At 40.8% G+C, this 72,089-nt stretch overlaps 1 protein-coding gene across 1 annotated transcript; it reads left to right on the top strand.

Moving 5' to 3' along the window:
* Window positions 1-36,081: 36,081 nt before the first annotated feature.
* On the top strand, window positions 36,082-64,176 carry PNPLA4 (patatin like phospholipase domain containing 4). The gene is given in 10 exon segments (XM_061629420.1): window positions 36,082-36,232; window positions 36,235-36,260; window positions 47,305-47,374; window positions 50,885-50,909; window positions 51,101-51,230; window positions 56,555-56,583; window positions 57,600-57,643; window positions 61,630-61,659; window positions 61,662-61,806; window positions 64,068-64,176. Coding segments are annotated over 10 exon segments (759 nt in total).
* Window positions 64,177-72,089: the final 7,913 nt, after the last annotated feature.

Here is a 72,089-nt window from a genome sequence, read left to right as displayed (position 1 = left end):
AAAAAATATTATTTTAAAGATACAAGAAGGAGATGAGACGCTGACAGATAATGTAAAAATCAAAAAGATTTTTCATCAATATTACTCAACATTGTATAAGTGTCAAGAAATTCCATCTGAAAAAATAGAAGAGTATTTATCTAAACAGAATTTGCCGAAAATTACAGATTTTCAGAGACAAGTTATTAATGGCCCTATTACGTCAAGAGAGATATCTGAAGCTATAAATAAAATTAAATTAGGAAAGGCGCCAGGACCAGATGGGCTATCTGCAATGTATTATAAATGTTTGGAGGAAGAACTCTTGCTACCCTTACAGTCTACAATGAATTCTATTTTGCAAGAGGGAAAGATACCGGATAGTTGGAAAAATGCTAATATAACATTAATACCTAAAGAGGACCAAGATTTAACTAAAACAAAAAATTATCGGCCAATATCTCTACTGAATAATGACTATAAAATTTTTACAATGATTTTGGCTGAAAGATTGAAAATAATATTGCAACAATTTATTCAGGAAGATCAATCAGGGTTTTTACCTAAAAGACAATTACGTGACAACGTCAGGAATGTTTTGAATGTGTTGGAATATTTAGAACAACGAAATGATAAACAAGCAGCTTTGATTTTTTTAGATGCTGAAAAAGCATTTGATAATTTGAATTGGAAATTTATGTTCCAGGTTTTGGAGCAAATGGATTTTGGAGACAACTTTATAAAATGGATCAGATCGATTTATACATCACAGAAGGCCCAGATAATTGTTAATGGAGACTTAACGGATTCATGTGAAATACAAAAGGGTACAAGACAGGGATGTCCATTATCTCCCCTTTTATTTATTCTGGTTTTAGAAGTGCTGCTTAGAGATATAAGGCAAGATAAAAGGATTTCGGGATTAAAAATAAAAAAAAGAAGAATATAAATTGAGAGCATTTGCTGATGATTTGATAATTGTACTAGAAAACCCTTTGGAAGGAATTCATATATTGATGGACAAATTAAAAGAATTTGGACCGTTAGCAGGATTTAAGATCAACAATCAAAAAACAAAGATGTTGGTGAAAAATTTAACTTTAAGGGAACAGAAAGAGTTAATGGACAAGACAGATTTTACAATAGAAAAAAAGTTGAAATATCTAGGCATCATCATGACAAATAAAAACTCAAAGCTGTTTCATAATAATTACGAAAAATTATGGACAGAGATTAAGAAAGACTTGCTAAGATGGGATAAACTACAACTGTCATTAATGGGTAGAATATCTGTGATAAAAATGAATGTATTACCGAGAATGATGTTTTTGTTTCAAACTATACCTGTAATATCCTCTGATTTACCTTTTAAACAATGGCAAAAAGATATTTCTAAATTTGTATGGCAAGGAAAAAAACCAAGAGTTAAATTTAAATTACTTCAAGACGCTAAAGAAAGAGGAGGACTGGGATTACCAAATTTGAGACTTTATTTTGCTGCCTGCTGTTTAGTCTGGATAAAGGAATGGATCTTATTGAGGAATAAAAGACTATTGGATTTGGAGGGCCACAATCTGAAGTGGGGATGGCATGGATATCTATGGTATGACAAAGTAAAAGTAAACGTAGACTTTAACAATCATTTTATAAGACGTTCTCTGTTGAAAATATGGAATAGATACAAACCAAGGTTTTATTCGAAAATACCATTATGTGTCTCAAGTCAAGAAGCGTTTTATAGAAGAGAAATGTCTGGAAAAGAGAAATGGTTAACTTATCAAGAACTATTAGAAAATGTACATGGAGAATACACAATGAAAGAGAGAGAACAATTGATAAAGGAAGGATATAGTTTTCATTGGTTTGCCTATTTACAATTGTTAGAAAGATATAAAATGGACAAGAAAATGTATGGGTTTGAAATAAGTAAATCTGATTTTGAAATAGGTTTGTATACAAATGATGAAAACATAATTGCAAAAATGTATAAACTTTTATTGAAAATGGATATGGAGGAAGAACAAGTAAAAGAGTGCATGGTAAAGTGGGCAAAAAATTTTGGTCATAACATACAAATGGATCAATGGGAAAATATGTGGAAAAAAGGCTTGAAATTTACATTATGTTATAATCTTAAAGAAAATTTTTATAAAATGATGTACCGTTGGTACATGACTCCAGAAAAGCTGTCAAAAATGTATAGTAATGTCTCTAATGTTTGTTGGAAATGTAAACAACAAGAAGGATCTTTTTATCATATGTGGTGGTCATGTAAAAAGGCGAAATTATTCTGGGCACAGATAGGTAGGAAGATGCAAAAAATTTTAAAGATAAATATTCAGTCAAAACCAGAATTTTTTTTACTGGGTTTTATGGATAAACAAATAGAAAAGAAATATGGAAGAATATTATTATATATGATTACGGCAGCAAGATTATTATATGCACAAAAGTGGAAAATGGAATCAATACCAACAATGGAAGAATGGCTACTGAAATTAATGGACTTAGTAGAAATGGATAAATTGACGTGTTTACTTAGAGAAAAATCGACAGATACATTCCTTAAGGATTGGAAGCCTCTCTTAGACTTTTTGTCGAAAGATCAAAATAAAATGATGATACTGGGATTTGATGATTAATTAAGACAGCTTATGGAGAAAAGGGATTCTGTATGTACATATTAAGGGACAGGTTTGATGTATATTATATACTTATAGCTGATCTGTGACAAATCGGAAGTCAACCATTTTATTTTTATTTTTTGTTGTAGTATTGTTATGTTTTTTCTTACTTTGTTTTGTTTGTTTTTTGGAAAAATTTGAATAAAAACTATATATAAAAAAAAAAAAGAAGAACCTGCTGGATCAGGCCAATGGCCCATCTATTCCAGCATCCTATTCTCACAGTGGCCAACCATTGGCATACTAGTCTTAGTGATACACTAACTTGTATACATGAAGCCTGATTATTTATTTTATTAATACTGTAGGGAAGGTGGAAATATTATTTTCATTCATTTTGATCTTTATATGTGTGAAACCTTTAGTAAGAGTATTTGGAAAAGGACCATATTTGGCACCTTGAGAACTAGAACTTCTCACAGGTATGTGAAGCAGGAAAAACACAAAGTGTATCAGCCTGCTTGTGTAACTGACTTTTGCTTGTGGAAATGGGGTACCTATTCTCTTCCCCCACATGTCCCCCAATTCTACATTAGAAGGTTGGAGGGGGAGCTTTAGTAGCAGGTTGGGGGCAGGAGGATATGGAGAGCAAGGGGAAATCCTTTTGCGCCTGTTGGTGTGATGGTGCATCTCACCCAAACCATTTTAAATGGAATTGAGGAAATTGGTACGTGGCAGTCAACTAACAGTATAATCCTATGTATGTGCTTACTTGGTATTAAGGCCTCACTGTGTTCACTGGGGATTCCTCCCAAGTAAGTGTGCATAGCATTGCAGGCTAGGGCTAGTAGAGGGTCAGGTGGGAGGAACAGTAGGAACAAGAACAGTGTTTTGAATAGTTGGTCCTCACACTGAAATGTCACTTTCAGCTTCATTGAACCCAGTGGAACTCCAGTGGAAGAGGAGGAGAGGATAAGCCAAAAGTCATGCAGAAAAGTTGGGTTTTGAGAAAAGGAGAAACATGTCATCACATACATATTCATATTTTATTATAATTTTATTTATTAGAGACAGTAAGCCCCATACAACTTGTCTAGAACCCAAGCCGCTCTCGGTTCCTTCTGGGAAGAAGGGCAGAATTTTAAAAGACTATTTATTTATTTATTTATTAAATTTGTTAGTCACCCATCTGGTAGGCCCATCCTGCCACTCTAGGTGACATACAATAAAATACAAATACAATCCATAAAAACATAAGCAGAAGATTAAAACTACCCCTAGAACTGCAGACTAATGACCTAAGTCCCCTCCCCAGCCTGGATAAAGACCCAAGTCTTCAAAAGATAATAATAACACCACCAACAACAACATGGACACAAATGGGTTTTTAGGCTATGACTGTAAGAATACTTAAGTGGAAATAAGTCTCATTCAAATCAATGAGACTACTTCTGAGCACATTTAGGATTGGGCTGGTTCAATGAAAATGTGTGCCAGGCAGTGCTTGTTTGGTTAAAAATGAGGCGCGGGACTCATATCTTGATAAAACTGCCATGGGTGCTGGCACTAAATGGCTTGCACGGGAAGCAAAAAAAAAGAAGTACCTGTACTGGTTAATACTGTCACAAAAAAAAGCCTGGTGCCAGATATACATCATAGCAATTGGTCATTAGTACTAATGTACTTTTGGTTCAACTAGGACAGTTTAGTGTACAATCTTGTAAACACTATTTGCTTTAGACAAAACTTGTTTTCCAACCCTAACACACTAAAAAGTAAGATTATCTGAGCTCTGTAGCAAGCATTGTACAGTCGTTCAAAACGGCATAGACGCTGCAGTTATTCAATATAAAGAAAGCCTTTTTTTCATGAAGCAAAGTTTGCATTTTTTTGCAGCTTGATTACTTGCTACCAGGAGGAAAAATGCCTGCTTACTTTGTTAATTTTTTATTTGGTATTCTGACATACTCATTAACTGTCTTACTGTATGAGTAGGTCTCACAAGTTCAGAATGCATGGTTGATAATGGATATGGCAACAGCTGTCAACAGAGGAGGAGACAATACCTTTGATGACAAAGCATCCAACGGCATGTGGAAGACAGGGCGAAATGGAAGGTATTCAATACTATTATTCATTTAGAACTCCAATTAAAAAGTAAGTCATTTAAAAACAAAACAACCCACTCTACTTAAATCTGGGATCACAAACATTTTAGGCTCCTGGACACATTTGGATTTTTGAGTGACTCCTAAGTGCACCATCCCCTCTGGTCAATTCTCTCCTGCCCCCGCCCCCCTTGAATCAGCCCCCATGCCCCAAGAGACAGAAAAGGAAAACATGTGCATGCACATGCTTCCAAGATATCTGGGTAAAAGTCAGATCCAGTAGAATTAATCTGAGCCTTGAAAAGCACACAGAGCTGAGAGAGTAGAATAACTGTCACTCTTTCAACTTCTTCCATCAGCTCTGTGTACTTTTCATGGGAGAAACAGGTAACTAGCTCATGACCAAAGGCACAGTGAGAGGATGGGATCAGAGCTTTCATAGGTGCCAGGAAAAGATCACCTGTGGTTTCATGTTGACAACCCCTGCATAAGGCCGGCCAAATAAAAGAAGCACCTAAAATTGGATGTGTGTACCTCAGAATCCGCCCCCCCCAACAAAAAGATTACGGACGTCTGAAATAATTTGTTCAGAATTAGCAGACATATTTGCAAGAGGATTTTTGTGTCTAACAGCCCTATCATGTGCAACTCTACTTGGAAGTCATCCCACTGAATTCAGTAAGATTTTCAGCACAGTCTTATTCATGTCTACTCAGAAGTGAGTCACACTGATTTCAGTGTTATTTTTGAGTGAATATGCATGGGATTGTGTTGTAAGGCTTCAGTCCTGTACATACTTATCTGGCAGTAATTCCAACCGAATTCTATGACGCTCACTTCTGAGTAGATATGTTTAGGATTGCACTGTTAGTCCCTCGAGGTAAATGTGCATAGGACTGCAGCCTAATTGTTTCCCATTAAATCTGGTTGATTTCTGATTTATCAACCTGCATTACATTTATAGCCCATGTCATGACTTTGCTGCATAATTTGCATGCATGAATTATCACTGTCACATAACGCAATAACTTTGCCATTAGGATCCATAACTCTGCATTAATTCATGCTGTATGAAATAGGTGTATCATGTGTTTCAGATGTTGAGTGGGTAGCAGAATATAGTCCTGCCTTCACCAACCTGATTAACCTCTAAGTGTTGTAGTCCAGCTCCCATCATCTCTAACCATTGGCCATGCTGCGGGGCTGATGGGAGCTTTAGTCCAAAACATTCAGAGGGTACAAACTGGGAGATTTAAAATCGAAGCCGGGGATGAGCGAGGCCTCTTACCTTACCTCTGCTGGTGCTGTGCTGTGTTGCATTGCGTTTCCTGTTGTGGCTGTGCCTATTGCTGCCGTTGCTGCTTTTTGCTGCGGCTTGTGTGGGTCCGGTTCGCGGCCACTGCTGGGCCGTTCCTGTGGCCTCCGTCGCTGTGCTCCTGTCACCGTCCCGCTGCTGCTGTTGCTGCGCCCTTCGCTGCCGCCATTGTTGGGCGTTTTTTACCCTTGTTTTTTGTTGCTGTCGCTGTTTTTTGTTGTTGTTTTTTGTCATCGCTGCTGCTGTGCCGAGCCCCGTCGTTTCTCTCATGTGCCTTGGGCTGCCCCTCTGCACGTTGGAGCTGTGGCTGGTCGCTGCCGGGCAGCTTGCTTCTTCTGCCGTCGTTGCGGCCGCAGCGTTTTTTGCCACGGTTTGTGTTTCACCATCGCTGGCGTGACTGTGCCCCTATTGTTGCTGCTGTTGCTGCGCTTCGTCGTGGCCTGGGCTCCGTTGTCGCTGCGGCCCTTTTTTGTGCTCTGGCTGCCCATACCTCTTCGTCATCACTGCCATCTGGATCCTTCGAGGGTAGCGTTTTCCGTGGGAAGGAGAGAGGTCCAGAGCTGGCGTCTACGCGCACAGAGTGCGGGACTATGTTTGCTGTGTCGGTTTGATTTGGATGAGTGGGTGTGTGTATGACTGTGTATTGTGAGTGAGTGTGTATGCTTGTGTACATAAGTTTTTTGTACTTATATTTTTATTATGTGCCTCGGGAAGAGGACTTTCCATCAAGCGGGGAGACTTGAGGGGGCCCCAATTGCTGTAGTGATGGGCAGAGGGAGGTATGGTGGTATGAGTAGGACATGCCAGGTAAGGGGAACACGGCCCAGACATGTTGTGGCTGTGCCTTGTTCCGGTCCTTCTCATACCCGCAGGGTTGTTGGTTGCCCACTCAGCCAACTCTCAGATCTCCAGTTGCTGCTCTTAAATGCCAGATCGGTACATAATAAAACCTCCCTCGTCCACAACTTGATTGTGGACGAGGCGGCCAATCTGGCATGCATAACCGAGACCTGGGTGGGCGAGCAGGGAGGAGTCAGTCTCTCCCAGCTCTGCCCACTGGGGTACCTGGTCCAGCATCATGGTAGATCTGAGGGTCGGGGAGATGGGGTTGCTGTGGTCTATAAGAGTTCCATCTCACTCACCAAGCACCATGTCCATGCAGCTACCGGTCTGGAGTGTTTGCACCTTGTGCTGGGCCAGAGGGACAGGCTGGGAATCCTCTTGGTGTACCGCCCACCTTGCTGCCCAATGGCTTCCCTAACTGAGCTGATGGAAGTGGTCTTGGAGGTACTGTTGAGATCCCCCGGACTATTGGTACTGGGAGATGTCAACATCCATGCCGAGGCTACTTTGTCTGGGGCAGCTCAGGACTTCATGGCCGCCATGACAACCATGGGGCTGTCTCAATATGTTAGTGGTCCAACACATATATCAGGGCATACTCTAGACCTTATCTTTGCTACCGGACATGGGGATAGTGATCTGGATGTGGGGGATCTTACATCTCTCCCTTTGTCATGGACAGATCACTGCTTGTTGAAGTTTAGACTTTCAGCGGCCTCTTCCCTCTGCAAGGGTGGGGGACCTATTAAATTGCTCCGCCCCCAGAGACTAATGAATCCTGAAGGCTTTCAAAGGGCTCTGGGGGACTTTCCGGCTGATAGGACTGGCGCTCCTGTTGAAGCCCTGGCTAATCTGTGGAATGCAGAGATGACCCGGGCTGTTGACACGATCGCTCCTGCGCGCCCCCTCCTCTGTAGAGCTCATACAGCTCCTTGGTATACTCCAGAGCTGAGAGCGATGAAACAAGATAGGAGGCAGCTTGAGCGGAGGTGGAGACGAACTCCCGACGAATGCAATTATGCACTGGTTTGTGCTTCCACCAAGCTGTATGTAGGAGCGGTGAGGATGGGGAAAAAACAACATTTCGCTGCCACCATTAAGTCATCTCTCTCCCGCCCAGCGGAGCTTTTTAGAGTTGTCCGAGGGCTACTCCATCCAGGCCTGCAGGACATGGCAGATACATCGGTGGCCCGCTGTAATGAGTTTGCTGAGCACTTCCAGCATAAGATCTCATGCATTCGCCGGGACTTAGACTCCCATTTTATAGCAGCCGATCCTAGTGAAGCATCCGGAGCACAGTCTTGTCATGTTTTATTGGATGAGTTTCAGTTGGTTCAGCTCGAGGACATGGACAAGGTGCTTGGACAGGTACGTGCGACCACTTCGGTATTGGATCCTTGCCCCTCTTGGCTAATAAAAACTAGCAGGGATGGAACAGTTGGCTGGGCCAAGGAAGTGATAAATGCCTCTTTACGAGAGGGAGTGGTCCCTGGCTGTCTGAAAGAGGCGGCGGTGAGACCACTTCTGAAAAAACCTTCCTTGGACCCAGAAAATTTCAGCAGCTACAGACCAGTGGCGAATGTTCCATTCCTGGGCAAGATCTTGGAACAAGTGGTCGCTGGCCAGCTCCAGGCACTATTGGATGAAACCGATTATCTAGATCCATTTCAATCGGGTTTCAGGCCTGGTTTTGGCACTGAGACGGCCTTGGTCGCCCTGTTTGATGACCTATGTCAGGAGAGAGACAGAGGGAGTGTAACTCTGTTGATCCTCCTTGATCTCTCAGTGGCTTTTGATACCATCGACCATGGTATCCTTCTGGAGAGGCTCGCGGAGTTGGGAGTTGGAGGCATTGCTTGGCAGTGGTTCCACTCTTACTTAGCGGGTCATCTCCAGAAGGTAGTGCTTGGGGAACATTGCTCAACGCCGTGGGTTCTCCAATGTGGGGTTCCGCAGGGGTCGGTTTTGTCTCCCATGCTTTTTAACATCTACATGAAGCCGTTGGATGCGGTCATCAGGAGTTTTGGAGTGCATTGTCATCAGTATGCTGATGACATGCAGCTCTACTTCTCCTTTTCATCATCTACAGGTGAGGCTGTCGATGTGCTGAACCATTGCCTGGCCGCGACAATGGACTGGATGAGAACTAACAAACTGAGGCTCAATCCTGACAAGACTGAGATGCTGCTGGTGGATGGTATCTGTTGGTCAGTGATGCAGGTTGTGAGACTTACAGATTAGGTTTTTAGCAGAGAGAGAGAAACCTGAAGCAGAAGGGTTAAACTGTGAGAACAGAGTTCCAGACAATCAAGGTCAGTGTGGCTAGCTGAGTGTGTGATAAGCTGGGAACTGGCAGGAACTTGAGTGTGGGGGAAGAATTGTCAATGGAGGAAGATGTCTCTAATGTCTTTGCCTAGTAAAGACTCTTACATGAAACTTGCCTGGCCTGTATTATTCCTGTTCTAAACGGCTCTTGGATTCATACCACGTCTCACCTACACACGCAGTATGCTACAGGGGTTATGGGCCCAGATTATGAGGCGTTGTAGCGGGTTCGAGAACTGGTGAAGTGGCGTTGTTGCAGAGAGAAACAAAGCGCAAGTGAGAGGCAAGTAAGAGTGAGCAACATGGCTGTTAATCTGTCTTCCGGGATGCCGATGGAGAGACTGAATGCTGTAAATTACTCCAGCTGGAAGTGGAGAATGAGAGCTGTTCTGATTAAAGAGGATTTAAATGATGTCGTGGAAAACCCCCCTCCGGCAGCTCCTTCAGCAGCGTGGCTGAAGAAAGACGAGAAAGCGAAGGCTTTTATTACTCTGGGGCTATCAGATTCACAACTGTTGCTGGTGAGTAATGAGCCGACTGCTAATCAGATGTGGGAAAAGTTAAGAGCTGCACATGTACAGCAAACTGCGGGAAGCAGGCTGTGTTTGGCACGGAAGCTTTATCAGATGCGTTTTACTGATGATGTGACTATGGAAGAGCATTTGGCTGAATTTCGTAGATTAAATGCAGAGCTGCAAGATCGAGGCGTACATCATAATGACTTGCAGATGGTTTATCTCCTGTTATCTTCGTTTGATCAAAAATGGGACGTGCTGGTTGCTGGTCTTGAAAGTCAACCTGACGGGACTCTATCTTTGGACTTTGTGGAACAGAAACTTCAACAAGAGTGGTGTAGGAGACAAGAAAACAAGAAAATGGACTTAAAAGAGGCTGAGACTGTGTCTGTACAACGGAATCAAAGAAGCAGGGAAGAGACTAAAACATGTTATTTTTGCGGGTCACGTGGGCATATACAGAGACATTGTTTAAAGAAGAGGAATTACAGAGACTTTGAAAGTCAGAGGGCAAGCGTGAACTTTGTTTCTAAGGAAAGCAATAAACTGATTAACTCTAAGTGGCTTCTTGACAGTGGAGCGTCTAATTGCCTAATCACAGACTCTAGTTTATTTTACACTTCAAAGCCGACGCAGGAGAAGCTTTATCTGGCTGACGGATCAACTCAGAATGCGACAGCAAGAGGAACGCTGAAGATGGGTAATTTGGGAATTTTAACAGATGTATTATTGATTTCTGGTTTAAAATATAACATTCTATCAGTGAGAAAATTGGCTCAAATAGGTTGTAAAGTTACATTTGAAGGGGATAGATGTTTTGTGAGAAAAGATGGTGAAATATGCATGCAAGGGAAATTACAGAACAAAATGTTTATAGTTGAATGCAAGATTGATAAAGACATGTGTGCTTGGATAGCAGTAAATAAAGAGAAACATGAGAATTGTGTCCATGAATGGCACAGAAAATTAGCACACGGACATTTTCAAAAGATACAAAACACCCCAAAATATAGTCAAGATTTGAAGTTAACACACTGTGAGCATGTGGATGAGTGTGAGGTATGTTATAAAACAAAAATGACTGTGAATCCAGTAAATAAGAGCTGTGAAAGCACGACTTCAGAACCATATCAGCTTATACATGTGGATTTAGCTGGTCCTTTTCAGTGCTCAAAAGGTGGAGGAAGGTTTTATTTAGTGATTGTGGATGATTTTTCCAGATTTACACATGTGTTCTTATTGAAAAAGAAAAGTGATGCAGAAGAGAAATTAAAGACATTCATACAGAAAACAGAGACACAACATGGGGCTGTTATCAAAAATATCAGATCAGATAGAGGAGGCGAATTTACCAGTAATTCATTTCAAACATATTTGGAAAAGAAGGGAATAATTCATAGTCTCACCACTCCCTTCAGCCCATCCTCCAACGGCACGGCAGAGAGGAGGAACCGGTCATTGCAGGATTCATTGAGAGCAATGCTAGCAGATGCTGATATGAATAACACTTATTGGGGTGAATGTATACTGTACACTGTTTATATTCAGAACCGCCTAATGCACAGAACAATAGGCATGTCTCCCTATGAGAAACTGACTGGGAGAAAACCCAGGGTGCAACACATAGAATGTTTTGGGGCAAAATGCTGGGTACATGTTGCAAAACACTCAAGAGCACAAGCAGGACGCATTTTGGGATTTCAGAATTCATATTACAGAGTTTGGTTACCTGAGAAACAACAAGTAGTGTTAAGCAGAAACATAAAGGTGATAGATAAACCTTGGAGACACAGCCAAACAGTGATCTTAGAGAGTGAAAACAAACAGGAAGCTGCAGATGTTCCTTTCGGGCAGCAAATTCCATTAAAAGCTGCTTTAACAGATTTAATATGTGGTGGCAAGCGTACTGTTAAAAGACTGAGAGGTGAAGACATAACAACACATGATACAGAAATGCCAAGTACGAGTGCTGGTCCAACTAAAGTTGAAAGTGAGGAAGAAATGGAAATAGATAATGTCAGGAGATCAGAGAGAAAAACGAAAGGTCAACCTCCTCAGAGATTTGCATTTAATGTTACACAACAGAATAATGAAACAGATGAAATTCCAGAGGAATGGGAAAAAGAGGGGCCTATAGATAAAGAAACAATGGATCTAATGTGGAAGTATTGTGTTGAAGAATGAAATGTAATTGTACCATCAAATAAAAGCAAACATGAATCTGTGAAACTTGTGTAAATAAAGAATAAAGAGAAACTGAACTGAACTGAAACTGTAAATAGAAACTGTAAGAATCCATGTACTGAAATGTATTTGTAATGAAGGTTAATGTTGTAGAAATGTAATAATTGTGACTTGATGTTTTGAAGTCTGCAAGTCTCAGGTGGGGGCTGTTGGTCAGTGACGCAGGTTGTGAGACTTACAGATTAGGTTTTTAGCAGAGAGAGAGAAACCTGAAGCAGAAGGGTTAAACTGTGAGAACAGAGTTCCAGACAATCAAGGTCAGTGTGGCTAGCTGAGTGTGTGATAAGCTGGGAACTGGCAGGAACTCGAGTGTGGGGGAAGAATTGTCAATGGAGGAAGATGTCTCTAATGTCTTTGCCTAGTAAAGACTCTTACATGAAACTTGCCTGGCCTGTATTATTCCTGTTCTAAACAGCTCTTGGATTCATACCACGTCTCACCTACACACGCAGTACACTACAGTATCTCTGATCGGATGCTTGGATACATATCCTGTCCTGGATGGGGTTACACTCCCCCTAAAGGAGCAGGTCCGTAGTTTGGGAGTCCTCTTAGACTCTTCCCTCTCACTCGAGGCTCATGTAGCCTCGGTGGCACGGAATGCGTTCTACCAACTTCGGTTGGTAGCCCAGCTACGTCCTATTTGAATAAGGAGGACCTCACATCAGTTGTACATGCTCTGGTAACCTCACGTTTGGACTACTGCAACGCGCTCTACGTAGGGCTACCTGTGAAGACAGTTCGGAAGCTACAGCTAGTGCAAAATGCAGCGGCCAGATTGCTAACTAGGACCAAGCGGTTCGAGCATATAACACCTGTTCTGGCTCGCCTGCACTGGCTCCCAATATGCTTCCGGGCCAGATTCAAAGTGTTGGTACTGACCTATAAAGCCCTATACGGCGCAGGACCACGATACCTGTCGGAATGCCTCTCCCGGTATGAACCGGCCCGTACACTACGGTCTTCTACGAAGACCCTCCTCCGGGTCCCGACTCATAAGGAGGCCCGGAGGGTGGTGACAAGATCTAGGGCCTTCTCAGTGGTGGCCCCCGAACTGTGGAATAGTCTCCCCGAGGAGGTGCGCTTGGCACCGACACTATTATCCTTTCAGAGCCAAGTTAAAACCTTCCTCTTCTCCGAGGCATTTTAATCTCAATTTAAGTTAATTTCAATTTAAGTTAATTCAATTTTAAATATGTTGTAATTGATTTTAGTTTGTGTTGTTTTTATATGCTCTGTTGTATTGTACTGTGTGATTTTATTGTACTTGTGATTTTATTGTATTTGTGTTCACTGCCCAGAGAGCTATTGCTAGTTGGGAGGTATAAAAGTTGAATAAATAATAATAATAAATAATAAATAATAACCACATTTCATATTTTATTCAACCACCATAGTCATTGATTAATTTTTTCAGGTAAATTCCATGGAAGGAAAGAAGCTGGCTTAGTCTACTGCATGACTAGTATTGGATGACCTGTAGGTCTTCTGGCCATGGTTAGTTTTATATTGTGGTGTAAAATGTTTTGTGTTTTTAGGCCTTTTTCAAAGTGTGCTGAAGTCAAGAAATGCACTCTTACTAGATTTATTAGAAGAGCTTATGTTTTAATGCATCACTGGAGTGGAAATTCAGGGCTTTGAAGGAAAGCTGTTGGCAGGCTCTTATTGGTGCTTGCCAACTTTCAGCTGTTTCCTTGATGTTCCTTGAAACTGATATGTATTTTGGAAATCCTAGGAGATTGTCCCAATGCTGTTTGCTGAACATGTTTCTTCTTAATGATAGTTAGCATTTTTGAGTATTCAAGGGGCTTCACTCTGATCATCATCTTATAATCTTTACAACTTTGTAAGGATTGTGTTGTATTATTCCCATTTTTTAGATAGGCTGCGACAGGTTGTTCTTGTTTCTGGTGAGAAATGATTCTTTAAAAAAGGCTGAGATTTTTCAATTTTTTACTATAGCTGCTGGGTGAGATGCTATATCCAGTAGAGGAATTAGTGCACAGATTTCCATAGTTTTATTTATTTATTTATTTATTTATATCTCACCCTTCCTCCCAGTAGGAGCCCAGGGCAGCAGTTAATGATCCAACATGCATCTTGATAATTTACCTAATGATAAATGGCTAGCAGAGCAATCCTAAGTAAAGCCCGGGGGGGGAGTAGCAGATGATCCCCCTGAACTTTTCAGATTGGGCCCTACAGTGGAAACACTAGTAAGTCTGTGTCCATAGAGCTTCCATGGTGGCATCTGGAGCTTCTGGGATGTGCAGAGAGTCCAGCCAGTGCAGGTGCTTCTCGCTGGCAAAGATATACTTCTGTTTCGTCATAATCTCCTGCAGCCAGCCTTTGGCGGGATTTAGGATTGCTCTGTAAGAAAATTATCCTGTTTAGAAAAGGTGCTTTACCAAGCATTTCATATTTATCACTGCCCTGAAAAATTCTAGTTAGTCACATTTCAAGTGAAATCTGCCATTGTGGTCAAGTGCTCTTTGACCTTCCTTTCCCAAAAAGTTTGGTTTGACTTAAAGTTCTAGTCAACTTTATTGGCAGAAGTTGCACTCCTGTTAAGTAAATAAATATCTTTTTGAAGATGGAAATTACCTTTTTGATGAGTAATGCACTGAAACAAAATTAGTCCTGATCTTTGTGATCCTGTTCTGTCTTGTTCATCTTTTCTTTTCATCTTGCCATAATTACTAAGTAAACATTGTAGTAAATCCATCCTAGTACATCCCAAGGTGAGATGGTGGACATTTATGGATTTATGATGATTTGTGTAGCCAAAGTATTTAACTTCCATTTGCTAAACAAGAATGGGAAGCTGTGGGCTTGAGGATGAATGCACTAGGTGGCAAAGTGTATTCAAATACTGGACTTGTTGGATTAGATGAAAAACCTCCAGATTCAAATGTTTTAATTTTTTTTTCAGGTTCAATATGATGTTTCAGGTTGAAGCTGGTTTTTTTTTAAAAAAATCCTTCAATAAATGTGAACATATTGTAGTACTACAAAGTTGGTGTTAGATTTCTACATTAGTTTTCAGATTTTCTTATTAAAATAACCCGACAGTTTAATTTCTCTCTCTCTCTTATATCAATGAACTTAAAAATTATCTTTCAGTGCCTTGTCAAAATACTGAAGATCTCAGCCAGGGTACTTCTGAAGTGAATACAGACTGACAGAATAGGCTTACATCTTGGTTCCTCTTTTTCTTAAAAATTGGCCTTTGCTACGCTTTTGCAATAAAAAGTGGCCTAGTTCATACATAACACTAAACTCTAATTTAATATTATGAGGACAAGATGCTGTGAGCTGCTTCTGCTCCCCCCCCAAAGAATGGACCCAGAGTTGAGATTGCAGACTTTTGCTTCCGTTTTAGATTAACAACAGCTTGTTATGACATCTGACTCCTAAGTGTGGTTAATATTAACTAGGGCTGGTGAAAACGAGCCAGCCTCATAAAATATGGTTTGAAATTGACTTTGTTTCCACTAGCCATAATTAAAACTAACTATAATTTTTCTGGTTATAGACATCACAACAAGCTTCAGTTAGTCTAAAATGTAAGGAAAGCTTTCAAACTGTGCTGGAGTGGGAGACAATATGCAAGCCTTACATTTGCTGCAACATTGTCCTGCGATGCTAACCGTTCTCTTTCTTTTAAGCACTTTGTCTTTTAAGTACTTCTTTTAAGTACTTCTTATAAGTGCTTTGTCTTTAGTCAATGGTAAACCACCTCTGAATACCTTTTACAATGAAAACTCTATGAATACACTATCCAAAATGGAACATGAGATAGTGCTAGAAGATGAGACCCCCCAGGTCTGATGGCACTCATTGAGCTACTGGGGAAGAACAAAGGACAAGGACAAGAAGCATTGTGACTAATGATGCAACTGGGTCAAAGCCAAAAGGAAGCTGGGAGGCTGATATGCACAGATGCGAAAGGAGGTCCGGAGTGGTACGACACACACAATACGAACATGGAATATGAGAAGCATGAACCAGGGAAAGTTAGAAATTGTCAAGCAAGAAATGGAATGCATCAATGTTACAATACTTGGCGTGAGTGAATTAAAATGGATGGGAAAGGGACACTTTCAATCAGGCAACTGAAAAATATTTTATGCAGGAAATGAGAAATTAAGAAGAATCAGGGTTGCTTTAATAGTGAGATGTAGCAAAAGCAATTAGGAGCTATGACACAAGGTCTGAGCGAATGATATTAACGAGATTAAACAGGAAACCTATTGCTCCAATGGCAAACACAGAAGAAGAGGAATTGGAGAGATTTTACGGAGAAGTACAGGAAGAAATTGATCACACACCAAAACAAGATGTGCTGATAATCATGGGGGACTGGAATGCAAAAGTAGGGAACAGAGAAGAACTAGGAATTTTGGGGAAATGGGCCTTAGGAGATAGAAATGAAGCAGGAAAGAGACTTGTTTCTTGCAAACACATTTTTTGAGCAATCAAAAAGATAACTGTACACGTGGACATCACCAAATGGTCAATATAGGAATCAAATTTATTATTTAATTGGAAGCAGAAGATGGAGAAGTTCCATTCTTTCAGCGAAAACGAGACAAGGAGCAGACTGCAGTACAGATCATGAACTGGGAAGATCAAAAATCAGAGTAAAGCTAAAGAACAACAACAAAGCAATCATAATGCCAAAATACAATTTAAATAACATCCCAGAAGAATTTAAAGATCAAATAAGGAACAGATTTGCGACTTTAAACTTAGTTGACAGAGAACCAGAAGAACTATGGAGTGAAGTCAGAGACATTATCAGGGAAGAATGCAAAAAGACAATACCTCTAATTAAAAAGAGAGAAAGACCTCAATGGATGACTGAAGAAACTCTTAAGATGGTTAAAAATGGAAGGAAAGCAAAAGCAAAAGGAGATAGAAACATGGTTAGAACCCCAAATGCAATAATACAGCAAGTAGTACGTAAGGACAAAGAGAACTATTACAATATTGTATAGAAATAGAAGAAGACAACAAAAAGGGTAGAACAAGAGCCCTATTCCAAAAGATTAGAGAAATTAAAGGGAATTTTAAACCAAGAGTAGGGATGTTGAATAATTAACAGGAGAACACACTGACTGACTGAGATAAAATAAAAGGAAGATGGAAGCAATACACTGAAGAATTATATAAAAGAGATAAATGATGACCGATTCATTCACGGAGGAACCGTATGATGAAGAACCAGAAATTTTAAAATGTGAGGTGGAAGCTTCACTTAAAATACTTGGAAGAAATAAATCACAAGGAACCGATGGCATACCAACAGAATTGCTACAAGTTACTGAGACTGAATCTGTCCAAATTTTGACCAAAAAAATCAACAAATATGGAAAATAAAACAATGGCCTTCAGACTAGAAGTGATCAATATACATCCCAATTCCAAAGAAAGGGGGTCCCAGGAAATGCAGTAAATATCAAACTATTGCCTTAATATCCCATGCAAGTAAAGTCATACTCAAGATTCTACAACAAAGGCTCTTATCATATATGGAGTGATAAATGCCAGATGCCCAAGCTGGATTTAGAAAGGGAAGAGGCACCAGAGATCATATCACAAACATATATTGGATAATGGAACAGACCAAGGAATTTCAGAAGGAAATCACCCTGTGCTTTATAGATTACAGCAAAGCCTTTGACTGTGCAGATCATGAAAAACTATGGAATGCTTTAAAAGAACTGGGGGTGCCACAACATCTGATTGTCCTGATGCGCAACCTATATTCTGCACAAGAGACTACTATAAGGACAGAATATGGAGAAACTGATTGGTTCCCCATCGGAAAGGGTGTGAGATGGGTGTATTTTATCACCCTATTTATTTAATCTATATGCAGAACATATCATACAGAAAGCAGGATTGGACCAAGATGAAGGTGTGAAAATTGGAGAGAGAAATATCAATAATTTAAAATATGGAGACGATGCCATACTACTAGCAGAAACTAGTAATGATCTGAAACGAATGCTGATGAAAGTTAAAGAGAAAAGTACAAAAGCAGGACTACAGCTTAATGTCAAGAAGACTAAAGTAATGACAACAGAAGAGTTATTTAACTTTAACGCTGACAATGAGGACATTGAGTGTGTCAAGGATTATCAATACCTTGGCACAGTCATTAACCAAAATGGAGACAATAGCCAAGAAATCAGAAGAAGTTTAGGACTGGGGAGGGCAGCTATGAGAGAACTAGAAAAGATCCACAAATGCAAAGATGTATCACTGAACACCAACATCAGGATCATTCAGGCCATGGTATTCCCGATCTCTATTTATGGATGTGAAAGTTGGACAGTGAAAAAGTGGGTAAGAGAAAAATCAACTCATTTAAAATGTGGTGTTGGAGAAGAGCTTTGCAGATAACATGGACCATGAAAAAGACAAATAATTGGGTGTTAGAACACATCAAACCAGAACTATCATTAGAAGCTAAAATGATGAAACTGAAATTATCATAGCTTGGACACATAATGAGAAGGCATGATTCACTAGAAAAGAGAATAATGCTGGGAAAAACAGAAGGGAGTAGAAAAGGAGGAATGCCAAACAAGAGATGTACTGAATCCATAAAGGAACCCACAGACCTGAACTTACAAGATCTGAACAGGGCGGTTTATAACAGATGCTATTGGAGGTCACTGATTCATAGGGTTGCCATAAGTCGTAATTGACTTGAAGGCACATAACAATGACAAGGTGAGAACATAGGAGATAATTTAGAGTGCCATTTGTTCCACACAAGAAGTGTTGATCGAGTAAAAGGATTGGCGATGCAGAATATGACTGATTTCCCGTTGGACAGAAATGGATATCCCAAAAGTGGTGCAGAAGCCAACGCTTTTTCTTCAAGCAAGACCCAGCTTTTATTAGATTTAGAAATCATAAAGGCTAATTGTCAAAGCTGAAAAGCCTCATGGTTCATTTGCAAATGTGGTAATCCCCATCCTCCTCCATCAGGCTTCCTATAATATATTTTCGTTGCCAATCAAGGCCTTTTCTTTTGGAAAACAAAGTAATTCAAAAGTCCTTGCCATTTCCGGATTACATCCTGATGCAGTACAATGGGGAAAGTTTGAAATAGATATAAAAACCTAGGGACAATTTTCATTTGGAGTGCCGCTATTCTGCCTAGAATGGATGGATTTAGTTTATTCCATTTAACAACATCTCTTTTCAGGTTCTTAACTAATGGATAATAATTCAAATGGAATATCTTAGAAAGCCTCCTGGGAATTTGAATCCCCAAATATATAAATGATATTCTACACATATGCGACTTAAGAAAGGTGCAAACTTTCAATTGAACCTTAGGATGACAGTTATGGAACATAACGGAGGATTTCTCATAATTTACTCTTAAGGCCTGACAACTGTGTGAAGGTGTCTATTTCCTTTTTGAGTGCTTCCATGGAGTCTTGTGGTGCGCATATCACATCATCAGCATACATATTTAAAAGATGCACTTTGCCCTCCCCACAGTATCCAATAATATTTGGATTCATACGTAACCTTGCAGTGAGTGGTTCCAGGGAGAGGGTGAAGAGCAGCGGTGATAAGGGGCAGCCTTGTTTTGTTTGTCTTTCTATAAAAATCAGAGGAGCGTTTAAGATGTTTGTACGGACAGTTGCCATATTTTTTCAAATATAGTGTAGTAACTGCTGAAAAAACTTCTTCCCCAAATCGAAATGGTATAAAACTTCTAATAGATAGGGCCATTCTAAACAATTGAATGCCTTGAAGATGTCTAATGATAATAAAGCAAGGGGTCAGTCATAATGCATGAAATGATGAACTACATTTAGGACTCTATAGATGGGGTCTGAAATATGCCTTCTGAGCATGAATCCCATTTGATCTAGTTGCACTATGTCTGTAACTATCTTATTCAATCTGGAAGCCAGAATTGAACAACTTCTGATCCTGGTTCAAGAGAGTAATTGGGTAGAACGCACCCATTTGGGTACTATCTTTACCTGGTTTTGGTAAAACTGCTATTCTCGATTCATGCCAGGTGTTTGGAATCATTCCATCAGTCCAAATCATATTAAACAACTGAGCCAATCTAGGGACTAAAATATATTTTAATTTTTTATAAAATGCACTCCCGAACCCATCAGGTCCTGGTGCTCTATTATTTTTGAGACATTTTATCGCCATTTTGATTTCTTCTTCGGAAATGGGGGAGTTCAAAAGGATCGATTGAGTGGGTTTCAGTTTTTCAGGAGTGAAACCAATAGATACTCCTTAATACAAGATTATGATGTGTTTGTGGAGCTATATAATTTATTATAAAATTTGGCAAATTCTAGATTTATATCTTCCCAACTATGCACAATTCTGCCTGATTCATCTTTTAGGGCATATATTTTATAAAGGCCCTGTTTCTTTTGTAATGCATGGGACAATAATTTAGAGTGTTTATTATCTGCCTCATAATAACGTTGTTCATTACAGTAATGAAATGGCGATTTTGTTAGCAACCGGGGCTTCTAATTCTTTGTGTTTGGCTTGTATTATGTGCAAGATTTGCTTAGTTCCCCCTTGTTTATGATGATGTTCTAAATTTGAAATATCTTTTAGCAGCTGAATCCTAAGGGGGTCCTCGATTTTTTCTTCTTAGCCTGCTCTGCTATGCATATTCTTCTAATTGTTGCCTTTATGGCATCACAAATTGTGGTATATGCTATGCCTGGGGTTGTATTAAATTCAAAGTATTCTTTCAAGGTGAATGTTAGATTTGGGGCTGAGGATTGGGAAGCAATTAAAGTCGGGTTTAACCTCCAGATTGGATGAGTAGAATTGAACTGTCAGAGTAATCTGCTGAATAATCTGACACTATCCTTGGCATTATATATGCTGTCAAGTCTGAAACCGTGGGAGAGACATTAGAATATAATCCAGCTGGGAAAATGACTGGAACCATGAAGAAAAATAAGAATAATCTCTGACCCCCCGTTTAGTCTGTCTCCAAGTATCAATTAGGTTAAACCGTAATAGTAATTGGGGTAGATGTTTTTGCCTTGAAATGTTGCTCTCTGACCTCTAGTGGACCGGTCCATATTTACATCCCAGACTGTATTAAAATATCCCCCTACGATAAGAGCATTTTCTTTTGCAAAATGGGCTATTCTTTAAGGTTTTACATAAAAAAGACAATCGGCTGTACATTTGATGAATAGACCAATGCTAATATGATTATTTTTCCTTCCAATTGTCCTGTAACAAAAATATACCTGGGTCTCTACATATAGCATATAGCTGAAAATCCATTGACCATGCCAACACTATGCCCACCCCATAAGAGTGGGAAGACCCCACAGCAACAAATTGCTGACCAAAGTAGGGGTGGAGAAGCAGTCTGGCATTAAAGCCTGCTTTATGCTTCCTGTAAAAAGATCACGGAGGGTCTCTGAGCACGCAAGTGGCCGGAGACTCTCCATCTCTTGATGACGTCCCCCAACTCTCTGACATTAAGTGTTATACACCGGAACCCAGTCATATAAAAATAGTAAATTTATCCTGAGTCTAATTATCATACTCATTTCTTTTTAGAAAAACACAGTCCTTTACACTATATCTATCAATCCAGCAATTGCTCACAACCCTAAATTTCCATCCAATTTAAAAGTCCAATTCCTAATTCCAAAAACTCTCCTACCCCCATAATCCAATTGCCCCCATTGCCCAACTATAGGCTTCCAAGTACATCTCAGGAGATTGTGGTATAAGCCAACAGTATTCCCGCCAACTTTGGGCCTGACTACCTTGAGGGTAAGAAAATGTATCATCATTATTTGCAGAAATAGCCACATCATCTGCAACCAAGGCAGGACAAAGGTTCCCCCCCCATCCCACACTATTCCCACTAATTAATAATTAACCCAATCAAATCTTTTCATACCCAAATGATATTTTATATTCCTTTCTCTAACATTAACCTCAAATAAAATTGTATTCCCTTCCCATGTGAACTATAGTATATAAACAAACTGATAGTGTGATCACATAATTACTGTGCTTTGAAACATTTCCTCATTTCTTCTTAGCAGAAGTTGACCTGCTGCTTCTTTGTGGGAGAGGAACAGGAGAAGCAGGAGGAATAGTCCTCCCCTTCCAGTCCTCCCCTTCCAGTCCTCTCCTGCAAGGACCATATTTATCAGGTCATCTGCCTCCAAATCCCTTTGCACCATGGTGAGGGGATATTCAAGGACAGCCAGTAAGCAGGACATCTCTTGTTTATTTGTTGCCTGTTGTAGTGTTCCATTTATTTCAGTTAGCAGGGCAAATGGAAATCCCCATCTATATCTCACTCCCGCTTCCCAAAGTAGGTCAGTAGCTGGCTTAAATGTTTTTTGGTGGCAGAGCGTTTCCAAGCTAAGATCCTGTAAAAGCATGATTCGTTGACCTTCCACTTCCAAAGATTCTCGTGTTCGAATGGCTTTCACCAGAGCTTTTTTTCTCTTGAAATTGTAGAATGTCACTGTCACATCTTTCAGTGGTGCATTCGCTTGAGATTTAGGACCTAGGCTCCAGTGGGCCCTTTCAATGTCTTAATGGGTTATGTTGAAATTGGGGAGAATGTCCTTCCACCAATTTATTAAAAAATGTGTCATGTACTCTGGAGATACAGATTCTTTCAGGCCACAAATCCTCAGGTTCCTTCTTCTTCCCCAATTTTTCTGATATTCTAATCGAATTTGAAGGTCTCTCTGACTCTTTATTAGGTATGATTGATTCATTTTGTTTATTTCAGTCATAGACCAGCGTGACTTTATTAGGTATTTAATGGTGTCCATGTGTTGTAGCCCGATATCCAAGGTGTCTCCTGCTGGCTTAGCTACCTGATCGACATGGCAGTTTAGAGTAGAGATCTCATCTTCCAAAGATTTGAATACTGTATCCCATCTATTTAGAAGATCTGTCTGAAGGGAAGCATTTGTGAGGCAAACAAGCCCTCTTCCATCTCTGCTACTGCACCTTTGTCTTCTTTAGCGGTTTTGGAGTGATTGCTGCTTTCTCTTTAGCTCCTGAGGTACCAGACAACATATCACACTATCCTTGTGCAAATAATGGGGTAAGTGTGTTCAAAAAGGGGGTGTTAAAGGCATAAAATGCAGGACTGGGAGAGGAGCCTCAATGCTGCTCTGCTGTTCTTCTAAGCACGCCCCCCCATTTTTAAGTGTTTTACCACTGTTTGCCATCCTGGGATCCCTTTAGGAGAAAGGTGGGATATACATTTAATAATAATAATAATAATAATAATAGTAATAATAATAATAATTAATAATGCCAAACCATGGTTTAGCATTACTTGCAACCATAGGCAGTATTGAGATGTAATACTGGGGCTGGGGTTCATCCCTGTAACAGTAAATCAGGGATAGAAAACTTACTTAGCTTGAGGGTCATATTCCATTCTAGGCAACCTTCTGGAGGTCACATACCAGGTCTCCGGTTTTCGGATGGAGTCTCGGGTTTTTGGGGTCCCCTCCGGCTCTCCAGCTAGCGCCCCTTAATCTCCAGACTCTCAGCTTCAATTTAAAAAAAATTAAGTTTCTAGGTGGTCTGGTTCCCAAGATATACACCAAAACGTCAACTACTCCCCATGCAACTGTTAAATCTGTTTTACAGATGTTTAGAACAGCTCCTAGCTCTAACTACAACTCCCATCAGCCCAATCCAGTGGCCATGCTGGCTGGGGCTGATGGGAGTTGTAGTTTAAAAAAGTAACTTGTTCAAGCTCTGGCTCTAACCCTGCCCTTTCAGGATTGTAGCCAATAAATGAAGCCAGGTTGTGACTTCTTGATCCAGGCATGCCTACGCTTAATTTCAACATCAGAAAATGGAGGCTTTCAGATTTTGCAGTTTGTGTAAGTAATGTGGCTTAAAGCTTTTTTTCTCTTCTGTGCAAGAGTCAGACCCTGGGCTATGAAATATGAAAGTATTTAATCCAATACTCCATTAGGACTTTTGAGTAGACATGGTTAGGATTATATGAGGCGTATTTTTAAACCTCTCTCTGTGTGTGTATCCTTTCCAACAACCCTGTGAGGTAGGGTTGGTGATTGGAAACCAAGGCAGCTCACAATAAGAAATAAATCACTTTAGGACTTCCGGGAAGGGTGACTTCGCTTGTGCCTGCTTTTGAGATGGGCTCCCGCCTCAAAAGAAGCTTATTCAGATATAAATCAGTCAGAACATTTTTTTTTTTGACTGATGAAATTTCTCCCGGGCAGGGAGAAACGTAGAGATCAACCTCAAAAGCCTGTTTTTGTTGGGAGGACTGGATTTCATTAATTTATGAGAAAAGGTCCAGCCAACAATGCCGGACGGACTTCCAAACTTTTGCTCTATCTGTTTAATGCGATACGTTTATCATTTTTTCAAAGAGAAAACCGACTAACAGGCAAGCACCCTTCTTTCTATTATTTTTCTTACTTGGTTTAAATTGTTGCAGCAAAAGGAGATTTGTCAGATTGATCGGCTTTGAAGTACTCCTGGGTGAGCTATAACTCTTCTCTGTTATTCACGAAATTAACAGCTTATCTCTGTTTCTGTTGCAAAAAGCTGTCCTGGAAGTGCATTCTAAAGATATAAACAGAAGAGGGATTTCTATTCCGAGGAATGTTATATTGTCTGGGACTATTCTCTTTTTGGTCTATTTTATTTCGACTAATCTGCTTCTTCACGACGCCACTAACTGTTTTGATGCTGGGAACCAAATTTGTTTTGTATTCTTGAACATAGAGAGATAAGGCAGGCTGCTCTGTTTATACTGTGATGTCATCAAGCCTGGAATATTAACCCAATTGTTGCTGAAATAAGAAGTGGTTCTTCTTTACTTCTGTTTTGCTTTGTTTTTGTGGTTTTAAAAATGGCAATCAAGAAAGTGGCTGAGAATCTGGAAGTAATTATGTTTCAGAAAATAATGGATGAGATTGAGATAACGAAACAAACCCTGCGACAGGGCAGTAAGGAGCTGAAAATTGAACTGAGCAAAATGACGCAGGAGCTTAAAGAAATAGGGGATCCTGTGAGAGAGGAGAATGAGATCAGAGATGAGAAAAGAAAAAATAAAGGGAAGATACAAGCCCTGGAGATTGGAACAAATGTGGAATTGGAAAAAGATCTGGAGTTTATGGATATTAGAAATAAAATCTACTGTTTGGAATTTAACGTTATCTCTGAAGAAATTAATGAAGATATTAGAGATAAAGTTATCAATGGCTTGGATAATCTTCTGGACTGGAATGACGTGATGGAGTTTGATATAGTGAAAATCTATGGAATTAACTGCAGCCATGTGACAATGGAAAAACTCTCAAGAGGTGAGCCAGTGCATTTTGTAAAAAAGAAGAACAGAGATATGACTTTACAACAGTACTTCAGCAACTTATTCAGAATGGATGGCAAGAAAATATTTGGGATAGAGGAAATTCCCATCAGACTCTTATTATATGACTATGGCTATGACAGCAAGATTATTATGGAATACTGATAATGGAAGATTGGACACTGAAATTACTGGACTTAACAGGACTATTGAAGATGGAAGATGAAATTAATAGGGATAATGGAATAATGGCTATTGAAATTATTGGACCTAACAGATTTTGATGAGATGGATTAATCGAAATGTTTATTTGGAGAAAAATTGATAGATATATTTCTTAAAGAATTGAAACCTCTCTTTGACTTTTTGTGGAAAGAATAAAGTAATGTTTATGAGATTTGATGATTAATTAAGATAACTACTGGAGGAAAGTGATTTTATAATATAATTTAAGAGACAGGATTGTTATATATTGTAGACCTATAACTGATTTGATCTGTGACAAATGGGAAGTCAATATTTTATTTTTATTTTTTTTGCTTAATCATTTTTGTTTTGTTTTGTTTTTTGTCTTTGAATGTTTTATGATTTTGTTTTGTATGTTTTATGAAAATTTGAATAAAAATTATTGTAAAAAAAAAAAAAGAAATAAATCACTTTAAAAACCAATAACCATAAAACAAGTATAAACAGTTGCAAAACAGCTTAAAGTGGCATGATTCTGAATTTTGGGTTGAGTGAATGAAGTTTTTTTATTTATTTTTATTTATTTATTATTTGATTTATATCCTCCCCTTCCTCCCAGTAGGAGCTCAGGGCGCAAACAAAAGCACTAAAAACACTTTAAAAATCATAAAAACAGACTTTAAAATATATTAAAACAAAACATCTTTAAAAACATTTTTAAAAGCTTTAAAAACATTTTTTTAAAGAAAAGGTTTAAAAACATATTAAAAAGCAATTCTAACACAGACACAGACTGGGATAAGGTCTCAACTTAAAAGGCTTGTTAAAAGAACAAGTTCTTTATCACTTCAGGGTAGTTTTCCCTGGTTAAGTAAGCCCCATTGAATACATTGGGACTTGCTTCTGAGTAAACAAACATAGGATTGCACTATAAATATCTTTACAGGTTGTATAAATAATAAACATATTTGATAGTCATGCTTATATAAATATTTTGTCATACTGTGTCCCAATAAGTATCCGATTTCCCACTATGGTTGTATGATATTTCCTTTACATTTTAAGTATGCCTTGGGGTGGTCATGGTTCTCCATTGTTTTCATCCTGAGGGGCAGATAGGCTGCGAGATGGTGGGTAGCCCATGGTCACCCACTACACTTTATAGCTCATTTCCATTACATGCAGGCAAAATTTATTAAGTGGATTCACACAATACGTTTAAAGCACATCCAACTCGCATTTAAAGCGCACGACGTCCCCTAAAGGATCCTGGGAAGTGTCATTTCCCCCTCACAGTTATAGTTCTCATCACTCTTAACAAACTGCAGTTCTCGTGATTCTGTGGTGGAATTCATGTGCTTCAAATGGGTGTTGAATGTGCTTTAAATGAATGGTGTGGATCTGCCCTAGGTATGATGTGCATTCAAGAGTGAATTGAAAAGAACAAATTTAAAAGATACTTCTTACTCTTACTCATTTCTCAGACCTCTTTCTGAAGTGAAGGGTCAAATCTGTAAAGAAGTTTGGAGCAGCCACGTTAAAAGATAAGGGCAGGGCATTCCAGGCAGGGGGTTGCCAACCCTGCTTGGATATGGGTGTCTTTGTAGAGCAACCCTAGTCAAGGTTTACCAACAGCACAATCCAAACTATATCTACTAGAAGTCAGTCTTGTTGAGTTCTATGGGGCTTAGTCCCTTAGTAAGCGTGTTTAGAATTGCAGCCTTCAGGAGCATCCATCTTTACTCCCAAATGCTCCCATCTAACATCTCCACAACACTAAGCTCCTTTGTCCCTACAGTGACCTTCTGATGACTGGCCTGGCCTGAAGGCACGTTTTAACCCTTCTTGCTGAAAGCAAGTAGGCTAGATTAAATGTTCGCTACCCAGGCTCCATCTTTTAGCTAAGATTTCTATCTTAATTTCCAATCAGATTTTTTTAATTGTATGCTCCAAGCAATTGTGATTGATGCTTAATGTAATCATGCTTAATGACATCACTAGGGCCCGCCCCGTGACATCACTGGGGCCCGCCCCTCAAATCTCAGGTTTTGGGTTGCTTCTGACCTGGCAACCCTAGCGGTAAGTGGGCCCAGAATAAAAAATGGGCGGGGAAATGAATGTTAATTTTACTGTTGGCTTGTTTCTACACACACTGCTCTCTATCTTCCATCCAGACAAGAAGCATTATCTGAGTTAAAGGAAACATTCAAGTCAGACATAACCACTCAAGGAGGGAGCAAGCAAGGCGGGGGGGCTGTGTCTATATGTGAGACCTGGGCAGAAGCCCTTTGCCAGATAGAGAGCCTGGAGGGCTGCATTCGATCTCTAGGCCTGAGATTCCCTATCCCTGCGCTCAACCATAGTTAGTGTTACATGGCAATGCACACAATATTCAAACCTGTGCCAAGAAATAGAAACAGATAAGGAGTATGTATGCTATTGTGTATAGTAGAAGAAAAGACAAAATGTAAGTATTGCAGTGAATGTCCAATGTCCACAATTCTGTCAATGTTGACTATCTCATACAAGTTTTTGGAATGGTCCTCAAATATCTCTGAAAAGTGGAAAATTAATCCAGTAAATACCGTCTGTAGCTTTCACTGGTTTATCACTTAGGCTTTTAAGGTTTGTCTGGGTTTGTTAATATTATGCAGTCGTTAACACTCACTTGTTGGTATTCATCAAATTTCAGACAATATTATAACATGTTTTAACAGTTATTAAAACTTTACAGCTGAACTCCTAAGCATACTTATCAGAAAGAAGTCCCATTGCTTTCAGTGGGGCCAACTTCCAAGTAAACCTCTTTAGATTTGGATTGCAAAGCTAGCATCCTATGTCTAGACCCAAGACAAATGTACCATAGTGAGATCTGCAAGTTAAAAAATGTATAGGATTGTGCTACAGCCAGTAAAAGCTAGGTAGATGGCATGGATACAGCTTGTATGACAAAATAATTATAGATCTGAATAGGGCCAAATGGCCATCTAGTTTTGTCATATGCCCAACTTCTACCTACTCTCCTCAAGTTGTATCCAGTGAAGCCATCCTTCTCCTCTCCCCATGTGTCTTCTGCTGAACCCAGAACAGTTTTTTGGGGGCGGGGGGGACAGGGGGCACATGAAGAAACAAGAGAGAGAAGAAGACCTGTTGCGTAGGTGGAAGTCCTTTCTTTAATAGGACAACTTTGTTGGATGCAAGCCTATGTCACCACAATGGTATATACTTCAGCTGTAAAGTGGACTAGTCAAAATAGGTTTGTGGTGTTTTTGAAAGGGGACAGTAGCTGCAGCACCCTCAATTAGGATAGCAGTGGCTTCAGATGCATGCTTATGCATCCCAAGGCAGGACTGTACATCTAAACATGTAATGTGCAAACTGAACCTTGTTGACAGGTTAGCTTTTGAAAGTTTTTTTTTTTTTGGTCTTAACTATGGTCCGATTTATTCAATTTGGCCATTGACTATTCCTTTTATTTTCATTGCATAATAGGCTGCAGTTTGTGTGCAGAGCACATGAAGTTTTAGTTTTTTCCTGTGATATTTCTGCTGTCTTTCCTTTTTTTAAAATAGGCATTTCTAAGACTTTTTGTCTTCTTTTATTCCCTCCTTCTGTCTACATAAAATATTCATATTCTTCAATTACTCCTCTCTTGCATATTGCTTTTCTTGCTTGTTGTATGGTTAATTTGGTCTGCAGCCTGTCTCAAAAAATGATACCTATTAACTTATAAAATATAATTTAGTAAGTGTTGCTTTTTGTCCTGAATGAATATACTGCTGTTAAATCTGAATGTTGGGAAATGGCGGCCGGGGAGTTTACAGCTACAGATAATTATTATAATGTAATAGCTGTCATCTGATCCTCTGATTCTCCATGGTTCCATAGAGAAATTGGTTGGTGAGATGATTTAAGCCACACGTTCAAGGTTTCTTATTTTCATGTGCTGAACTAGTTGCTTCTTCAAGAATGATTATATCACCAGTGCCACTGTAGACTGCTGGACTGTACCATTTCAAACTACAGGTGAAGTAAATGAATATTTGAATGTCCCCATATATCACATTTTCCCTACCTGCAAAATCTTAGGAAGCAACGGATACTTTGTGTGGGGACTGCTTGTCTGCCTTTAGTTCTAGGTTTTGCTATAATACATCATTGCACAACAATATTTCCAACTAATTTAATACCATATAAATATTCTTAATTAATTAAGCTAGGAAAATGGTGGAAATGAACAGTGATATTATATAGCCCTGATCCCAACTTCATTTACTTGGAAATGAGTCACTGATTCTTTTTGGAAGCTGATCTTTCTTAGGTTCATTTACCAAAAAGATAAGCGATTTCAGTAGTGCTAGTTCTTAATCAACAGCAACTAATAAAACAAACAAACAAATCCCTCCAGGGCGCAGGAAGCATTTGCAGCTAGGGATAATGGTGGGCTCATAATCAGCATGATCTCCAGCTGGAAATGATAGCTTACTGTGGCCAGGAGAAACTTTGCTGGGCCCTTTCTTAGCCATAAAAAGCTGTCAAAATCAGCCAGCAATGATGGAGGCTTGCAATTTCTCACGATCCCTGATGGCAACTCCATTGTCGTGGAGCAATAAACTGCTGGTTATGCGACTTGCATTAGGTTTTGTTCCTTGTACTAACTCTGGTCTATGATGTTCTAACAGGAAGCATCTGGAACAATAATAAGGCTTTTCAGTTGGAGGCATGCATACAAAATTTGTTATGACAACAGTAGGATTAGAACTTTACAGGGCTCTGCTGTACATTAGAGGCTGTGTTGCAGTCTGAAGACGCATAAGGCCACTGGCTTTGCTGAAGCCGAATAGGTCTGGATGAGAAACTCCTTGAGAATTACATGTACACCTCCTGGGGTTCCATGTTGGTAGAAAGGTAGGATATAAAATGTACTAAATAAATAAATGTAGATGCAAAATGGTGTTCTAATTCAGACATCAATCTCATCACAATTGACTTTGACTTTATTTTATGTTGGAAAGCCATGCTAAAGTTAAGCACCCATTTTTGTACAACATTGTTAGTGTACTTCTAGTAGGGTTGCCATATTGCCCGGTTAGCAGGGTTTTACCCGGATTCTATGCATGCCACCCGGCGCCCGGCTAGCCCCTTAGGTGGCCCGGATTTTCAGCTTTAATTTTTAAAAAAAGTTTGTAGGTGGTCCGGTTCTCGAGATATGCATAAAAACGTCAGCCGCCCCCCCGACTGTTAAATCTTTCTTTAAACAGTACTGTACTATAGTACTTTCTAGCTTTAACCCCGCCCGTTCAGGATTGCAGCCAATCAGAGAAGCCAGGATTGTTTCAGTTTCATTGACCTGAGGCAGTGTCTAGAAAACAAAATGGTGGTCCCCCCCCCGTTTATCTGAAAATCTCATAAATTGGGTAAGTATATACATTTCAGTTTTTTCCCCTCTTTTGTGCAGGAGTCAGATCTTGGGCAGTGTTTTGAAAACCTTCCCAATGCTTGCTTTTTGTAAAAGCAATGCTAATCCCATATGCCCAGAGTAAATCCCATTGAATTCAATAGGACTTACTTTTGAGTAGACATGGTTATGAATGTGCTGAAAATCAATGGGACTTTGGAGTGAATGTACAAAAGAATTGTGTTTGTGTTCTAACTCTTTCTGCCCCCTTCTCCAGTCCTATTTTAAAGCAAGTAGGCAGGGCTTACTTAGGTATTACAGTTTTTATTCTGTAGGAAAGTAATACTGATTTTTTAAAAACTAATACTGATTTTTCTGCAATGACCAACTGGTTTGACAATAAACTATTATATGGGCTGTATGTATTTATACATCTGCAGTGTGTGTGTGTGTGTGTGTATGGAGTCTTTCCAACACCCCTGTGAGGTAGGGTTGAAAACCAAGGCAGCTCACAACAAGAAATAAAGCCATTTAAAATCCAATAACCATAAAAACAAGTATAAACAGTTGCAAAACAGCTTAAAGTGGCATGATTCGGAATTTTGGGTTGTGTGAATGAAGTTGCTTATCACTTGAGGTTGCATTTCTGTCCCTGTTTGAGTAAGCCCCACAGAATACACTGGGACCTGCTTCTGAATAAATAAACCTAGGATTGCACTATAAATATCTTTACAGTTTGTGTAAATAATACATATATTTGATAGTCATGCTTATATAAATATTTCTTCATTTATCATATTTTTGGTTTTTGGTTAGGAATCCTGACTGGTTGTGAGATGCTTAGTTTTCTGCCTTACTCATAGGAATCTTGTTGTGGTTGGTATGGTATTACATTTAGGAAAGTGTTACTGCCTTCTGTGTTTTTTTTTCCTATTTGCATTTCACTTATCTTTAACCTCACTCCGTTACAGCCATAGAAGCAACAGCAGCATATGCAAGATAATTAACTCCCATTAGTGATAAGAGCAAGAATTTATAATTATTATTTCAATTAAAACAAGAGGCTTATCAATACTTTGAAGAGGACCAGATATTTATTTTCTTTCTGAGCCCAGGACTGGGTCTTTCATGATGCCCAGGGGAGGGGGGGGAGCAGGAGAGTAGTCGATAAGACAGACATCCTGGCATTGGTAATCTAATTAGCAAGGTATGTGTGGGGTTGTTGCACACTTCCAGGCCCAGTTTCATTTTGAGTATGGAGGTGGAAACTGTGTAGATGTGGTTGATCAAAGGGAGAAGAAATTTTGAGTTAAGCAAAACTCTGCTTTTATAAAACCTAAGAAACATACAGATACTTTGAATGTCTGAGTGCTTGCACCAGTGGAATAGTGGAGGAACTTGTAAAGCTTGCTGCAACAGTATTTAGAACTGAGCATGTGGTGTGAAAGACTCCTTTTCCTAACATTTTGGCTTCTTGTTTTTCTCCACCCACCACATCTTTGAAATATATCGTATATGGTTAACCGTACTGCTGCTCTGACTTACTTTATGTTTGTTGCTATTTTGTGTTTTTATTATGTTTTTATATTGATTGTGTATTTTTATTGTTTTTATTATATTTGTAAGCTGTGCTGAGCTCTGTTTTTAACAGCAAAAGGGCAGGATATAAATTCTCTTAATCAATCAATAAATACTCCATAGTGTTGGAAACTAGAGTCTAGGCATTTAAGGCTGAAAATGTTGCTTTTAAAAAAAAGATTTCTCACATCTTTCCCCAGCTTTTGTTGGTAATTCCTAGGCACAAAAACAAAACAACTGGACAATCCAAATATTAATATGCAGATATTTGCATAATATGCAAATAATATGCAGATATTTGCATAATATGCAAATACTTTACATAATATGCAAATTAACCTGCCTGGATTTGTGGAACTGGAATATGGCAACCCTAACTTCTAGACAATTAAACTTGAAAACACAATGCAGCTCAAAATGATTAATTTCTGCATTTATTTTATATTATTTTTAAAGTTAAAAATGCATACAAAGAAGACAATGCAATAAGTGGATTACATGGGGGAAATGATATTTTTAAAAGCTTATTTAATGCAAGCAGCAGGCTTCGCTACAGGAAATATAAAGATATACTTAATTAGATTTACATATCTTTTGTAGACTACTATATTCTCTGAGGTAATGGTATCTGGAGACTCACAGAGGAGCATAAACCATATGCCATTTTCCCCTTTCCCCATCACAGTGTATCTTTTCCCCCCCTTAATCCAAGTTTAGTTGCCGGTAATTTGAATTTATATGAATTAGAAAAGGGAATATGAACCTTTAATTCTCTCTCTCTTTTTAATTTGTTGTAAAAGATCTTTAAAAAAAGGACATTTTCACCACTGGTGAACTTAATGCAAATATATATGCTCCAAAATTTCTAAAATATTACTCTGGAATTTGTGACAGCCTTATAGAGATATACTTTGGCCCAGGTATTTTAGGAAGCTTGAGATCTTTTTCAATGAACATATTATTTTGAACATTCTCTTATAGGGCTTGTCTGATTCCCCCCTCTCACTATTATTTTCTTGAAAGCTTTTTGTGGTCACCCATTTCATATTAAGTTCTTGTGATATTTTGGTGCTAAACTATCTGCTCTAATGAAGGCTCATCTTGTGCCATAATGAAGCAATGCATTATGGGCACTCCATGTCCCCTCCTCTTATCCAAATATTTACTAATGTGAAATGCATGTGTTGTCATTGCATTGAGAGTTTTCCTGTTGCTGCTTCACATAGTTTGCTGCCCCATCTTGCAGAGATGGGGAAAATTGCAATGCCATGAGATCACGCCATGCATTTTGTATTGGTGAACATTGTCAGGAAAGAGAGGTACAGGGTTGTCCTTTTTGGTGGCTGCTCAAAGTCTACTTCCAGCCTGTGACTTCACTTTATTTGCTGAGACCTAGTTAATTTTGACTAAATGTTGGCTGCTTTTTCTTATGGCTCACAATCTGTACAGCAGGTACATGAGCATAATAACAGCTCAATATTGACACATCTTAAAAGGTTGCAGGTTCCATGCTGCAGTGAAAATGTGAGTTGTGCCTCAAATCTGGATCACCTTTCCCAGTTTGGTGACCTAAAGACCACAGGGCTGATGGGAGTTATAGTCCAATACATGTGGAGGGCTCCATGCTGGGGAAGGCTGACCTAGATGTTTTCTACAATGCAGAAATCCAAGCAGAGCAATCCAGACTATAGGAAGTCAGTTTAATTTATGCTGGAGTAAACTATGCTCACATTTATTTATTTTTATTTATTTAATTGCACTTTTAAACCGCCCTATAGCAACAAGCTCCTATTCCAAACTCTGTTCAGGAGAGAGGCTATTGCCCAATCCTGGCAGAGGCAAAACAAGCCTTTAATAGAGTTTGAGTTACATCACCTTTTTTGCAAGTGCAACTTCTGCTGGGTTGCTAAGTCACATGACTGAGCTGAATGGAGTTTGAAATTGGGGTAAGCCTCTCCCCAGAACATCCCTTTTTCAGGATTTACCCTGGTCTCAGCTCAGCTGGCTTTGGCTGCATCGCTTGGCTGAGCTGGGATGGAGGACTTATGCCAGTATATTTCTGGCTGAGCTGTGATGAGGGACTTCAGTCGGTGTACCCCTGGCTGAGTCACTGCTCAGTGACATATCTGCCTATTTCAAACTTCACTCATCCTGGCAGATAATAGGTTGCTTCCTAAACTGCCTTGCAGAGATCATTATATAAAGATAGAAATGATCTTCATTATCATGAAGAGTGCTTTCCCAAATATCAATCATCTCAGACTCTCCGATTGGCAGGTGAGGCCTTGTTGGGGCTGCTGGTGTTGACCCGTGACAGCGCCTTTTCAGTGGTGGTTTCCAGTTTGTGGCATGCCCTCCCAATTGAAGTGTGTCTGTCTTCATCATTACTGACTTTTAGGAGGAATTTGAAAACATTGCTATTTACCTAGGCATTTGATGGCTGAAGGAAACAGTTCCTGGCCACCCAGAGATCACTGGATGAAAGAATGTTTTTATCTCTGTTTTTATAATGTTTTTAATTATTTTTAGAATACTTTTGGTGTTGTTAAATTATTTTGTTGGTGTGTTTGCCGCCCTGGGCTCCTTTAGGAGGAAGGGTGGGATATATATTCAATAAATAAATACAAATGTCCCACTAAATTCAGTAGGACTTGCTTCTAGTAAACATGCTTAGCGTTATGCTGCAAGTCCAGTTAGCAATATTTAGTAAAAGTAGCATAAGTTAATTGGCTCTTCAAACCCTGATTTATTTATTAGATGAAGGTTTAATATCATATATTTCTAGACTGTGGTTGTTACAAAGCATTATGTTATCATATTATCACACTGTTGCTCACCTTTTCTGATGCAGATGAACCTTGTGTCTTTCCCACTTAATCTAAATAAAGGTGCATTATAATGTCCATGATGTTGATGGCAGCATTTTTAATAGGAAGAAACAGTATCATGCAAATATGGATCATTGATGGAAAGTCACATCTTTCTAAAGAGCCTCTCAGCACAATCCTATGCATTTTTACATAGAAGGAAGTCCTGCTGTGTTTAGTGGGCTTACTCCCAGGAAATGGTATGGATGATTGCAGCTTTAATTAAGTTCAATATAAATATTTAAAAAGGGGTAGTGACCAGCTGAATTACTGGAGTAGCTAGGAATTATAAGCATTTCAGCTGTTACCAATCTTTCAGAAAGATCTTGCAAAATGACTGAAAGCATTTATTTATTTATGAAAAGGCACCTGCTTGCATAAGCAGCTAGATTGCTGGAGATATCAGCAATAATTGGTTTAGTTTTACAGTAGATTATAAAAGTATTGTCAACATGAATTTTAAATATGAACAATTTTCAATATGGACAGTTAGAAAAACTGAAATAATGTTCCACTGTTTTGGGCTGTATTTCAAAGATCAGACTATCAAGTGTTAATACATGTAAGTTTCCAATTACTTTCTGGAAGCTGATTTGTATCTTTTAAAAATCTAATATATCCTGATGATTCTAAGTTTTATGTTATACATCAGAATGAGGTTTTTTTTCAGGGGGGAAGAATATTATACCATCCATCTTAAACTTTCTTCCACAGCAAAATGAAGCATCTCAACTTGTCCTTTGCAGCCTGTGGGTTTCTGGGGATATACCACTTGGGGGCAGCATCTGCTCTTTACACACATGGTAAGAAGTTATTGAAGGTTGTGAAGGCCTTTGCAGGAGCGTCTTCAGGATCTTTGATTGCCACTGTTCTTTGATGGTGCCAGAAAATATAGAGGTAATTGAACATGCAAAAAGATAGCGTAAATCTACTCATTTGGGATCATATAAACTGAAATTATTATAATATGACCAATATCTTGTTATAATGCAGCTACGTGCTTCTGCTAGCATATTCCAAATAAAGCATTTTGAGGCAATGATGGATTTATGAAAAGTGTTATGTTTTGCGTTAGTCTTTTGCCTATCTTGTGTATTGCAGAATTATATGTGAAATGGGCAGTGATGAATAATTTTTAGACCTATCCAATTACTTTTATAATTCATATGCAATTACTTAGTAGCAAGTATTTAGAAGTATGTATTTGTGCAGAATTGTCATTTAGTTAATGACAAAAATTCTATCAGCCCGGCGCTCTTGGGGAGCCCCTTAGGGAGTCCGGAGGGCGAGGGTGCTACCCCTTCTATATATTTTTTTTTAAAAAACCAATCTAGAGGAGATTGGTAGTAGGGAGGGCATATGGCACATGTGTAGTTCCTGCGCAGGGGGAGAGCCTGTGTAGTAAACTGAACAATAGGATAAAGTTGCCAGATGCCTTCAGAGTGAGAGTCTGCAACTGGCAGAAGGCTGGCCCTCCCTGGCTGTGAGATGGGGGAAGTAGATGTGCCGTGTGAAAGATATTGAGTGGGTCTGACTGTCCCCATTTCTCTCAGAGGCCTACTAGGATAACTGGTTCAAGTAGGTTTTATTGGTGGGCTCTTGCTGGGTTCATATCAGATGTTTAGGAGGAGTCTTAGTAAGGAGGAACATGGGTGATGCCACTCCAATTTCAGTGATCATAGGTAGTGGGAGGAGTAGCCATGGGGAGGTGGTGAGCTACCACAGAAGTTGAAGGCACGTCTATCTACACCTTGTTCCTCACTCCCACTCCTCTCATAGACGGGTTCCTCATTGCTCATCTGCTGTGCCCACTGGCCTGTGTGTGTTGTTGTTTAATGCCAGATTGGTACACAGTAAGAACATACTCATCCGTGATTTGATTGTGGATGAAGGTGCTGATATGGTGTGCATTACCAAGATCTGGGTGGGTGAACTGGGAGGAGTTGATCTGACCCAGGTTTGCCCACCTGGATACTTGGTGCAACACCAGCACAGGCTGTAGGGACAGGTGGAAGAGTTGCTGTGGTCTACAGAACTTCCATCTCTGTCACCAGGAAATCACACTGTCTTGGAGCTGGCTGTGAGGGCCTGCACCTGGTGTTGGGCCAAGGAGACAGTAAACTAGGGTTGCTGCTAGTGTACCCTGCTGCCTGGCAGTTTCTCTGACCAAGCTGGCAGAGGCCATCTTGGCTGTGCTGTTGGAGGAGCCCAGAACGATAGTCCTGCGTAATTTCAATGTCCATGCTGAGGCTACCTTTAGTGTTCTGGCTTGGACCTTCATGGCCTTCATGATGACCATGGGAATGTCTCAAGTTGTCACTGGCCCAACCCATAGGGCAGGGCACACCGCTGATGGTGTTTGCTCCAGATGGAGGAAGGGGTGTTCTGGAGATAGGATGGATGTTACCCCATTGTCATGGTCAGTGTCCTGCCCAGAGCCAAAAGATTCAGACTGAGACAAGGTGATGTCTTTCTCTCTTTTTATTAAAGTTATGGTTATATCCAAAGCAATGTGCTTCATTCACCTGTCTACTCTGACTCACTACTTTTCCTGACTAACCTAACTAAGCAGTCTCTGCAGCGTTCGGGGAAAGTTGACTCAGCACTTGTGCCTCGGAAGGCACCAACTTAAGTTGGGAAGGTTTTTGTGCACAAGTGGCGACTCCGCCTGAGTTGCATCTTTTGAAAGTCTCTCTTCTCACGCCTCCTCATGCGGGGCAAGGGGGGCAAGTCTCAGATGGCACATTGGGCAGGGGGGCTTCGCTAGGTGACAGTGCGGGTTCTGGAAGCTGAGCACTGATTGGCTGGGAAGCATTTGGAGTGTCTAGCGGGGATTCCTGTGCTCTGGCATTGGACTCACAGGAGGGACAGGAACTGCATCCCTGGAAGTGCTGGGCATGGGAATTTGGGGTCTGCCAGAACCCTCCCTGCTACTCTCCCTTCCTCCCGCTTTCTAAGGAACCTCATCCTCATCTGACTCCACTCCCTGATCTAGCTCCCCCTCAGTCTGGGGAACAACATCTTCCCCCCCTCCATGCTCCATTTCCCCCCACCCCATGTGCTTGGGCTTATCCAGGTAGGCTTCGTGGAACTCTTTCACCAGATCCAGCATGTGGACATCAGTAGCTGATTCCCAAGAACACTCTGCCTGATCATACCACTTCCAATGGATCAAGTACGGCAGTCACCCTCGGCATTTCCACAAGTCCAAAATCTGCTCCATCTCATACTCCTCTTGCTCATCCACACCTATAGGTGGTGGAAGCGGCACCTCTTGTTTCCAATGGGGATCGGGAAGCTGCTCTAGTGTAAGCAAAGAGTGATGAAACACCGGGTGAAACTTGAGGGAGGCAATCTCAAATGGAAGGCTACTGGATTGATCTGGGTTTCAACTTCAAAGGGTCCCAATTTTATGGCTTCCAATTTATGACATTGTGCTTGAGTTGGCAAATAGCAAGTGGATAGCCATACCTTGTCTCCTACATGAATTTCGGATCCCACCTGCCAATGTTGATCAGCTGCTCTCTTGTAGTCGGCCTTCACTCTCTCCAACTGTTCCTTTAACAACTGCTGCATGGCCTAAAGTTCCTGTACAAAGTCTTCCACCACTGGGACGACTAGACTGACGTTAGGGGTGGCAAGGGCTCAAGGGTGATATTCCAGGTTAACAAAGAAAGGTGTCTGCTGGATGGTAGTGTGCACTGCACTGTTGTAAGCAAATTCTGTAAAGGCAGGAAGAATACCCAGTTATCTTGCTGGTAACTGACATAACAGCGGAGATACTGCTCTAAGGTGACATTAATTCTCTCAGTCTGTCCGTCCATTTGTGGGTAATGGGACGAAGACAGCCTCAACTCACTCTGCAGGAATTGCCACATAGCGCCAGAACTGGGCCATAAATTGCAGGCCTGATCCGAAACCAGGCTGTCTGGAAGTCTGTGTAGATGGTAAACATTCTGAACATATGGTTGAGCTGACTCTCATGTGTTTGGAAGCCCCGAGCATGGAAGAAAATGAGCCATTTTAGTCAAAGCATCCACGACAACCAAAACTTGTTTTCCCCTGTGAGGAGGGGAGGTCAGTGATGAAATCCATGGTCACCATTTGCCAAGGTCTCTCGGGCATAGAGAGTGGCTCTAAAAGTCCGGCTGGTCGACCCATGGCATGTTTGGCTCTTGCACAGGTGGGGCAGGACTGGACGTAATGCTCCACATTGTGTTTTATCCTTGGCCACCAGAATTCCCTTGTAATTGCTTGTAAGGTTTTAAAAACTCCAAAATGTCCAGTGGTACATGTGCCAATCATGGCACATTGGGCAGGGGGGCTTTTGCTAGGTGACAGCGTGGGCTCTGGAAGCTGAACGCTGATTGGCTGGGAAGTGTTTGAAGTGTCCGGCAAGGATTCCTGCACAGCCATGGATGGCGCGATCGGGGAGTCTCTTCCCAACTGCTCTGGTGTTGGACTCGCAGGAGGGACAGGAACTGCATCTGTGGAAGTGCTGGGCATGGGAATTTGGGGTCTGCCAGAACCATCCCCGCTACTCTCCCTTCCTCCCACTTTCCAAGGAACCTCATCCTCATCTGACTCCACTCCCCGATCTAGCTCCCCCTCAGTCTGTGTCACAACAGTCAGACCACTTCCTGGTGAAGTTTAGACTTATGGCTCCGATCATCCCCTACTGGGGTGGTGGAAAGATTAAGATGGTCTGCCCCTGGAGACTAATGGAATTCACTGGATTCCTGAATGCCCTGGGAGAGTTCCCAGTAAATAGAGCAGGTGACCCCGTTGAAGCCCTTGTCATGCTGTGGAACAGCGAGGCACATTGAGCTATTGACATGGTTGGCCCTGAGCACCTCTCTGGCATTGTGGAGCCAGGTTTGCACCTTGGTAAACCAGTGAGCTAAGGGCAATGAAACAGGTTTGATGATGGCTAGAGCGCAAGTGGAAAAAGACCTGCTGTGAGACTGATTAGGCATAAGTAAAACATCATAACCATGCCTACTCTGTGGTGGTGAGGGCAGCGAAGAAGGCCCACTTCTCTGCCGCCATCACATCTCACGTAGCCATCCAGTGGAGCTTTTCCGTATTTTTAGGGGTCTGTTGACATCAACTCCAGGAAACTGAGTTTTAGACTCTTCGGAGGGCCACTGTGAATTGTTTACAAGGCACTTTGAGGGTAAAGTTGCTGTCCTCAATAGCAGTCTTGATGCCCCATCCACATCTATTGTAGTCCCCAATGAGATGTCCAGTGTAATCTCTGCTGCAGCTTCCTAGGAATGGTTTCAGTTGATGTGGCCTGATGACATTGACAACGTGCTTGCGATGATGCAGCTAGCAATGTGGTCTCTTGACCCTTGCCCTTCTTGACTTACTAAAGCTTGCCAAGGGGGTTTGACTGAGTGGATCCAGGGTGTGGTCAATGCATAGTTGCGGGAGGGAGTGGTTCCAGCTGCACTGAAAGAGGTGGTGAATTGACCACTCCTGAAAAAGCCCACCCTGGACCCATTGGTGTGCGACAACCACCATCCGGTTGCAAATACCCCTTTATTAGGGAAGGTGATTGAGAGGGTTGTGGTGCAGCAATTGCAAGTACTCTTGGATGAAACAGATTATCTTGACCCATTTCAGTTTGGGTTCAGGCCTGGTTATGGGACTGTATCAGCCTTGGTCACCTTGATGGATGACCTTTATTGGAAGAAGGACAGGGGGAGTGCAACCCTGTTGTTCTTACTTATGTCTCTGTGGCTTTTGATACCATTGACTATGGCATCTTTTTGGGCTGATTTGGTGAGATGGGTATTAGAGGCACTGTTTTACAGTGGTTGCAATCCTATCTCCAGGGTCATGCTGATTTCAGAGACTAGCATTGGATGATTGTCTTATGGCCCCCTGGCAGTTGTGCTGTGGGGTGCCACAGAGTATCATCTTGTTCCAGATCCTGTTTAACATCTATAACATCTAAGCTGTTTTAACATTCCAAGCCATTGGGAGGGGTCAACAGGAGATTTGGGGTGAAGTGTCAGCAGTACTCTGATGATACCCAGCTCTATTTATCTGTAACATCTGAATTAGGAGAGGCTGTGCAAGCTCTGGACAGCTGCCTGGACTCGGTGGTGGGCTGGAGGGCCAATAAACTGAGTCTGAATCCTAGCAAGACGAAGACGCTGTGGGTTGGTGGTTCCTGAGTTCTGACAATTGATCAGTTCTCTGCTTTGGATGGGGTCGTACTCCCTCTAAAAGAGCAGGACCATAGTCTGAGGGTTCTCCTGGATCCATCTGTGTTGCTAGAGGCCCAGGTGATCTCAGTGGCTAGGAGTGCCTTTTACCAGCTTCAGCTGGTAAGACAGCTTTGGCCATTTCTGGACTGGGATAGCCTGACCATTGTTGTCCATGCACTGATAACTTCCAGGCTGGATTACTCTAATGCATTCCATGTGGGGTTACCCTTGAGGTTGGTCTGGAAGCTGCAGCTGGTGCAAAATGTGGTGGCCCAACTGCTCAGTGTGGTAGGGTATTTCCAACATATTACCCATGCACTGGCTACCTATTTGCTACTGGGCTAAGTTCAAGGTTCTAGGTTTTGTGTACAAAGCTCTATACAGCTTGGGACCAGGATACCTGAAAGACCATCTTATTCCTTATAATCATCATCATCATCATCATCATCATAAAATTTTATTTATGAGTCACCTATCTGGCCGAATGAATGGCCACTCTAGGCGACGTACATAACACAGTAAAATACAATATAAAAACCAATGAGGACCACAATCAATAATTAATCTAAACACCACCCTTCCAGTTAATAACAGCATTAAAAACTAATCTACCCCAAAGATCCCATATGCCTGCCTGAACAGCCAGGTCTTCAAGGCCCGGCGGAAACCTATCAGGGAGGGGGCATGGCGAAGATTGAAAGGAAGGGAATTCCAGAGGGTGGGGGCCACAATCAAAAATGCCCTCTCTCTGGTCCGCACCAGCCTAGCTATTTTAACTGGTGGGACCGAGAGAAGGTCTTGCATGGCTGATCTCGTCGGGCGGCATAATTGGTGACGCTGGAGGCGCTCCTTCAGATAAACTGGGCCGAAACCATATAGGGCTTTAAAGGTCAACACCAACACCTTGAATTGGGCCCGGTAAACAACTGGCAGCCAGTGTAGATCACTACACTCTGCAGATGAGGGCCTCCTGCAGATACTGTCATGCCCGCCAGACCCTCAAGGTACTGGGTTCATGTATCAGGCTCAGACCCCCACCCTTAGGGAAATGAGACTGGAACCAAAAGGCTATTACTTCACCCTTGCCAAGGCTGTGTACGCTCACAACAACCCTGCAAGGTAGAAGGTAGGCTGCCACCACCCCTGTATACTGGTCCACTCAGAGCCAGGGGATCTCTAAGCCCAGAAGAGATATAAAACCAAGGTCCTAAAAGGTAAGAGTCACAGTTACACTCCTTGCCAGGCACCTCTGGTTTAACATTTAGAATCCAAGCTTTTAACTTCTTAACCCTCTTTGGTAGTGAATGACTGAGTTGGGTCAAAGTACTGAATTCAGAACCACCCCTTCTCTCAAATGAACACACCAGGTTAAATAGAAGTAGCTTTATTAAAAAATATAAGTGCACATATCATATATCAGCAAGTAATCCTTTAAGACCATTCACCCAACAGGGGTTTAGGTTCTTACAAGAGAATTCATACACACAACAAGAAAATAATAAACTAACTCACCTAACTACTTACATATGAGGTAGTTGGTTGCGTGGCACCTCTCCTAAGAGAGATGGATGTTCAACATAAAGCAATGGAACCAGACATAGGTTGCCTTCCCATAAGCAACCCCTGGAACCATAAGGCAGAAAGGTTTGGAACTCTGGTGCCAGTCAGCATAGGCAGAGAACAGAGAACAAAGGCTATGGGTCTCTAGCCCTATACTTAAAGGAAAAAGATCCTAACGGTCCAAGATTAATTGACCAATCAGGAATTGGCTGATGTAACTTTCTTCTCAATGTTTCTCACATTTTCGCACCTTCAGGCCCCCCTCCCAACGGTGTTTTCCAACTGTATAGGCCAAGGATGACCTTGGGTGCCAGGCACTTGCTAATCAGCAAAGATAAACAGGTGCAGCTTGTTAAGGCTTCTTCTAACCGTCTTCAGCTGGGAAGTGAAACTTAACTTTACAAATTGGCAAAGGCTTGTCTTTTCTAACTGTAACCATCTCCCAGAGTCCCTTACTGGAGCCAAAGTATTGTTATTAGATTTTTAATAACTCATGACCATTACAGGTTCATGACAGATACCATCAGGTCTGTTCCTCCCAAGATAGGAAGTGGACCTTTAGTGTTGTGGCACCGACCCTTTGGAATTCCCTTGCCTTAAATATTAGACAGGTACCATCTCTGTTATCTTTTTGGTGCCTACTGCAGACCTTCCTCTTTCAACAAGCCTTTTAAAGAGAGACCTTATCCCAGTTTGCATCTGTGTTGGAATTGCTTTTTAATATGTTTTTAAACTTTTTTTTTAAAAAAAAGATGTTTTTGAACTTTTTTTTAAAAAAAGATGTTTTTAAAGGTTTTTTAAAAATGTTTTTAAATAGGTTTTATTTTAATACATTTTAAAGTCTGTTTTTATGACTTTTAAAGTGTTTTTAGTATTTTTGCTTGCTGCCCTGGGCTCCTATTGGGAGGAAGGCGGGATATAAATCTAATAAATAAATAAATATCAATCTACTCTTTAAAAAAATACTATAATGTTCTTAATTTTGTGCCAAAGCCAAACTAGACTGACATAGCAAGTGTAATTGGCAATAGCCAATGTAGGCACATTCCGTTAAGAAATGAAAACAGTGATTAATAATACTCACCAGATATAGTTGCATCACTGCTGCTGTTATCCCTGATTATTGGCAGTGCTGGCTAGGGGTGATGGGAGTTGGAGTCGAACAACATCTAAACAGCATCATCCTCCACCTCCACCCAACAGTTATAGTAAAGGGTGGAAATTTCCCTTCTCTTTTAAACTCCTTACAGTGAAAATGCTTAACAAGCTGCCACTGGTGTGTATTCCTGCTTTAAAGAACTGCAAAACATTGCACTTGTAGGATTCTGCCCATTACATTAAATGGAACGCACATCAAAAAGGAACATTTTGATCCACATCCTTATATGTGAGTTTGCAGTGTACATCCACCCTAACAATTCACCCTATCCCATTCCCACAAAGGATTATAAATCTGAATGAATCTGACAGAAGGGGGTTCATGATAATTATCTGAACTACAGTATCTGTTTCAGAAATCATATCTGCTAAATACAGCTTCTATATTGAGAACGCACATTTTAAAAAATAAAGCAAATTAGTGAATCCATCGGATGTATCCTAGAAGCCATACGCTGCCTGCATAGTATTACTACAATTCAAGACAAATATTATTTTCTTTTAGATGTATGAAGTTTCATACAATGAAGTTTCTGTTCTTTCCCTTTCAGTCAACTCAATAATATTACTAATGGTGCCCAACAGCACAAGTTTATATCTTTTCAGGACTTATCTGCCAATCCTGTCATATGACATAAAAAACCCTATACTACCCTTGGTTCCCTCACCATATCTTCCCCAGGTCATTGCTCATACTCCTGGACACACCCTTTCAAAGATTTTTGCAAGTGATGGGAAATCACTGCTGTTTTACTAATTTTCTCTTAAATTTCCACTGTCACGGGTATTGCCCATATGCTACCTGCAGCTGTTTAAGCTGTTCTTGCATTTTAATTAGCTTTGTCGTAGTAAATTGCAACTCCTAGTCTGTGGCATTAAAAATAACTGAAAATTGTCACCTATAGCTTTCTCTGATTTAAATCTGCATGATTCTTTTAGTCTGTTCAAAGATGGTCTTTGCTTCTGAAGGATCTGATAATAGTTTCCCATTCAGTATCTGCTCTTTTGGCTGGCTAGATATCAGGGACCACTAAACATTTTATTAAAACAAAGGTAGTGATTCGTAGTTAAACCAAAATAAAATGGTGTGTTTTTAGATTAATTTGATAATGAAAGTCCTAAAGGTTACAGATGATGATGATGATAATAATTTTAAAAATGGCTAATCTTTTCCACTCCAGTTTCTAGCTAACATGCTTATTTGGGTGGTGGTGGTGTTCAGACAAACATCAGAAATATGTTTTGTAGAGTTGGTAAGAAAAGGATAGATATGGCCTGATTTACATGTCATGCTAAGCCAAACAATGGCTCAGCATGAATGTGCAAACATGTGGCCTCCCAGAGAGAGATGGTGGCTTCTTCACCACCATGATCATTTTGCTGCTGAATGAAGCCGTGGCTTGGCTTAGCATGTTATCTGATCCCCAGCTCATTTGTTAGCTCTCTCCAGCTAACCACAAGCTGTAATCAAGGTTTGCTCTTGGTTGACTGCATTTGTTAGTCTGGAGAGAGCTAAACCATGAGCTCCAGTTCAGACAACATGCTTAGTCAATGAGGCAGCAGCAAAACATCTGGGGAGGAGTGAAATGGCTGCAGTCTCCTTCCCAGGAGCTGCACATTTGTGCTAAGCCATAGAATCATAGAATAGTAGAGTTGGAACGGGCCTATAAGGCCATCAAGTCCAACCCCCTGCGCAATGCAGGAATCCAAATCAAAGCATTCCCGACAGATGGCTGTCCAGCTGCCTCTTGAATGCCTCCAGTGTCGGAGAGCCCACTGCCTTTCTAGGTAATTGATTCCATTGTTGTATGGCTCTAACAGTTAGGAAGTTTTTCCTGATGTCCAGTTGAAATCTGGCTTCCTGCAACTTGCACCCATTATTCTGTGTCTTGCACTCTGAGAAGAGATCCTGACCCTCCTCTGTGTGACAACCTTTCATGTACTTGAAGAGTGCTATCATATCTCCCCTCAGTCTTCTCTTCTCCAAGCTAAACATGCCCAGTTCTTTCAGTCTCTCCTCATAGGGCTTTGTTTCCAGTCCCCTGATCATCCTTGTTGCCCTCCTCTGAAGCTATTCCAGTTTGTCTGCATCCTTCTTGAAGTGTGGAGACCAGAACTGGATGCAGTATTCAAGATGAGGCCTAACCAGTGCTGAATAGAGGGGAACTAATACTTCACGCGATTTGGAAACTATACTGCTTGTTAATGCAGCCTAATATAGCATTTGCCTTTTTTGCAGCCACATCACACTGTTGGCTCATATTCAGCTTGTGATCAACGACAATTCCAAGATCCTTCTCACATGTCCTATTGCTGAGCCAAGTATCCCCCATCTTATAACTGTGCATTTCATTTCTTTTTCCTAAGTGTAGAACTTTGCATTTATCCCTGTTGAATGTCATTCTGTTGTTTTCAGCCCAATGCTCCAGCCTATCAAGGTCCCTTTGAATTTTCTTTCTGTCTTCCACGGTATTAGCTATGCCCCCCAATTTTGTATCATCTGCAAATTTGATAAGCATGCTCTGTAGCTCCTCATCCAAGTCGTTAATAAAAATGTTGAAGAGCACTGGGCCCAGGACCGAGCCCTGTGGTACCCCACTTGTTACTTCTCCCATGGTTTGGCTTAGTGTGATATACAAACTAGGCCAATGTGAGAAACTTTTTTCCTTAATCAAATTTATCATGGTTAAAATGGGCACAGATTAAATTATATTCTGTTTATCCGGCAATGATGCAGTAGCTCTGACACATGTGCCAAGCCTCATGCATAGGGCTTTCAGTTATTCATCAGAGAGAAACACTTGATGTGTATTATGAATAGTAGGAAGCATGTGCCTCAGGTCATGTAGGGATGCAGTAAAAATCCATGACTTGTTCATCTTTTTCAGAAATGTTTAAAGACAACTGAAATTTGTTGAATATATTTATATTAAGCACTTGTCTAACATAGATGAACCTGTCTTTTTATACATAACTATAAATTTGGGGGGGGAACATTTTTTCAGGAGTGTAACCAAATTACCTATGAATTTGCAGAAGATACTAGAAAACTATAATTTGGAGCATTAACACCAGGCTCCCCCTTTAGGATGTACACCTTAATGTGGTGAGGGGGTTTGAGAGTGTTGAAGAAGCTGAGAGCAATGCCGTCAGGAGTCTAGACCAAGAGGTTAGACTCCTAGCAGGGGCACCCATGGCGGAATGATCAAAGCTGAGACACCAGACTAAGATGCATCCAAACTCAGAGGAAGGCAATGGTAAACCACCTCTGAATACCTCTTACCATGAAAACCCTATGAAAAGAGTATCCAAAATGCAACACGAGATAGTGCTGGAAGATGAGACCCCCAGGTCAGAAGGCACTCACCGAGCTACTGGGGAAGAACAAAGGACAAGTACTAGTAGTGCTGTGACTAATGATGCAGCTGGGTCAAAGCGGAAAGGAAGCCCAGAGGCTGATGCGCACAGATACGAAAGGAGAGTCCGGAGTTGTATGACGCACACAATAGGACATGGAATGTGAGAAGCATGAACCAGGGAAAGTTAGAAATTGTCCAGCAAGAAATGGAGTGTATCTACATTACAATACTTGGTGTGAGTGAATTAAAATGGACTGGAATGGGACATTTTTAATCAGGCAACTACAAAATATTTTATGCAGGAAATGAGAAATCAAGTAGAAACGGGTTTGCTTTAATAGTGAGAAGTGATGTAGCAAAAGCAATTAGGAGCTACAACGCAAGGTCTGAGCGAGTGATATCAATGAGATTAAAAGGGAAACCTATTAACATAACCATCATCCAAGTCTACACTCCAACATCAAACACAGAAGAAGAAGAATTGGAGAGATTTTACGCAGAAGTACAGGAGGAAATTGATCACACCAAAACAAGATATGATGATAATCATGGGGGACTGGAATGCAAAAGTAGGGAACAGAGAAGAACTAGGAATTGTGGGGAAATGGGGCTTAGGAGACAAAAATGAAGCAGGAGAAAGACTTATTGAATTCTGTGAAGCCAATGATTTGTTTCTTGCCAACACATTTTTTGAGCTACCAAAAAGACGACTGTACACGTGGACAATATAGGAATCAAACTGATTATATAAACTGATTATATAAGACTGCGGTACAGATCATGAACTGATCGTATCAAAAATCAGAGTAAAGCTAAAGAAGAAGAACAAAACACTCATAATGCCAAAATACAATTTAAATAACATCCCAGAAGAATATAAAGATCAAATAAGGAACAGGTTTGAGGCTTTAAACTTAGTTGACAGAGAACCAGAAGAACTATGGACTGAAGTCAGGGACATTATCAGGGAAGAATGCAAAAAGACAATACTTCTTGTTAAAAAGAGAAAGACCTCAATGGATGACTGAAGAAACTCTTAAAATGGTTAAAGAGAGAAGGAAAACAAAAGCAAAAGGAGATAGAAACACGGTCAAAACCCTAAATGCAACTATACAACGACTAGTACGTAGGGACAAAGAAAACTATTACAATAGTTATTGTATAGAAATAGAAAAAAGGTAAAGGTGTCCCCGCACTTGTAATGCGAGTCGTTTCCGACTCTTAGAGTGACGTCTTGTGACGTTTTATTAGGCAGACCGTATATATGGGGTGGGATTGCCAGTTCCTTCCCCGGCCTTTCTTTACCCCCCAGCATATGCCGGGTACTCATTTTACCAACCACGGATGGATGGAAGGCTGAGTGGACCTTGACCCCTTTTACTGGAGATTCGACTTCCTCATTCCGTTGGAATCGAACTCCGGCCGTGAGCAGAGCTTCAGCTGCGTTACTGCTGCTTACCACTCTGCGCCACAGAGGGTCTTATAGAAATAGAAAAGGACAACAAAATGGGAAGAACAAGAGCCCTATTCCAAAAGATTAGAGAAATGAAAGGGAAATTTAAACCATGAGTAGGGATGTTGAATAATCGACAGGGAAACATGCTGACTGACCGAGATGAAATAAAAGGAAGATGGAAGCAATACACTGAAGAACTCTATAAAAGAGATGACAGGATGACAGATTCATTCACGGAGGAACCATATGATGAAGAACCAGAAATTTTAGAATGTGAGGTGAAAGCTGCTCTTAAAATTCTTGGAAGAAACATATCACCAGGAATAGACGGCATACCAATAGAGTTGCTACAAGCTACTGAGACTGAATCTGTCCAAATTTTGACAAAAATTTGTCAAGAAATATGGAAAACTAAACAATGCCCAGAGACTGGAAGCATTCAATATATATCCCACTTCCAAAGAAAGGGCATCCCAGAGAATGCAGTAATTACCGAACTATTGCCTTAATATCCCATGCAAGTAAAGTAATGCTCAAGATTCTATAACAAAGGCTCTTACCATATATGGAGCGAGAAATGCCAGATGTCAAAGCTGGATTTAGAAAGAGAAGAGGTATAAGAGATCACATTGCAAACATACGTTGGATAATGGAACGGAGGAAGGAATTTCAGAAGGAAATCACCCTGTGCTTTATAGATTACAGCAAAGCCTCTGACTGTGTAGATCATGAAAAACTATGGAATGCTTTAAAAGAAATGGGGGTGCCACAGCATCTGATTGTCCTGATGTGCAACCTATACTCTGGACAAGAGGCTACTGTAAGGACAGAACATGGAGAAACCGATTGGTTCCCCATCGGAAAGGGTGTGAGACAGGGTTGTATTTTATCATCCTATTTGTTTAATGCATACGCAGAACATATCATATGGAAAGCGGGATTGGATAAAGATGAAGGTGTGAAAATTGGAGGGAGAAACATCAATAATATAAGATATGCAGACGATATCAAACTCTTAGCAGAAACCAGTAATGATTTGAAACGAATGCTGATGAAAGTTCAAGAGCAAAGCACAAAAGCAGGAGTACAGCTGAACGTTAAGAAGACTAAAGTAATGACAACAGAAGATTTATGTAACTTTACAGTTGACAACGAGGACATTGAAATTGTCAAGGACTATCGATACCTTGGCACAGTCACTAACCAAAATGGAGACAATAGTCAAGAAATCAGAAGGCTAGGACTGGGGAGGGCAGCTGTGAGAGAACTAGAAAAGGTCCTCAAATGCAAAGATGTATCACTGAACACTAACGTCAGGATCATTCAGACCATGGTATTCCCGATCTCTATGTATGGATGTGAAAGTTGGACAGTGAAAAAAGCGGATAAGAGAAAAATAAACTCATTTGAAATATGGTGCTTTGCGCATACCATGGACTGTGAAAAAGACAAATAATTGGGTGTTAGAACAAATTAAACCAGAACTGTCACTAGAAGCTAAAATGATGAAACTGAGGTTATACTTTGGACACATCATGAGAAGACCTGATTCACTAGAAAAGACAATAATGCTAGGGAAAACAGCAGGGAGTAGAAAAAGAGGAAGTCCAAACAAGAGATGGATTGATTCCATTAAGGAAGCCACAGACCTGAATGTACAAGATCTGAGCAGGGTGGTTCATGACAGATGTTCTTGGAGGTCGCTGATTCATAGGGTCGCCATAAGTCGTAATCGACTTGAAGGCACATAACAACAACAACAAACAGCAGGCTATGATCTCATGACAAAACTTAAGTAAGTAGTTTTACAAATACGATCTTAAATTTGGCTTCATATAGAACTCCAGATAAATGGTGCTGAGAAGATACTATGAGGATGGCATCTACTAATAATTGTGGTGAAACAGAGCATTCTTTCCTTCCTAAATTACTTTAGGTGTTTAATTATTAAGGCAGATTAATGTTTATCATTCTATTTTTCTGTAGGGGCTGCATTGATTTAATTCTCCCTACTAATGCTCATGAGAAAGCAGGAAATCGCCTCTTTGTATCAGTCACTAGTGCTAAAAATGGAAAAAATCATTTGCTTTCAAACTTTGCCTCCAGGGAGGATCTTGTTAAGATAGGGGAGTTGCATATCACTTCTATAAATGGAAATGCATGGCAGTCTCCGGGATCTTAAGTGTTTGGGTTTTTATTAACGGTGGCCTGAGAACTCTTTATTCTATTCAGTTGAGTAATTCCATTGCTTTAAGAAGGAACGCTGACCTGTTTAAAGTAAGAATTGGATGATCTAATATTTCTGCAGTCCTTACAATTGGGCCATATTTATTCCTTTAAAAAATAATAATACCCTTGTGGTTTTCTGTGAGAGATCCTTGTGAGTGTGTGTGTGTGTAAAAACAACAACACTGGTTCTTATGTCACAACACATTGCTAGATCTTGTTGTGTTAGGTAGAATAGAGTGTAAGAGACTGTCAATCCAAGATAGCAAGAGACATCTGAATGGGGAGGAAGCAGGCTTCTTCACAGCAAGCCAATATACATGCACACCTGCATCACAGCGCTCATCTAGCTCCTGCTAGATCTCACAGTGCTTATCCAGCTCCTATTAAACTGACTGAATGCGTACTTTGATACAGAAGGAAATGTGGCTTCCCATCCAAGGTATGAGATGTTAAGTATGACTCAAGCTGGATTGTGGCCAATATAGCTATAGTCTAAAGCAGCCTTTCCCAACCTTTGGGTTCCCAGATGTTCCTGGACTACAATTCCCATCATTTCTGACCATTGGCCATGCTGACAGGGGCTGATGGGAGTTGTAGTCCAACAACACCTGGGGACCCAAATAATAATAATAATAATAATTTAATTTATGTGTCGCCTATCTGGCCAATGGCCACTCTAGGCGACGTACAAATCAGTTGCAGTAAATGCAGCACAATAAAATACACATAAAATACAATATAACAAGGAAACTATAAATAGGAATGATAACAGTTCAGAGTAATAGGCAGTTAGTCCTGAAAATTAACCCTCCCCGGATGTCCCAAAGGCCTGTCTGAAAAGCCAGGTCTTCAAGGCTTTGCGGAATACATTCAGGGAAGGGGCATGCCGAAGATCGTACGGGAGGGAGTTCCAGAGAGTGGGGGCCGCCACTGAAAATGCCCTCTCTCTAGTCCCCACCAACCTAGCTGTTTTAGTTGGTGGGACTGAGAGAAGGCCCTGAGTGGCTGATCTTGTTGGGCGGCATAATTGGTGATGCTGGAGGTGCTCCATCAGGTAAACTGGTCTGAAACCGTGTAGGGATTTAAAGGTTAGTACCAACACCTTGAATTGAGCCTGGAAAATAACTGGAAGCCAGTGTAGATCGAATAACACTGGAGTGATGTGTTCCCGGCGGCGACAATTTGTAAGTAGTCGAGCCGCAGCATTTTGTGTAAGTTGTAATTTCCGGACCGTTTTCAAGGGTAACCCCACGTAGAGCGCATTGCAGTAGTCTAAACGAGAGGTGACCAGGGCATGTACTACCAGTGGGAGCTGATGAACAGGGAGGTAGGGTTGCAGCCTACGAATGAGGTGTAATTGATACCAAGCTGCCCGGCTCACTGCCGAAATCTGAGCCTCCATGGACAGCCTGGAATCAACAACAACCCCAAGGCTGCGGACCCGGTCCTTTAGGGGTAAACTCACCCCATTGAACATCAGGTCAACATCTCCCAACCTTCCCTTGTCTCCCACAAGCAGCACCTCAGTCTTATCGGGATTCAACTTCAACCTGTTCCTTCCCATCCATCCACTCACGGATTCCAGGCACTTGGACATGGTCTCCACAGCCAACTCTGGTGAAGATTTAAACGAGAGATAGAGCTGAGTGTCATCCGCATATTGGTGACACTGCAGCCCAAATCTCCTAATGATTGTCCCCAGCGGCTTCATATAGATATTAAATAGCATGGGAGAGAGGATAGACCCCTGTGGCACACCACAATTGAGAGGCCAAGGGTCTGAAACCTCCTCCCCCAATGCTACCTGTTGATGCCTATCGGAGAGAAAGGAATGGAACCACTGTAATACAGTGCCTCCTATTCCCAATCCCTCCAGGAGATGTAAAAGGATACTGTGGTCAACAGTATCAAAAGCCGCTGAAAGATCGAGGAGGACAAGAAAGGTGAATTCTCCCCTATCTAATGCCCTCCTCATATCATCAACCAGAGCGACCAAGGCTGTTTCAGTTCCATGTCCAGTCCTGAAACCCAATTGGTATGGATCCAAATAATCCGTTTCATCCAAGTGTGTCGACAGCTGATTAGCCACCACTTGCTCAATGACCTTGCCCAAGAATGGTAAATTCAAAATTGGGCAAAAGTTATTCAAAACCTGGGGATCCAAGTAGGGCTTCTTTAAGATGGGCTTTACAATTGCCTCCTTGAGGGCTAATGGCATTACACCCTCCCAGAGCTTGGAAAAGTTACTTTTTTGAACTACAACTCCCATCAGCCCCAGCCAGTGGCCATGCTGGCTGGGGTGATGGGAGTTGTAGTTTAAAAAAGTAACTTTTCCAAGCTCTGCACCCTCCTTCAAGGATGCATTGACCACCGCCTTGATCCCCTCGCCCAGTTTCTCTTTGCAGCTCACCAGGAGCCACGATGGACAAGGATCATTTAGACAGGTGGTAGGCTTCACAGTCGAGAGCACCTTGTCCACATCCTCAGAAGGGAGAGGCCAAAACCGATCCCACTTGACTGGCTTGCAACTGGCCAACTCTGATTCACTCACTGCATCCACGGCGTACGGGATCGAGCTCCGTAAATGTTCGATTTTGTCAGCAAAGTGCTTTGCTAACTTGTCACAGGAGGTTTTGGACTGCTCCAAGGGTTCCTGAGCAACTGGACCGACCAGGCTTCGGACCACCTGGAACAACCTCCTGGGACAGCACTCTGCTGACGCAATAGAGGCAGCAAATAACTTCTTTTCTGCCTTTATTGCCACTTGGTAGGCAGTTACTGCTGCTCTAACCTGTGTCCGGACATCTTCGGAACGGGATTTCCGCCACCGGCGCTCTAGTCGTCTCACCTCCTGTCTCAGATTATGCAACCGTGGTGTGTACCATGGTGCTAACTGAGTTCTGTTCAGGGGGAGAGGACGTTTCGGTGCCACCTGGTCCTGAGCCCTGGTGATCCCTTCATTCCACTCTAACACCAGGGAGTCAACCTAGTGGCCTTCAGCAGGTTCCAATTCCCCAAGCGCAGTCAGGAATCCTTCTGGATCCATCAGGCGTCTGGGGCGGACCATTCTAATAGGTCTTTTTCCCCTGTGGAGGATGTGAGGCATCGAGAAGTCTATATTTACCAGGTAGTGATCTGACCATGACACAGGGGTGGAAGAAGCAACCCCCAACTTCAGAGCACTTCCCTCCCCCCTCAGGACAAACATAAGGTCGAGAGCATGACCGGCTACATGGGTGGACCCAGTATTACTAAGGTGCAGTTCCCAGGAAGCCATGGTTTCCAGGAAATCCTGAGGGGCTCCAGTGAGAGTGGTCTCGGCATGCACGCTGAAGTCACCCAGCACCAATAATTCTGGGGACAACGCCCGTACAGCCAAGACCACCTCAAGCACCTTGGCCAGGGAGTCTGCTGTGCAGCGGGGTGGGCGGTACACCAGCAGGATCCCCAAACTGCCCTTCGGGCCCAACCTCCAGTACATGCAATCAACAAACTTAGTCCTATGTAGAGGAGGTCTGGTAAAAACTAAAGACTCCCAGTAGATGACTGCCACACCCCCTCCCCGCCTTCCCACCCTCGGCTGCTGTGCATAACGGAAACCCAGTGGACACATGGCCTCAAGAATGGGAGCTGCGGCCTCATCCAACCAGGTCTCCGTAATACATGCCAGGTCTGCCTGTCCATCCAAGATTGTATCATGGATGTGTGATGTTTTTTGTACTACAGACCTGGCATTACACAACAACAGTTGAAGGTTGGTAGGAAACCTGCATCCCCCAGTTATCGTCTGGTTTTGGGCAGACCCGGAATATGGGATGGGTACTAAGCATCTATCCCGCGTTCCCCTAATCTGGCATGGTCTGCCCTCAGTACCACTCCGGCGTCTGCCGCCCACTCTTTTTATAATTTGGCCCCTCACCCTCCCTGTCACATCCCCCCCTGACTTACACATGCCCCTATCCCTGACCGCCAATCAGACAGGCCGCCCACCCTAAAGCAATAGTAAACCGGAGACCCGCCTCTAAACACTCTGATAACTGTTAAATTAATTAAAATTAAAATTAAAAATTAAAATCAATATCAATACAATATCCATCACATCCATACATCTACACATCCATGCATCCCCACAGTCACCATAAATCAACACAACATAAATCCACAGCATTGGCCACACCCATACGGAAGCGGGGAAGCGACGGTGTCGGCGATGCAAGGCCAAAGAACGGTCCTCCAGTCGGCAATGGTGGCCGCAGCAAGGTTGGGAAAGGCTGGTCTAAAGCATTAACTAATGTGTTGCCTGGATTAAATGATGGATTCATTTCTCTTCCCACCCCTTGTCCCTTCCATAAATTATAATGGTGTAAGGGGAGCGGATTTTGATAGTGAGCAGAAAACAGACGCTTATGTTGTAGAGATAACATTGTTACATTGTTCTGGAAGTCTATGCCAGAATGGAGTGGTGAAGCTTAGTGTCCTCATGCCCTAGTCCATTGATAAGTTTTGAACACTAAAGTGGTGTTATCTTATGCCTCTGTTCTTCTGGGTGTATCTATATCTAAAAAATGTAAACACCTGGGGTGGTATCCAACTAAACAGTTATGCTAGTGCAACAACTTTTACCTGCACAGTAACTTCCACACCATCTTCTTTCTCCATCCCACCCCCAAAAATCTGTTCTGGGGTTCCCACAACTTTCCAGAGTAGATTTAGGGAGGAATGGGGAGCACATGGGAGAGGAAGTTACATTACACAGCTAAAAGTCATTGTGTTTGGGTAACTGTTCCGTTGGATACCATCCACGGTTTCTGAACCAAAACTTACTGCCAAATTTTTTAAGTATCAAGCTAGACATAGAAGAAAGTGACTGCCTGGAGTTCCTTGGCGTTCTCTTCCTTGTTTCCTGCAAAAGCCCTCATATGAAAAGAAGAGAGCCAGGAAAGGATTCAAGAGAAACCCCTCTTTAAAGCATCTCAGAATGTATGGAAGCATTGTTAGACTGATGCTGTGCAATGTTTTGCTCAACATCTATAAGGAGATAGAAGAGGCTGTGGCTGGTGAAGAAGCGGCATGCTTATGGCTCTTCAAGTGGTTCTGCATCCCTCGTGTAAATGAAGAAAGATGAATGGTCACTTAGGGCAGCAGATGTCAAATGTGACACCACTTTCCAAACTCCAGTACAACATGTGTCCTTTCTAAAAAAACAAAAAGCTCATCCTGTTGTTGTTAAATGCCTTCAAGTCGATTACGACTTACGGCGACCCTATGAATCAGCGACATCCAGTAGCATCTGTCGTGAACCACCCTGTTCAGATCTTGTACATTCAGGTCTGTGGCTTCCTTAATGGAATCAATCCATCTCTTGTTTGGCCTTCCTCTTTTTCTACTCCCTGCTGTTTTTCCCAGCATTATTGTCTTTTCTAGTGAATCAGGTCTTCTCATGATGTGTCCAAAGTATGATAACCTCAGTTTCATCATTTTAGCTTCTAGTGACAGTTCTGCTTTAATTTGTTCTAACACCCAATCATTTGTCTTTTTCACAGTCCATGGTATACACAAAGCTCTCCTCCCACAACATATTTCAAATAAATTGATTTTTCTCTTATCTGCTTTTTTCACTGTCCAACTTTCACATCCATAAATAGAGATCGGGAATACTATAGTCTGAATGATCCTGACTTTAGTGTTCAGTGATACATCTTGGCATTTGATGACCTTTTCTAGTTCTCTCATAGCTGCCCTCCCCAGTCCTAGCCTTCTTCTGATTTCTTTACTATTGTCTCCATTTTGGTTAATGACTGTGACAAGGTATTGATAATCCATGATATGTTCAATGTCCTTGTTGTCAACTTTAAAGTTACAGTTTAGAATGTGAGGTGAAAGCTGCTCTTAAAATATTTGGAAGAAACAAATCACCAGGAACAGATGGCATACCAATAGAGTTGCTACAAGCTACTGAGACTGAATCTGTCCAAATGTTGACAAAATTTGTCAACAAATATGGAAAACTAAACAATGGCCCACAGACTGGAAGCGTTCAATATACATCCCAATTCCAAAGAAAGGAGATCCCAGGGAATGCAGTAATTATCTAACTATTGACTTAATATCCCATGCAAGTAAAGTCATGCTCAAGATCCTACAACAAAGGCTCTTACCATATTTGGAGCGAGAAATGCCAGATGTCCAAGCTGCATTTAGAAAGGGAAGAGGTATAAGAGATCATATTGCAAACATACATTGGATAATGGAACAGACCAAAAAATTATGCAGGAATCAATGCAGTAAATTATAAAGGACAGGATCTTTGTAGTTAATTTGCACACACACACACACACACATATATATATGAACGTAATTGTGATTAACCAAACAGAGGTTTTTATTGTATTAACAAAACGTTTCAGCTTCCGCCTTCATCAGCTGCTAACATATAAATGCTGTTACCAAGGTGGCAGTTACAGAGCTTTGAGGATGGAATGCTCAGAGGGGCTTCATTTGCAGAAGCTAAGTAGTGGTGGTACTGTCTCCAGGTTCAGGCCATGTGGTGCCAATGTGTCCAGAGAGTAAATCCAAAAATTCTCCCTTTTAGTCAATGCTGCTGGATCTGCTGGCATCTCTATCGCTGTAATGGAAAAGTCCAACAGGCTGTGACCCTCAATGTTAAAATGCTTTGCAACTGGTTGCTCCACTTTTTTTTGTCAAAATTGCCGACTTGTGGTTCCTGAAGCGCGTGCGTAGGTCAGTTGTGGTCTTTCCTACGTATTGGATATGACATCCTGTTCTTTTGCACTCGATGATGTAAACTATATTGCAGGACCTGCAGGTGATGTTCTGTTTGATGTAATATGTCCTGCCTGTCCTAGTGCTTGTAAAAGTGGCTGTGTCCCTGAGGTACACACAGGTGATACAGCATTTGGAGTGACAAGGATGAGACCCTGGATTGGTGATAGGTGGCTTAAGCACAGCTCTCACCAACAGTCTGAGCAAATTAGGAGGTTGGCGAAATGCTATAACAGGAGACCTGCTGATGGTTCTAGTAAGATGTTCAGAGTTTGCCAGCAATGGGTAGCTCTCCCTGATTGCTCGGTGATAGTTAGGAGATGCTGGATGGAAATCTACCACAAATGGAATCCATTGCTCTCTGCTCTTTGACACCTCAGTATGATGGAGGAGGTTTTCTCTGGACAGAATGGATCCACAGAGTGGGTGTTGCAATTGATAATATGTGGAGAATATCCTCTTCGAAGAAGGTGGTCTTTAAGTTCACTGATCCTTATCTGGTATTTATCTTCAGTGTTGCAAATAAGTTTGATTCTCAGAGCTAAACTATACACAATGTTCTTGTTTATATGCCTAGGATGGCAGGATTTCCAGTTTAAATAGGTGTGGGCATCAGTGGGTTTGCTGTAGAGATCAGTGGCTATTTTGTTGTTTTCAATGGTGAGAAGGACATCCAGAAAAGGGATGTGCGGATTGTCATTTGTACTATTAAATGTAAACTTAATAGAGGGATGGATAGAGTTGATGTAATTTTTAAATTGTTCCAAACTCTCTTTACCATTCATCCAGACATGTATGTATGTATGTATGTATGTATGTATGTCATAACAGGATGTCATATCCAAGTAGGAAAAGCTGGTCATGTTATTATGCCACAGAAGTAAGAAAACATCTATATATGCCAAAATTCCCCCTTTTCCCTGCAACTGTTAAAGGTCCAGGAGCCCTATCTTCTGCTCTGTCAGATTCATCCTAATTATAAGCGATGGTCTTTCACTGAAACATAGACCCTACTTAACCCTATAAGTTATAACAGTAAGGTCCATTGCCTGTTTTGTATCTTACGCCCATATGTACCTGCGTGGGATTTAAGATCATCTGCCTCTGGTCTCCTTTGCGTGCCTGGAGTGAAAGAGAGCTTTTTCAGCTGTGGCCCCCAAGCTATGGAATACCTTACCCCAAGAAGTTCGCTCTGCTCCCTCCCTGTTGGTTTTCTGGAGACTTCTGAAAACTATCTTGTTCCGGAGAGCCTTTGGGAGGGACTGATGGTAGAGCCTGACACTGATTTTATGCCTTCTACTTTAAATTTTACCTTTGTAGTCCCTTTAGTGCCCCCCATATATATGTGTGTGCTTGTGTGTATTGTATTTTATGTATTTTAATTGTATATTATGTATTTTTATTTTAATGTTTTTGTGATTTTACTGCTTACAATTTTATTATGTACATGTCTGATTTTATTTTTGTAAGCTGCCCTGAGTGCCTATTATAGGGTAGAAGGGCGGAATAGAAATATTTTAAATAAATAAATTAAATAAATATAACAGCACATCAGAACTATGCAAGATTGCTTACACTGTTAAAGACAAAGTTCCTGTCAGGTCTCTTGTGGAAGGGTTTCAAATTATTTATAAAAAATTATAGGCTGCTAAAGAGATGCTCCTTTAGCAAGAGCAGAATTTTTGTACCCTTGCAGCTAATGTGCCCTGTTAATTTTCAGATACTAATTGTATTTGTAAGTTGAATGTTTGTCACAATAGGTTTTTGCAGGTCTGGCGGTTTATCCTGAATTATGGTTTAGAGGATGAATAAGACAGACCTTTATTCATATACCCATCCGATTATACTTTGTGTGGTTCATGAAGCAACACATGACCCTCTAAAATGAATGAGGCCAGGATAGTTGCATAGATTTAGATACCTGAATTTGCTTGCAGATGTATATTCCATTAAGCTTAGTCTTCATGCTTCATGTGCCTCTTTTAAGTGGATTTTAACTACATACTATTTCACAATATATCTTCTGCTTGTAATATATGTGTATGGATTATAAGAAATAATGTCTCAAAATCCAACAGCCTATGAATTATTAAGTTAGAGTCTGGTGCAGCAAGAGAAAGCAGAGTAAATGTTTTTTGGGGGGAAGAGGCAGAGCATCCTGACCTAAGAACTGAATTGTCCTTGCTGCGGCTTCAGCCAGAGATCAGCAATTTTGAAACACCTAAGACTGCCTTTCCCTTCTTGGGGTTTTGCCTCAGATGGATCCCAGAGAAATTCTCCTTGGCCAGCCACTCTGCTGTCCCATTCATGCTCACCATCCCTTCCTGGAAACTTGTGAGGCTGCTTCCTGTTGTGAGAACAGAGAGCAGTGTCCCCGTCATCAGAGCAACAAAGGCACTCCCCATTGCCAGACCACATTCCCATGACCAGACCACATTCCCTTTCTGTTCCTGCTACAGTAGCCAGGCTTTGCCCTCATGAAGACTTTCTTCCCCAATGGAAGCTCCTTCTCCTTCTGCAGCTTTGGATGTTTAAACCTGCAGGATGATTCTTTTTCTCATTCCTTTCTGGAAATTCCGTCCATGATCATACAGATGACAAGAAGCAACAAATTTTAAACAAAGAGAAGGGACATTTGGGAGTTGTTAAGCAATCTTTGGCTTCCGTTGTAGGATACCGTTGCAGGATATTCTGCCATTCAGCATAGCTCATTGAACTGGGTGGGAAAATGGACTGTTGTCTGTCTTGTTACATAGTGCTCCTTCATTCAAATTTAAAGTCAAGATAATGATAAAAGAAATATAGATGGGGCCACCACTTCTGAGCTTTGCCTCCGATTTGGATTATTACGCTTTATTGGCCTCAGTATCCACTGCTGGCAACCAACTCATAAAGGCTCTTGTCACCCTCTGATGGCTTCCAATGGATCATACACACAACTTGCAATACTCTGTAAGTAATAAAGAGTAGAAACACACTCACTGTTCTGCCAGTTCCAGTGCATCACTACCTCTGTCTCTGGGGCACATAACACTACTCAAACCTCTCCCCGTTTTACTGTAGAACCTGGTGGGAGCAGCTTGGGTGTTGTTGTTTTTAAAATTGGCTTCAAAGAGATTTTGCAACTGAAAGGCAGATCAACCTATTCCCTTACTGGGTGTGGCTAATGGAAACATTTTCATCTGGCGGCTCGTGTATTTACAGCCAAAGACTTTGTGGGGCACCTTAAGTGATATGAAGTTGAGACATTTAAGAAGGGGAAGAGGAATAAAGTAGCAAGGCGTTCTTCACAAAAAGGATCAGTTGTCTCTGATTAGCATCCCAAAGGGAAATGTTGAAATGTTGAAGTTTTGTAACAGCAAATCAGCAAATTCAGGCAATTTTAAATAAACTTTTGACTATATGAATGTACTGAGACAATAAATCAGCAAAAGACAAACATAGAATAATGAAGCAGGGTAAATACTGGCAGAATATGACCATGTCCGGTTGTGTTTCCTATGAGAAATGGATTGATGGTGGCTTAACCAATGGTCTCCTTTCCTGCCTGTGGGCTGAACTGTGACTGTTTCTCCTTTTTATGGTCGGCTAGACATCTGCCCACAAGACAAAGGATGCATGTATGTCTATGCTAAAGTTGCAAAGCAAGACTTAATGGTAACTTATGCAAGTGAAGTGACGTGTGCCATGGCTTTAGAATAATTCTTGTCTAGGGAGACAGTGTTAAAATCTAGATAAAAGAACCCTGTATTCCTTTTATGTATTTCTGGCATGCAGCTTTTCTTTAACATTGTGTCCAGTATAACCTCATGTTCCCTAATGTGAAGCTAAGATAATTAAATTCAGGGTGCTTCCAGATTTTTTTCTGTGTGCAATTTTGGCATGTTAGCATCCAGACATTCCCATTTTTTAGTCATGGATATTCATTGCTGTTCTGCCACTTACTGCCCAAACCTGTGGGTGGAGCTTGATGGAATGTATCTGAGAAAGTGTGTGTGTAGGTAAAATTAGGCACCCTAATTCTGTCACACACACCCAGTTCTAGGCTACTTTGAAGCATTTAAGAGCTCTATCCCCTTCACAAGTTTCAGTAGTGGTGGTGGGGTTAATTAGGACCAGATTAACCATTTTTCTTGATTCTAATTGAATTACCAGAATTCTGAAGAACTTTTCTAGCTTTAAAATTTTATTTTATCCTGGATATAGCGAATGGGATGATTTAGTGTCCTTAGTCTCATGCTTACACACACACACTCCACACAACCCTGATCTAGCTTACCTTCTGCCATAAGACCCAAGGCAAGCCATCTGCTGCCTTTCACCCTAAACACTGAGGGGTTCCACTTGGGCTCTCCCCTCATATTTCCAGGGTTCTATGGTTGGATGAGGGCAGTGGTACATGTGCAGCCTTTGGTCTTCTAATGTTAGGGTTGTTGGGATTTTTTGAGGGGGTCAAATATGGAGTGTACAATTATTAAGCGGAAACCAATCCTGTCTCTCTGTATGATTTCATTTCACTGCTATGCTGTGAATGGGGCCACTCATTTTATTATTAGAGGGAATGATGGGATAGTCACGTGCAACTAGGAGGAAGAATAGGATAAATGATAAAATAGTAAGTGATGAATATGAGACATAGGGCCTGTTTACATGCCAGAAAAATCTGCATCTGGTACTTTTTGCAGATCCTTTTAATTTGGACCGTTTACTTGACGTTTTAGCCAATGCTCATGCATTCTACTGCTTTTGCCTTTAACTCTGGATTAAATGGATGCGGCAAAAACCCAAATTTGCTTTTAAAATCTGCACCTGCGTCTACCGTGTATTACCTTTTAAGTGCCTTTTTTTGGCTGCGCAGTTTCTTCGCCATTAGATCCTCCCTTTTCTCCGCCCCTTTAATCATCTCTGGGCGTCATTTTGTTTCCTGCCCTTGACGAAGCAACTTCTGGTTGCTCTCGCCTTCCTTTCTCCTGCTTCCCCAATACATTTCCTCCCCTGCTCCTTTAAACAAAATCACATTCCCCACCCCTTCATTCTCTCTCTTCTGCAGTGACACCAACAACTCCCTGAGGGTAGCAGGGCTGGAGCTCATAAAATTCCTTCCTCGGAGCTGTGGTTTTGGCGCTGTTGTTTATGTCTAGCGTGTGTGTGTGCGGGAGAGTGTGAGAAAGTGTGTGTGTGTGTAGGACCTCTTCTGCCTCGTAGCATCCCTCCGCTCCCCCCCAAAGCTGGATCTCTCCCCCCCTCGGGCTGATGCATGCTCCCTTTTCGCAGCCACGGTGAGAGGAGGCTGGTGAAGGCACCACTGGGGTAATTTATAAGTGCCCAAAAGTGCAGGGGAAAGGGGAGCTGCCTTGGCGTCTCATCCCAGCATCTGCTCCACTCATGGAGAGAGATAATATTAAATGGTCAATGCTTCCTTTAGTAGCTGCTTTTAATGTCTCTCTAAACATAATTGTTTGGGTTTTTTTATGTTTCTCAGAACGCATGCTGAGGCTTGTCCCGGGGTGCCAAAGGCACACCAATATCGCACAGGGACAGCCTAACAGCCACGGGTGGGAGGGATTCCCTTTCTTTCAAGTGCCTATTCCTTCTAGGGAAACACCGCCCCCTGCCCACCTCCGCAGTTAACATGCTAATGTGTGGGCACGGCAACAAGGAAACGCTGATAGCAATAAACGCACGAGTGTGAATGCTACAAAGAAAATCAGCCAATTTATTCGTAGCGAGGGCAGAAGTATATGAACTGTCAAAATTAATTGCAATGGAAAAAGCAGCATTTTTAATGTGGATCTTGGGTCCCATATAAACAAGCCCATAGTCACAAGCAAACACACTATATTTAATGATATATTTCCTCAAATTAAAACGAACCCAAAAGAAATTGCTATGATCCTTCCTTTGTTTCTTAGTTGCAATTGACCATGGAGAACTTCTCAAGACTTCATAAGGCTCTGTTTCCATCAAGCCGAGAGAAAATGGAATAACTATACCAAGATGGATGTAATGATGCCATACATTTTTTACTGAAGGAAAATTGGTTTGAATAGATTATGTATGTTGAAAATTAACAAATCTGATGGCTGTCAGAGCAAAGCAACAAACACTCCACAGAACCCAAGGGATTGCTGTCACAATTTCTGTTTATCTAAAATGAATGCCATAGGAATTGCATCTGTCGCTATCAAGCATTTATATATAGGTGTATTGGATGGAATTTGTAAACAAGTTCAAATGCAATGGCATTGTGCTTGTATGGTAAGAGTATCTGCTTTACAGAGCAATAAGAAAAATTAAATGGCTTTTGTTTTTGCATCATAGGATTGCTGAACTATGATTTGCTGACATTAGATTGTAGTTATATGTTCAAATTGTAGCCAGAAAATATACAGTCTGCAAAGAGTTGCATACTCAATTTTCTTGCAAGTAATCCTGTTTGTGTGCCCATTAAATCTTTTTTCCCTGTGTATTCTCAAGCATGAACTCTAATTACAAAGAGGCTGTGGGATACAAAACAGCTTAATTGCATATCTTTTAATTATTATGCATATGGGTTTTGTTATTAGTACATCTTGTTCTTCAAATAAACTGCATAACTTTTTACATTTTGATTTGCATAGTGTATTGCTTCAAATTACTAATTCTTGCTTTATGTTATGTATAATTCTTTGCAAAACAAAATGGCAGTTAAATTTATTGATATTTGCTGGAAATCTGCCCAAATAGCAGAAGGAGACCCTTTATCCAAAAGACTTTCCATGCAGTTGGGAACCTGCAAGGTTTGAATTTCCAGTGGCAACTGTGCTGCCTATCGCCATTCCTGTCACATGGTGTGTGGGGAGGAAGCCATTCTTGTTTTATTGCAGATCTCTGTTCTGTTAATCATTCAGTTACCTATTATTTCCTTTGACTGGCCTGGACATAAAGAGCACAATCCAAAGATGCTCTGTGTATGCACAGAGGAAAACAATGTGCAGATCCAGGGCTTTGTTCACTGATTCTCTTCATCAATGGAAAGAGGTGTGAGAAAACTGCTAATGAAGTTTCAACTATGCCCCAAGTTTTCCCTTTGCATATACTATTTTACATTGCTGCTAAGGTGCTTTTTAAAATTCTTTTTGTGTATATGTATGCATGTGTATTTTCCCCACAAATCTGACTTGAGGAATAAAATATATTGTACTCACTTTAGGGATATTTCACACCTTTGCAGCCCTTGGCTCCAGCTGGGAGGAAGGGTGGGATATAAATGTAATAACAAATTAATAAATACCTTTAATCTTCCTGTTCTTGCACTGCTTCTCCTGAATGTTGATTTAACAAGGAGATTAATTCTAGAATTGGTTTATGCTCTATCTTGACTTTTCAGATCCTTCACTGCATTCACATCTATCTCTTGCTCTTTATGGAACAAAAGAGAAATCTTGATGTGATCAAGATTCTGTTGAGTAGTATTTTACTCATGGTCTCCTACACACAATAAAACACCACACACGAAAAGCCCTAACAGTTGTATCATCAGAGCAATTTTGCTTTTTTGATACAGTTTCATTCCCAGGCATGCAAGGGCACCTAAACTCTACATGGAAAAATCTTGATGCAATCATCTATAGCAAAATTGATAAAACACTGCAAAACAGCAATGTGTACATTTTGTACATCAATGTGTTCATTGCTGGAGAAATGGAATGAACTAGAGCTGAAATGAAATTTCTCTAGTGAGAATGTTCAGCTCCAATGTTGGGGATGCTGGCAAAAGGACCCCCAAAACCCAATGCAACTTTGTGGAGGGCATATTCAATATTTGTGGAGGTGGTGAATTGTATTGGTGGTATCTGCACCCCCCCTTTAAGAAAACAAACTGGTTTGTTGTAGCTGCAAAACTGTTTTGTTGTTTTCTTCTTAATGCCCCCCCCGCATGACACTATTTCATGAAGCAGCATCATTTTCTTGGGACATTGTGTGGAGAGGGGGAATGGCCTAAAGCTCTGATCATTTTAGTTGCCTTTTTCCAGCTCTATGCAATGCTTTTTGAAATGGGATGACCAGCACTGTACCCAATGTTTCAAATGTGGCTGAACTGAAAATTAGTATGAATATAATTTTATTTAATATAAAGGGAACATTTATGAAATGGGCCTTCTGAGGTGTGGTAGTGGTAACATATAAAACCAAGACAACATATGCTCAATAAGCAGTCAATAATGCCTCATGCTGCCTTGCTCTTTCAGATTACTGTTATGTGGTTGACAGTTCCATAGTTTCCAAATAATGGACCTTATGTGGCAGGTTCAAGAATTCAGTCTGAGACATTCTTTTTGAGCAGCTTTCCCCCCCTTTAACACGTCTATGAAGACCTTGATTTTCACCTTATCTTTAATAGGCAGATAGCAGTGGGAAGATCATTGAGGGCATGCATTCTCCGTGACCTCTATTACTGAAAAGGTGACTACTGCAGTCTGAAACAATGTTCTTCCAAGACTATGGCATTAGTTTCAAGATGGACTGCATGGAAACTCACACACCTGGGAAGTTCTGATTATTCAGTCCAACTGAATGCAGCCTCTTACTTCTGAGGATTGAACTCATCAAAGTTTTTGTCTGAGTTACCAGATTTACATGAAAGAGTAAATAATAGATGGCTATTAATTACTTTTTTATCCACATGTGATTCCATACATTTGATACAATACTAGTTCAGTATGATGCTTCCTGAATCCCTTCTTTTCTAGGCTGAAAAATCCTAATCTGTTTAACCCCTTATTTGAAGAGAAACACTTAATTTTTTAAAATCACAAGTGCATTTTAGGTAATTGCAAGAAAAGCCCTGCTGGATCAGTTCAAATGCTTACCTACTCCAGCATTCTATTTCAAATAATAGCCAACCAGATGGCATTTGAGAAGCTCACAAGCAGTGCACTAATTAAGACGGCAGTTGTATCCATAGCCCCAACAAAAGCAATGGAACTTACTTCTGAGTAGACGCATATAGAATTGCACAGTTAAGTGCACCAGTTATCATTTGGGAATCTTCCTTAGTTTTAAATTAATGCAGATTTTAATGTTAATCATATTAAACTTTCCATGTTTAAAATGTCACCACATACTCTCCCTTTAGCTGGTAAGGGAAAAGACATTCCAAATTTGTCTGTACTAGATTCTGGCCCGTAGTGCCTTGAAATAAGACTCTGCTGCCACCCTTGCCTTTCCGTGCTCCTCTGCCCTTCTGACCCTAGCATGCAAGGCAAGCCTGTAAGTAAATTTGATATTGTGAATATCTTGTGAATTTCTTTAAAATCTATGCCATAGCCTTTACATGGAATTGCCCGTGATATGCAAAACCTTTTACATGACGTGAAACCTATTAGCACATTTTTTGGATTCTGTAACTGAACAGAATTTCACTTCATTTCACCACAAGATCACATTTCCCCACTTAATGCAAATCTTAGAAATTGTAACAAGTGGATGGAGAGTCCTGTACATTTCATGAAGGGGATACCTTGTCCCTCCACATGCTGCAATTCCAAAGAGCTACACTTAGTTAGTAGGGTATTTTGTCTAAAGTGGATAATCTTATGCTTCCATTTTGTGAACTAGATAGTTGGTACTGCTTTATTTATGAAATAAACAGAACATTTTCTCCTTGAAGCATTTTGAGATATCAGTGTGAACAACTGACATTCTAGTTTATTCTGGGACAAGAACAAGGCAAAGCAGAATCTGTAAAAATGCATACAACTCTTGGAGTAAGTGGAGGACTACAAATGCATTTTGAACAGAACATTTCTGTTCTGTCACAAATAGTTGAAAAGTGATGGTAAAGTCTATCTTTCTGCAGCTGTGGATTAATTTAAGTAGCTGGTGGAAGCACATTTAAAACTACACTTCTGTCTTTCACACATGCATATCAGCCATAGGATTACAGTGCTGTAAGTGGCATGTGTGATGTCAGTCTTGTTCTATTTTGTGAGACGGGTTAAAATCCAAAGAGATGACAAGCAAATCTAGTGGCAGCTTGGATAAAATGTTTTGAATCATTCAAGTTTGGCAGACAATTGGAGCATCAAATTTAGTATGTGTACAAAGCGTAATGCCACCTGTATGCATCGTTTTGGCAATAAATCAGATTGTAATGCTCAAATATGGCAAGTAATCTCTTGCTATTGAATTACATGCCCCCCGATGTCTATTGCTTGCCAGAGTTGGGGAAATATAGCAATGGAAACATAGAAGGAGAATATAAAGTAAAAGTATGTTCTTAATTTATTTCCTCTAGCTGGTTTTGCTGAAATCCAGAAAGCTTGCCTGTGATAATCAAACTGCATCCAGAAACTCTTTTCTCCATACACAAATAGGCCTGGATCTTCCATAGTGGACAGTAATAGTCTACCAAATCACACCCAAGTTTTTCTGTGAGTACTACTTTCAGGCCCATTGAGGGCAAGCAGAGAGCTGTGAGGAGGACAACAGTGGAGGCATTGGCTCAGTTCACATGTAACACAAATGTGTAATTTGGCAGGTTCCTAGAGATCAAGGCTGCTTTGCTGCTTCTCCAGTCCTGCTGTGCTGTGCACTAAGCTATGATTTGGTTTAGCATGTTGTCTAAACCCAGGCTCATGGTTTCTCTTCCTCCAGTCTGGGTTCAGACAAGACACTAAACCAAACCATGGTTTAGCTCACAGCAGTGCAGCAGATGGACCAGAGGAGGTGTTTGAGTTTTGAGTTTGAGTTTATTGTTTATTGTTTATAGCCAAAGGCTATTACAAAAGAAGTACAACCATCTATACATAATACAAAATAAAATAGTAAGTTAAAATGGATCAAACTTAAAAAACTTAAAAATTTAATTACAACATTTATTCTTAACATGATTGGCTCTAAGTTTCTTCGCGGCCAGGGCAAAGTTTGCAGTAGAAATAATTACCTTTGGATCTGTTGCTGATAATAAAAAAACCACTTTCTGAGATCTGTAGAGGAGGTGCAAAGTGGCTGTGATCTCTGCCCTGGGAAATCACACACTCATGCATTCATGCTAACTGGGTTGTTGTCTCTGGAGGTGGCTGCAACATCTCACTCTTGCAGAAGCTGTAAAGCTTAGAGGAGCCAGGATGAGCAAGTAGACCTAAAGAAGAGGCAGCTAGAGTAATCATGATTCAAAAGCAATTGCCTGGGAAGGCCCATCCCCCAAATGGACAAGAACATTTCACCAATTGTTGTCTAGTTTTTCCAGAGTTGGGTGTTCTTTTGAAGCCCACTGAGGGTCAGTAGGTCACCCCTAAATGAGTGTGGTAAACCCCTACTCTGGGCATTTTTAAAAAAACAATTATTTGAGCATCTTTTTTTCTTTCTTTGCTTGCTGCAGTTTATTGATATGTAGGTTTTGTTGCAGGAGGGATGTATATTTCCAGCAGAAGTGGAAAGTCAATTGAAATAAGAGCACAGCCATTCTGTAGATTGAGGATAGAGACAGATAGGGCTGTGGAAGGCAGCTGGGCTATTATAGCCCCTTGGCACACTTATTTGATTTGTTTGTCTCTGAAGTTCTATGTTAAATCTGTATTTTTAATTTAATTATGCCTTTAATTTCCTCCCCTCTTTTAATTTGCTCTTATCTGATTTTTATATGGTTTTAACCAAAAATATAATCTATTATGAGGATGGACATGTAAGAAATGGCAAAAAAAACCCTTGCTGTTTAAGAACATACCTATAGCCATCTGATATTTCTATCAAACTTTAAAAAGCAGGGAAATTGGGCAGCTATAGTGAATGCACCAGGGGAGCAGGAGACCTGACCTCCTCTCTGAGATATTGTACTGCCCTACAAATTTGTAAAAATGCAAACACAATTTGGGCTGGTCTTTCACAGTCCAATCCACTTCAAAGACAATGATCAGACCTGTAGAAAAAAAGAAAATTTACAATGCTTTAATTGAGAGCAGTTGATGTTCTTACAGCATATTGCCTTTTTATTGCAAGCAGGCAATAAACAGATAAAAGCAGCTCTTGAGCACAGGTGTGTCTCATGGTCAAAGCTCAACATACATACACAGCACCTTGCCGGACTCGGTCTGTGTTGAGCCTTCCTGAGCAGGATTTAGGGAGCTTTGGGAAAAAAATGTACTGCCTTCAAGTCGATTCCAACTTATGGCAACCCTATGAATAGGGTTTTCATGAGGCTGAGAGGCAGTGACTGGCCCAAGGTCACACAGTGAGCTTCATGGCTATGTGGGGATTCAAACCCTGGTTTCAACAACTTAATCCCTGAACCTCTTGCCTCTGGCAAAATGATTGGCATCATGAACAGAATTTCAAAGGCAAAATGCCCTGGTGGAAAAAGAAAACTACTTATCACAATTTTGGCCAGAGCTGAATTCTGGGGTGGCCAAGCACCAGTGCTTGGGCTCTTGCGGCTCAAATATTAAACAGGCTGATCCTGCCTGTTGAATCGGAAGTTGAGCTGGCTGAATATGGGGGCCCTACCCCCAGTGCTGTGCTAAAGTGTTTACAGGCATTGGGAGTGGGGGAGAAGTGCGAGTGAAAAGCAGTGGCAGGAATAGGATGGATCCTTCTTACTGCACTTGGAAGCCAGCCAGCAGAGGGCACACTTAAAATGGAGAGGAAATAATAATGTACAACCAATAATGTAGTGTAAAATCAGATACTTATCAAAACATAGTATGAAGAGATATTTATATAAGCATGACTGTCAAAGATGTTTATTATTTACACAATCTGTAAAGATATTTATAGTGCAATCCTATGCATGTTTACTCAGAAGAAAATCCCAATGTATTCAATGGGGCTTACTCAAACAGGGAACACAGGACTGCAACCTCAAGTGATAAGGAACCACTCACCTAACCCAAAATTCAGAAGAATGCCACTATAAGCTCTTTTGTTTTATACTTGTTTGTATGGATATTGGATTTTAAATGGATTTATTTCTTGTTGTGAGCTGCCTTGGTTTCCAATCTGCAACCCTACCTCACAGGGTTGTTGGAAAGATTCCATATACACACACACTGAAGATGTAAAAATACATACACCCCATATAATAATTTATTGTCAAAACCAGTTGGTCATTTCAGAACATTTTTTTAAAATCAGTATTAATTTCCTACCAAATAAAAGCAGTAATATCTAAATAAGCCCTGCCTAATTGCTTTAAAAATAGGACTGGAGAGGAAAAGATTTACAACACAATCCTTTTGTTATGTTCACTCAAAAGTCCCATTGATTTACAGCATAATCCTGACCATATCTACGTAATAGGAAAAGTACATCCTATTTAATTCAATCGGGTTTACTCCTAGGTATGTGGGATTAGTATTGCAGCTGTTCTCCCAGAAAAGTAAGTATAGGCTTAAAGCTTTATATTGGGAAGGTTTTCAAAACAGGCTATAAATTAGATAAATAAACTGCTTTTTTCAACAACTCAGGAAAATTTAAACTTGTTTGACTCCTCATAATCAGAAAAGTATAACACATTGTAATGGCATCATAAGATGGATGTACACTTTAAAAAAAATCTGTTAAAAATATATGAAAGATAAAATGTGTAATATGCTATTATTTATTTATTTATCCAATTAAAAAACCCTACATGTACACATTTATTCTAATCTTAACTAAACATGTTTATTTTGCATGCCTACCAAATCCCACTGTGATCTTCTGTTCTAGATCTCTTGCTCTATTATTGTGCAGCATGCACACAGGGAGAAAGTCACTCTTGTTGCTGTGGAAAGCCATAAACTTACTGAACTCATGATGTGCAGAGAAGTAGGAAAAGGCAGCTGATTTCAGGACTTGCAATGGATTCTAGTTGTTGCCTTGGTTCAACAAATCCTTTGTCAATCACAACCCTGAGTTCACTAATTGGTTAAAAACTTGAAAGGGCAGGGAGTAGAGTAGCTGGCTAACAGCTCGTTCTGTCGGGCGGGGTAGCTGACATTTT

Source organism: Rhineura floridana, chromosome 5 (genome assembly GCF_030035675.1).
Source record: "Rhineura floridana isolate rRhiFlo1 chromosome 5, rRhiFlo1.hap2, whole genome shotgun sequence".
Classification (NCBI taxonomy): Eukaryota; Metazoa; Chordata; class Lepidosauria; order Squamata; family Rhineuridae; genus Rhineura; species Rhineura floridana.
The sequence above is the reverse complement of the archived record's forward strand: the minus strand, read 5'-3'. Positions and strand labels throughout refer to the sequence as shown.